The sequence below is a fragment of the Meriones unguiculatus genome, chromosome 5 (genome assembly GCF_030254825.1).
Source record: "Meriones unguiculatus strain TT.TT164.6M chromosome 5, Bangor_MerUng_6.1, whole genome shotgun sequence".
Lineage (NCBI taxonomy): Eukaryota > Metazoa > Chordata > Mammalia > Rodentia > Muridae > Meriones > Meriones unguiculatus.
The window spans coordinates 112,746,425-112,818,513 of NC_083353.1; the positions used below are offsets into that span (position 1 = coordinate 112,746,425).

At 42.1% G+C, this 72,089-nt stretch overlaps 1 protein-coding gene across 2 annotated transcripts; it reads right to left on the bottom strand.

The window, feature by feature from the left end:
- Positions 1-27,442: 27,442 nt before the first annotated feature.
- Rimklb (ribosomal modification protein rimK like family member B) lies at positions 27,443-59,917 on the bottom strand. 2 transcript variants are annotated; one of them, XM_060384160.1, is made up of 6 exons: positions 59,793-59,917; positions 41,843-42,069; positions 35,417-35,647; positions 32,413-32,499; positions 29,721-29,924; positions 27,443-28,718 (listed from the first exon to the last, which is right to left on the bottom strand). In XM_060384160.1, the coding sequence occupies exons 2-6, from the start codon at positions 42,015-42,017 to the stop codon at positions 28,252-28,254; spliced, it is 1,164 nt and encodes a 387-aa protein (XP_060240143.1). In that variant the 5' UTR covers positions 42,018-42,069; positions 59,793-59,917; the 3' UTR covers positions 27,443-28,251. The 2 variants fall into 2 exon arrangements, with proteins under 2 accessions (XP_060240143.1, XP_021505676.1); XM_021650001.2 differs by lacking the exon at positions 59,793-59,917 and adding an exon at positions 58,779-59,043.
- Positions 59,918-72,089: the final 12,172 nt, after the last annotated feature.

Consider the following 72,089-nt stretch of genomic DNA (forward strand, 5'->3'; position numbering starts at 1 on the left):
GGCTCAGAGTTCCAGGGTACAGGCCATCATAGCATGGATGTCACGGCAGCAGGAGCTTGAAGCAACGGGTCACGTTGTAGCTGCAGACAGAGGGAGCTGAACTCTGGTGCCCAGCACGCCTTCTCTTTTTTATGTAGCCTCATCTCCCAAGGCTATGGGAGAAAGCGGGTCAGAGTGGGAGGTCCTTAGGTCACCGGGGCAAGTGCTCTATGATATCTGTAAATCCCTAGCTTTCCTCTCGTGTCCGGCAATGACATAAGCAGTTTGCTTTACTACACGCTCTCTCTCATTTCTTCCATCAGGCTCACCAGATGCCCAAAGAACAGGACTTCCCAGACAGGACAGTCTTGGACAGGAAACTCCAAAAGCATCATTAGATATGAAAGTTTTCTTTTTACACATTTACTATCTCAGGTATTTTGTGACAGAACACTAACTTGTGCTGTATATTGCCTTAGGTATAACTGGTGTATATATCTGATCTGTACTGCTCACTCAGATGTCCTAGCATTCCTTTCCACTTCATCCTTAGTGGAGTCTAGCGCTTGGGATTTCTGGAATGAAGTGGTAGATTAGAAGGTGCCTTCCTGCGACATGTTGGTTGAGAAAAGTCAGAATGCCTGGCATGGTGGCACACACCTTTAGTCCCAGCACTTGAGCTGGAGGCCAGCCTGTTCTACAAAACAAGTCCAGGATGGTCAGGGCTACACAGAAATCATTGGGAAAGAAAGAAGGACAGAAAGAAGGAAAGAAACAATGAAAGACAACAACAAATAGATTGTTCTTTTTACAAACGAATATGGGGCTAGAGTGATGGCTCAGCAGATAGCGCTAGCTGCTCTTCCAGAGGACTCGTGTTCAATTTCCAGGATCATGTGGTAGCTCACAACTGTCTGTAACTCCAGATCTACGGTATCCAAAACCCTCTTCTGACCTCCACAAGCATCAGGCACAAATGTGTAAACAGGCATACAGGCAGGAAAAACATCCATAATACCAAATAAAATTATATATGTATATTATATATAATAATACAATAAGTTTATATACATATATATAAACAATAAGTGAATATGATCACAATTTCCAAAAACTCCGGGACATAATCTAAGTGAATATGATCACAATTTCCAAAAACTCCAGGACATAATCACAAGATAAAATCTTGAATCCTTGTAGTAGAAGAAGGAATTAAAACGCAAACTAAAACAGTAGAAAATCAATTCAATGAAATTATAATGAACATTTTCCTAAGCTTAGAGAAAGAAATCAACATTCAAACTCAAGAGTTATTTTTTAACAGTAAAATTCCCACATCAGAGTTTATTGTTGCCAAAGAAAATGAGAAAATACATCCTCTCAAAGACCATGGGATCTTCTCTGTAACCTTAATTCACATAGCTCAGTCTCTGATCTATCCAGTTCCTTTAAGCTCTTTGCTGTTAGACACCAGGCGTGTTAGCGGGAACTGGGGACTGGACTCTCATCCTTCCTTTGCGTTCGGTGTGTGCATCTTCCTTGCTGGAAGGACTACCCATCCAGCTCACAGGACAGAGAAACAGAAGTCAAGAAAACAAACAAGCAAACAGACTAAGATGCACTGAAAAACAGACGTCTCCAGTTGACACTTTGAAATAGCTAACCGTCATCTGGTTTCTTTTCTCTGGCACCCCCCTGAGAATTTTTGAAACTCAGGTAGCAGCACCAGACGTCATATCTCCAAAAGGACAGGTGTTAGCAAACCCAACAGGCAGATTTCGTAAGCATCTTTGTTATTCCTGCCATGACGATTATGTGGGGCAGGGAATTTAAATGAAACTTGCCTGTTGAAAATGATGAACACATAACACACACACATACCATGTAGATAATAAATACCACTGATCTACCTGTGGATAGATAAAGTGTAGCTTTATTCACTCCTAATAACCCTCTAATCCACGTTTGCTGTTGTTGTTATTTTGTTTTTCTATATAGCCTTGGCTGTCCTGGACTCGATTTTTAGACCAGGCTGGCCTCGAACTCACAGAGATCTGCCTGCCTCCGCCTCCCTGAGTGCTGGGATTGCAGTATGTGCCACTGCATCCAGCAATTCCAGTCCGTTTTTGCCTCCTGCATTGATTCTTGTTTGGGTAGCTGTTTAGTACTTTCTTGTGCTTCCTTGTCAGCCGTGCTTTTGGAAAATCCACATTGAAAGCGATTACCAAGGAGCCTTGATGTTACCGTTGCTAAGGTTGGGGAGCCCTTCCCCTTTCTTCCATAGTTTGGCTCCTGGCCTGGTGAGATTATCCAGGGAAATATGGACCTTGCGATATCCAGGTCGGTAACATCCATCTGAAGGCCAACCACAACCTCCTTTCGAGAGATTACCATGTTGTGTGCAAATCATCCCTTTCCTTTCAAGTGTTCAGTGCTTGACAACTTTGTTTTGGAACATCGGTCTCCAGGTTCCCCATCCTCCAGGCTCAGCTTCTTCAGTAGAGGGGTCCTTCATTCTCTCGCTCACCCCAGTTCTGTTTCCACTTCTCCTGTTTGCTCTTCATTCACTAGTCTGACTTTAGCGGCTTATTACAAACCACCCCTGAGTCATCTGGAAGCACCCGAGGCCCAGCTGTGTGGTTTCTGTCAACAGTCGAGTTTCTGGTTCCCAAGAGCCTGTCTGGTTACAGGCTTGTTCCTGTCTACTTCCACAAAACCTTCCACATACACTTCTTCCAAAGTGACTTCTAGGTCAAGGATGGAATCACTACCTCTTAGACTATTTCTGTCCTGCTGACACGGGGTTCCTCCAAGCATGAAGCGTGGGGGAAAAATGTGTCTGTGGGCGCTCCGATGACCATCTCTCAATATTTTTTCCCCCACCATAAGTGTCACATTGTTTCTGTTTTTCACTGTTTGGCAGAACCTCACGAACAGAAGCCAGATTCTGTAATTTCCCCTTGGCTTGGGGACTAGCAGGGATCTGGGTAAGGATGAAGCTGCAGACGTGATTTCTTGTAGGCTGTTTTACTCTCCTCTCTCGAGGTGCCTCCAAGATCTTATAGAAATCTCTCCTGCTAGTCGCCACCCAGATGAGGTACCGCAGCAGCAAGTGAAGGTTCTGCAGGGCCACGGTTCTGCACTGCCGGGTCCTACACCCTCCTCAGCCTCCAGTCCTGCTATCATCTGGCCAGTCCTTTCCCACAGAGGTGTTTGGAACTCCAAGTAGACATTCCCGGGAAGAACCTCTCTGTGACACATAGCCAAAACACTAATACTGCAAAACAAAGAACAGATATTTAAAAACGACAAGAGAAGATGACAACTCGCTTACTAAGGCAAATCCAGCAGGATAAAATCCTATTTCTCACCAGAAGCACTAAAATTAAGGAGAGCGTGGAGTGCTCTATTTCGAGACGTAAATAGACCAAGCAAAGACTGCTGTGTCCAGAGAAGTTTGAGATCAATGGAGAAATAAGAACATCTCAAGAGACGCAAAAACCGCGGCAGTCCACAAGCATCAAGCCAGCCCTGTAGAAGGAACTTAAAGGAACCCTAAGCACAGAAGAGAATAAAAGACAGCCTCGAGCATGAGAACACAAGAGAGAAAAACTTGATAAAAAAAAATAGACGAGGAAAGGGGAACTAGGACATCAAAGATCACTCCCAACCTCACAAACCAGAAAACCCTTAACACGAATGGGACGATATAAAAGAACAAACACTGATCTCACCAACCAATAAGAAAATGAGTTTTAAAAAACTACAGGAAGCCAGAAACGGTGCCACACCTTTTAATCCCAGCACTTGGCAGAGGCAGGCAGATCCTCTGAGCTCAAGGCCAGTCTAATCTACGCAGTGAGTTCCACAGGAATCAGCAAATACCTTAAACAGATCTTTAAAAATCAGCCAAGAACCCCTCTAAAAGTAAATGGAATTATTGGATTAAAAACGAGACCCAGGGGCTGGAGAGACGGCTCAGTGGTTAAGAGCACTGGATGTTCTTCCAGAGGTCCTGAGTTCAATTCCCAACAACCACATGGTGGCTCACTACCATCTATAATGAGATCTGATGTCCTCTTCTGGCACACAGAGATAGAGAATATACATTTTAAAAAAAATAGAAGTTTTATATTAAGGAAATGAAAGCTGAAATCAAGCCAGAGTTTCTGTGCTGTTATCTGATGAAGTAGCCTTTATTGCAAAATTATTTGAGAGAAAAGAAGGTCACATTACATATTAATAAAGAGAACAATCCATCTAATAGATATAATGGCTTGGCATGGTGGCACACACCTTTAATGCTAGCACTTGGGAAGCAGAGGCAGGTGGACCTCTGTGAGTTCAATGCCACCCTGGTCCATATAATGAGTTCCTGGCCAGCCAGGGCTACATTGTAAAACTGTGTCTAAGAAAAAAAAAAAAAGATTGTAAATATGTATTCAGCAAGTTTTAATGTGCTCAATGTCATCAAAAAAAACATTACTTTATGTAAAAGAACAGATGGAGCCATAAAAATTATAGCGGTGGTTTTAACGTTCCATTCTCTGTAATAAATAGATAATATGTGCAGAAAATTTAAAAACGACCAGCTAACAAACTAAAAAAAAAAAAAGTTAGCATTAATCTGATCTTTGGATCAAATGAATTTAACAAATATTAGGATAGAACATTCTATCCTACCGCTATGGAATAGACATTCTTAGCAGCTGCCTATGGAACTGTCTCTAAAACGGACCTAAAAAAAAAAAGTCTGATTTCTATATCTTAACAAATTGTAGTACAACAAAACCAGAAACTGGGCAGGGGCGATAGCTAGCTCAGAGGTTAAGAGCACTGGTTACTCCTAGCCTTGAGTTCAACTCCCAGAATGAGATCTGGTGCCCTCTTCTGGCGTGCAGGTGTACATGAAAGCAGAACGCTGTATACATAACAAGTAAATCTTTTTTTAAAAAATGGATGGAGTGAACCATCTTCACAAAGCTGTCCTCTGAATGCCATGGTGTGTGTGTGTGCGTGTGTGTGTGCGTGTGTGTGTGCGTGCGTGTGTGTGTGCGCATCATGCACACACAAAATAGTTGTTTTTTAGAGAGTAAGGCTAGAAATTAATGGCAAAATATCTACAGAAATTATACAAATGCATGGGGAGTGAACAGTACTGTCTTGAATAATCAGTGAGTTACTGAAGAAATCTGAGGAAAATGTAATATTTCTGGAATAAAATACAATGAAGGCACAGTTTATCAGATCACCAGGGGTGCAGCAAAGTCAGCTTTCAGAGGTAACATGCTATTGCTTCACGAGGTTCGTCATTGGCTGGTGGCACTGTTTTGGCAGGTCGTAAAATCTTTAAGGGTTGTAGTCTTTGTTGGGTGGCGGTGGCGGTGCACGCCTTTAATCCCAGCGCTTGGGAGGCAGAGGCAGGCGGATCTCTGAGTTTGAGGCCAGCCTGGAGTTCCAGAGAGTTCTACAACAGCCAGGGTGACACGGTGTAACCAACTGGGCAGTGGCGGCACACACTTTTAATCCCAGCACTGGGGAGGCAGAGAGGCGCAGGCAGATCTCTGAGTTCAAAGCCAGCCTGGTCTAGAGTGAGTTCCAGAACTCCCAGGGGCTACACAAGGAAACCCTGTCTCAACAAAACAAAACAAAACAAAACAAGAGGTGTAGCCTTGCTGGGGAAAGTGAGTCACCAGGGAAAAGGTTTTGAGGATTGCTGTCCAGTCCTGTTTCTGGCTTGAGCTTCCTGCTTCCTGGTCTGATGAAATGCAAACAGCCATGCCACACACTGCAGCCACTGTGAAACTCTACCATGCCTTACCTGCCATGATAGACTGCATCCTCTGTTCCAGGAGCCAAAAATAAGCCCTGTCTCCCTCAAATTGCCTTTCAGATAATCTGTCACAATGATGAAACTAGTAGAAAAGTAATAGAAAAGTAAGGGTATACCCTAAGGCCTTAGGGCGGGGAAAGAAAAAGAGCAAGCCAAAGCCAGTATTAGTTGTGGAAAGTTACAGTCTGGGGTTGGGCTAGAGAGATGGCTCAGGGGTTAAGCAGCCACATGGTTCTGAACAGAAGAGGAAGTGGGCCCTTGTCTCACAAAATTTGTTGTTGTAAAGGAATTTGAGCTTGGACACTGCCTCATCATAGAGAAGGTTTCAGTGCATATTAGGTTTTCATATGTTGGATTACTGATAGATTTTTATATATTGAGCCATCCCTGCATCTCTGGGATGAAGCCTACTTGATCAAGGCGGATGATCTTTTTGATGTGTTCTTGGATTCATTTGAAAGACTGTGTATAAGACGCTATATATATATATATATTATATATATATATATATATATTTTTTGAGAGACCTGCTGAGTCCCATGCTCTACACCCTGGGGGGAGAAATATGCCCACAGACTGGCCCTTCACCACATGGCAGGGGTGGCCATAGACACACAGAGCCCTGCCCACCACCAATGGGAAGGGAAAGATGTCCACAGACCTGCTCCCCACCATGCCACACACATGTAAACCCCTAGAGGCCTGCTAGCCACCATAGCACACAGTGCTGACAGAGGAGGTCACCCAGAGGCCCCGCCCCCAGCCATGTGCCACACCTGTAGCAAGAGCCACTACAGTTTACAAGTACATGATGGTGTTGGGTCCAAAAACCCAGCACAACCTAAGTAATCACAAGAGTCCAGCAAGGCAAGGATCTTTGTTTGAATCAGGCAGCAAAAACTGGCCAGTCAGGGACAACATCACAGATTCGGGAGCTGACTGTCTTTGACTGCCTTTGACTGGCTGTCTTTGAATGTTCGTCTTAGAAGGTGTTTCAGCAGATGACAAACATTTACTGTGCTCAGGCCGATACAGCTCTCTCAGGACTGCAGAACAGAACCTGGGAGCTGAACTGCGACCCCAAGCCAGAATTTCACAAAGTTCTTAAGCTTGAAAACCACAAATATTTGTGCCAAGTTACAGTTACAGTTTTCCATCAATCAGAATCATTTGTTCTTTTGTGGTTAGGAACAATGGTTATGTTTTGGGGGAACAAAAGAAAAATAAGGAGGAAGTTGGCTAGTCATCTGGAAAACTCCCCTAGAGCCTGGGAACTTGAACTTAATTTTACCTTCTGATCAAAATAAAGTCTGAAAACAACATGGCAGCACTTAGGATAAGTCTCATTTGTTTGATCCCAACAGTGGAAGGATGGGAGAGAAAGGGAAGTGGAACATCTTGAGCATTCTAAAGAGAGATGGAGAGGAATTGCCTGTTGTAAGTAGCCAGCTCCACCATCTGAGGCCACGGTCAAGTCTCAACCCTCCCTGCCTTTGAGGACCGTGTCTGCATCCCTGGCTATGCAGTGGCAGAGATCTGTGTCAATGTTCATGGCTAATATTACCACTAGAGATCATGGGGACTTTCCTGGTCTGGGCAGCTGCCAGGAACCACCTGGATGTTCAAGGGCTGTGCAGAAATGGCCCCACCCCTCACTGGTATGGTACTCTACAGATCTGACCCCACCTTTCACCTGCATCACTCAGGAGAGCTGGCCCTGCTGGTGGGGTTGCAGGTGAGCGGGTCTTGAGGACGCGTGTGTGGGAGAGCTCACCCTGCCGTTCGTCTGCCGTGGGGTGGCCCGTTTGTAGAAGTGATGCCCACCCGCTCCCACCTTGCCAGTTGGGAAAACTGGCCCCGAAGTCATGGGAGCAAGAGAGCTGGCCCTGCCTCCTGCTGACGGTGACACTGAGTGGCCTAACCAGAGCAGTGCTTGAGAGATCACCCTGATTATCATCAGACAGGAAGAGCCAGCAGACCCAGGTCCAGGGCTTTGAGTTAACCCACCCCAAAATCTATATCACAAGTGAAAGGGCCGGTCCTGCTGATCTAAAACTGCAGAATCTCCATGACTCAGGGCAGCAATGGGATAAATGGAAGGAGTACAGGTGAGGATCCAACATTGATGGTGTCACAGAAGCCGGAGACTTCAATCCAAACCAATGACCCACTGCTATGAACAGTTGCAGGTGAAGATGTGTGGACAAAAGGGTATTCTATGGGACACACCAGCTTCCAAGACATATTTTCTGTGCTTGTTTTATTTTTTTGTCTGTTTATGTTTTTTATTTTGGGGGGGGAGGTTGCAAGAACAGATACAAAAGGACAAGTAGAGGAGAGGGACTGGGGTATATGATGTGAAACTTACAAGGAATCAATAAAAAGTTTTATTCTTTTTAAAAAAAGAGATGTGCTGCTCCTCTAGAGGACTGAGATCAGGAAGCTCAGAACTCGCTAACGTCAGCTCCAGGGAATCCAGTGCCTCTGGCCTTCATTGGCACTTGCATCCCATTCACACATACATTCCCATACTCACGTAACTTGTTGTTGTTGTTTTATTTTGTTTTGAGACAGGGTTTCTCCGAACAGCCTTAGCTGTTCTGGAACTCACTCTAGATCAGGCTGGCCTCCCACTAAGAGAGTTTCCTGCCTCTGCCTCCTGAGTACTAGGATTAAAGGTGTGTGCCACTGCTGCATTAAACAAAAAAAAAAAATACAGCCAGGACATGAATTAATTACGTAGAGACTAAAAGAATATAAAGACTCAATGAAATAGAATCGGTTCTTTAAAAAACTAAGCAAGCTCAATAAACCTTATCCATACTAATCGAATGAAAGGAAATATCAAAATTAATAGAAGTAGAGATGGGAAATGGGACATTGCCATGACCTGCATGGCTTTGGGATTGACTTCACTGGGGCAGTGGCAAATGAAGACACCACAGATGTGCATGCAGAAAAGCTGGTATCAAGTGGACTGTGTATTCTGATGGAAACACACCAGCAGCCCAGCAACTCTTATATATAGTTGAAGGAGGAGGCGTTTACTATATACAGCTAAGTAAGGACCTGAATTAGCCAATCTTCGTAGGGTATCTCTGTAGGAGAGCAGTTTCAGACTGCATTCAGGCAGGAGGAAGAAGCTGTGGTTCATATTTTCTATACACACTGCCAACATCTGTACTTGGACAGAGAGAAAACCTTGCCAGCCCTTTGGGTCTGAGGCACTGGGATTCTTGACATGGCTCTAATCACTTAGGACTTCATTCATTCTCCACAGGACATAACAGATACCAATGAAATTCAGAGGACCATTAGAGGGAACATTTTGAAAAGCTGTACTAAACAAAAGGTGGAAAATCTAGAAGAAATGGATAAGTTCTAAAATTTGTATTGTCTAACAAAATTAAATCAAACTCATATAAAAAGACCTATAATGAACAATGAGATTGAAGCGGTATAAAAGTTACCAACAAAGAAAATCCTAAAATGTATGGCTAAAGTCAAATGCTACTATGCCTTAAAGAAGAACAAATACCAATGATTCTAATGCTTTTCAACAAAACAGAATGGGAAGAACACTAGAAAACATTTAATCTCAATTTCAAAAGCAGAGAAAGCCACAATAATTCTCCTGATGAACACAGACACAAAAATCCTCAGTAAATACTTACAAACAAATTCAACAACATATTGGGAAATCATACACTATACTCAAGCAGTTTTCAAAGATGGATCAACATATACAAATTGACAAGGGTAAAACAGCACCTAAATACATTGGTAACAGAAACCACATGATCATCTCAATAGGTGTGGAAAAGGCCTTTGACAAAATTTAATATCCCTTCATAAATGTCCCCAAAGAAACTTGGGATAAAGAAACATTCTTCAACGTTGTGGTGGTCTGGATGAGAATGACCCCCATAGGCTCATTGAACAGTTGGTCCCCACTGGTGGAACTGTTTGAAAAGGATTAGGAGGTGTGGCCTTGTTGAAGGAAGTATGTTGCAGGAGGGGACTTTGAGGCTTTAAGAGCCTCCTACCATCCTCAGTGCACTGTTAAATGCAAGGTTTCTTTTCTTTGCCAGCCTTAGCTTCCGGATAATGACATGTAGACTTTACATTTAATAAAAGCTTCAGGCCATCTTAGTCTCACTCTGGCATCTGCTTCTTCATCAGTGTTCTCTTGGAAACTCTCCTCTTTCTCTGGTCCCCACCTGGGATCCCTTCTCTGAGTCTGGAAGTCCCACCTTAATTCTCCTGCCCTTCTATAGGCTGTTCAGATCCTTATTTGACAAATCAAAGGTGATGGAGAAGAATGTTTACAGAACATTGACACAGGAGATGCTTTGTAAAAATGACAGTGCCAAAGTCCAGCCTGAGTCAGTTCTGCAGAGGAACAGAAATAAGCATTTGAATAACAGAGATAATCTTTACAAAGTGTGCAAAGACATTATTTCAATGGTGCATTCCCTGCTTCTTCCTGCTTGTGGACCCAGATTTGAGCTCTCAGCTTGCTCCAGCACCTTGCCTGCTTGCCTGCCTGCTGCCACAAAGGTCATGGATTCTAACCCCATGAGACTGTAAGCACAATTAAATGCTTTCTTTTATAATTTGCCTTGGTCATATGTATTGCCACAGCAATAGAAAAGTAACCAACACAAACATACTAAAAGTTTACATGACAAAATAAAAGCTATATAAGACAAAACTGAAGCCAACATTATACGAAATGGGAAGATTGGAAGTATTTCCTCTAAAATCACAGAAAACAAAAAAAAATTGCAGAAACATGCAGCAAAGGTTTCAGTGTTACAATAAGGATACTAAAGGCAAGAGTGAAAGAACTGAATTGCAATTGCAGGGTTCCTAGTGTCACGGAAGATTTCTCTTTGTACATTTTATTTCTCCTTTAGAGAAACCATCTCACTAATTAATTCTGACATAGATGCCTAGAATACCTGGAGAACAAATTATAGGTATTATGGTAGTCTCATTCAGTATAGTACTAAGTCAAGAGAAATAACTAAGAATGGTAAAATAAGAAAGAAAGAGGTGAAATTATCTCCAGACTCTATACGTAAAGACCATAAAGACTCCTCTGTTCTCGGTCGGGTTTCCCTCCTTACCCTCCTATCTCCTTCCACTGAAGTGTGTCTTCCCAATAAGACTCTCTCTGCCCTAGGCTTTTGTTTGTTTTTTGTTTTTCTATTCCTGTGATAAACACCATGACCAAAAGCAACATGGGGCGGAAAGGGTTCATTTCAGGTCTTTTGTCTCAGTTTGCCGCCTATTATGAAGGGAGGCCAAAGCAGGAACCCAAGGTAGGAACCTGGAAACAGGAATCAAGGCAGAGGCTATGGAGAAATACTGCTGCAAAGAAGTACTGGTTTATTCCTCCTGGCTTGTTCAGTTTGCCTTTTCATACACCTGAGAACTACTTGCCCAGAGACAGCATTGCCACTGCAGCCTGGGCCCTTGAACATCAATTGCCATAAGAAAATGCCCCGTCACAGGCTTGCCTACAGGACAATATGATGGAGACACTTTTTCAGCTGAGGGTTTCTCTTCTCATGTGACTTCAGCTTGTGTCAAATTAACAAAAACAAAACAACAAAACTATCATGTCGTGTGTGTGTGGTATGTATATGTTTTATTGCATTTAATTTAGGTTCTATGAGTATGGATGGAGGCTTATTTATTCTTCAGAGGCTTGAAATTAGCACCAGCCATCAGCTATAATCTCTTAAGTGATTAATTTTAGTTGATATGGTAGGTCATACCTGTAATCCCAGTACCTGAGACACTGAACCAGGAAAAACCCTGGAGGGTCGGGAGGAGAAAGGGAGGGAGAAAAGTCTTTCCATCTTCTAATGTCTTCCTCAGTTTCTTTCTTCAGTGTCTCAAAGGGAGAGGGAGAGAGACTGACTTTTCTGGGATGAAGCTATAGCTCCATAACAGATTGCTTGCTTGGTGCTCAGATACATAAATGAACAAATAATGGCCTTCCTTATATAAAAAAGTGAGCGACGCATGTGTGCACATGTACAGTGTACTATGTGTGTGTGCGCACTGGGATCTGAACTCTGTGTCTTGTGCATACTAACAAGTGCTCGACCACCCAACTGCACTCCAGGCCCAGTGGTACTAATCTTTACCAGTCAGGACAGCTGAAATAAAATGGCTTTGTTTTAATGCAGTGCTTCTCAACTTTCCAAACCCTGCAACCCTTCAATACAGTCCCTTGTGTTGTGGTGACCCCAACCATAGTTATTTCCTTGCTACTTCATGACTGTAATTTCGCTACTGTTGTGAATCGTGGTGTAAATACTGGATATGTGGGCTCTCTGAGTTGCAGGCCTTCTTTGAGAACCTCTGTTCTAAGGCATTCTTCTAGCTTAGCAGTATCCCAGCTTTCTTGACATTCAATTTGCTTTGCTGCTGAGGATGATCTCATTTTTCTGATCCTCCTGAGTACTGGGGTTACAAGCAGGTAACACCACACCCAATCTTATGCAGTGCCGGGGTCATGCCCAGAGACTTCTGCGTGCACCCAAAGCAGCCCTATCGCCAGCACTCTAGTATTTTGTTTTATCGGTTTCTGCTCAAGAGTAATTATTTCCTCATTCTCCCCAATCATTTCCACTTCACATATACCACTGGTCTCCTATCTGCTAATAGTTACTTCATTTTCATTCTCCGTGATGTGGTTTCAGTAAACTCCTAATCCACCCCAGAACACCCTGGTACCTTCTGCCAGAATGCTCGTGGTAGCCAGGTTTTCATTCTTTTCACTTAGCAGAGACCAGGTGAGAGAAGACCCCTTTCCGGCTCACTCCAGTAACGGTGACCCAGGACTACATCTGCAGAGCTGGAGTTGCGACCAAATCACAATATAAGAAAAAGGAAAGAGCGAGCCAGTGAAACTTGGCCATCTCCTGATCCCTGTGTCCCCTCTACTCTTGACTAATTACAGGTTCAACTCTACTCCCTTCTCCACAATGTGCCAGAGCTCACAAAGGAATGCATTAAGGCAAAGAAGATGGCAGAATCCCCACATCCAAGCTTAGACAAGGGTATGAGAACCTATAGTTCACTCCCTAAAGCAAGCAAGAAAAGGAATTTCACCTTAGAAAGAGAAAAAAGAAAACCATATGCGTGGGTCATTCTATGAGAGAAAGATGCTATGTCAATAAATATTTCTTGTACAGTGTTCAGGGTAAACACTGAATCCTAACTCACAATTAGAATACAACTGTACCTCGGAGGCAGGTTCAACCTGGTGACTTGTCCTGAATGCAGATTGACTTTTTGTGCCATCATACACACATATTGAGGTTGTTTCTTCCACATGTGTAAAAAAAAATCATCCTGAAGTTTTTATTGGGACTGCACTGCATCTGCAGATTATTGCTTTAGGTAGAATAGCCTTTCAAACAGTATTAATTTTTCCAATCCATGAGCGCAGAAGCTTTTTTTTTTTTTTTGCCTGCATGTAGGTCTGTGTGAGGGTGGCAGATCTTGGAGTTACAGACAGTTGTGAGCAGCCATGTGGGGGCTGGAATTGAACCCGGGTCCTCTGGAAGAGCAGTCAGTGCTCTTAACTGCTGAGCCATCTCTCCAGCTGTGGTGTCTTCCTCAATTTCTTTAGTATTTCAAAGTTTTCATTGTAGAGGTATTTTGTTTCCCCAGTTAGGTTTACTCCTATGCATTTAATTATTTTTGTAGCTATTGTAAATGGGATCCCCCCCCCACTGTATCTTTCAGTGTGTTTGACATAGGTACATAGGAAAGCTACTGATTATGTCTTAATCCTGTATCTTGCCACATTGATGAAAAGTATTTATTAGCTCTAAGAGTTTTAGTTGAGTCTTAAGGTCCCTTATGTATAGAATCATGTCATCTGCAAATAGGAGTACTTTCCCTTCTCATCTCACAACGCTCGCTCTGACTTCAAGCACTAATGTTTAATAGGAGTGCTGAGAGCTGACATTCTTGTCTTACTCCCGAGAATGATTTGAGTTTCCCCAGTTAGCGTATTGTCTATAGACTTGTTATACATAACCTTTATTATGTTGAGGTACACTTCCTTCATTCCTAGCCTCTCCATGATTTTATTTCAGAGGAATCTTGAATTTTGTCAAAGGATGTTTGCACCTCTATTGAAATGTCATGGCTTCTGTCTTTAGTCTGCTTATATGATGGATAACATTTATTGATTTACATATATTGAACCATTCTTGCATTTCTGGAATGAAGTCAGCTTGATTGTGATGAATAACCTTTTCTCTGTGTTTGCCAGTATTTTGTTTTTTGAAACAGAGTTTCTCTGTGCAGACTTGACAGTCCTGTAACTTGTTCTATAGACCAGGCTGGCCTCGAACTCACAGTAGTCTGCCTGCCTCTGCCTCCCAAGTGCTAAGATTAAAGGTGTATATCATCATGCCCAACTACAAAGCTGAGATTTAGACTCAACTGAAATTTGCATAGTAGATCCATCAGATAATTAGGTTAACTATTGAAGATTCATGTGCAGAGACAACAACCAATTGGCTTTACTAGCTTCAGTATAAACTCTTCAAGCTGGGAAACTTGCATAAATGTACCCTGAGAACGATGTATTCAAACTACCAAGAACCAGAGCTGCTCAACCAGATGGATAGCCATTTAGAACTAGACTTCAGGTTCCGTGACAGAAATTCCATACTGTGACCCCTAAGCCGAGAAATGAACTAAATTTGTTTCTTGTGGCCAACAAATACTTAACACAAACACAAGTTGCTTTTTGACTGGCTAATCTTTTTTTTTTTTTTTACTGGATAATCTTAACGTGTTTTTCACTCAAATGGATTACCTTGTAGATTTAGGGATGAACGAGGGGAATACGGTGAAAATATTTAAAACTACAAAAATGGCTTTGGAATTGAATTGTATTGAATTCTTGGCAGACTTTCTTTCCTTCAGGCTTTCATTATGATCTCATATCCTAGTTACACTAAATATGAGGTTCGATTATATTTCCCAAGTGTGTGTTCAAATAGTCAACTGATTTTATTAAACAAGTGCAAACGACTTTACTCTTTATGTTGGTACTTTACAGCCCCTAGATGTTAATTAGACTTGGCAGTTCTTTACTTCTGTCACATCCATTATCCTCCAGCTGTCTTGGGCCAGATCCCAGGACAATTCCTGACTATGTTGGTAGAGAAAAGCAATCATTATTTTTTTTAGCCCAGTTTTTCTTTTCTCCTCCTTCTGATAACTGACCATACACGTGACCACATTCTGAAGTTCCCTTGGGACCTAACAGTATGATTCCTGTTATGTGTCCACAGCTTTCCAGGTACTCTTTTCTTTTTTGCTTTACTCAGGTTTCTTCCAACTCAGAGCTCTGCCTGTGTCTGCCTCCTAAATGCTGGGATTAAAGACGTGACAGGTGCTAATTTTCAAATGTAAGCAACACAGTCCCAACCTTAAGGACTGCTAACTTTTCCAGGAATGGTAATGCATTCAAATAATTGGTCATCGTAACTAAAGATGCTAAATAAAGCTAAAGTCCTTTCTTATACTAGAATTCCTTAAAACTGTGTCTTGACTACTCAGGTTTTAGATTTCATTATCGGCTCTTACGTATAAATGTCATAAACAGAGCTGAGGGCTGTTGCTGCTTACCTGATGAAGCCTTACCCTTAATCCATAGTTTTCCTGTGCAACTGAAGCTGACAATAGGGAACTACCAAAAACAGCAAATACCACCCCCCGAAACTATCAAAGGTAATTTATAATAAACAAGTTGACACTGTCTAAGTCTTATGGACTCTGAAAAGATTGATGCCTTGGTACTTTTTGCTTACGCTCAAGATTCTTACTTTGAAAGGTGGCTAAATATTTACAGGTCTAACTTCATGAGACAGCAACTCCATCTTATTCCTCTTGGGCTGTGCTACCAGAATCTCAATTCATGGGTCACTTCATAAGACATTCAATCCATTCATTCTTCAACAGACATTTTTCTACAGGACAGAACCTAAAATGCCCTTTATCTCCCTGAGAAATAATCTCAGTGCTGCGACATTGCTGGCTCTGGGATACTTCTCCCTGTATAACGCTATTATGACTGCAAACAGTGATCTGCTGCCTGCGAGGGACGTTTCCCTCCTCCAGCATTCCCTCCACAGACAAAACAAGGGCAGCACCATTTCACTGGGGTCCTGGACTGAATGAAAAGAAAGCAAGTGGGCTAGCATAGCACTTATCTCGGATTCCTGATGAGGACGCACCATGACCTGCAGTTCTACTTTCCTTGCTGCAATGGACTGCATCCCTTTGAACTATAAGCCCTAACAACCGAAACGCCCTAAAACCCTCCCTTGCTTGAGCTGGGTTGGTTAGGTGTACTGTTACAGCAATGACATAACCTGTAAATAGGGTGTCTCGCATTCTTTTTCCAGAGCAATATATTTGCTCCTATTCATCATGAACTTTCCAACTACCTTGTTCCCCTATTTTAATTTGTTTTTTTCAGGGTTTGTTTGTTTTGATTTTCAAGACAGGATTTCTCTATGCAGCCCTGGCTATCCTGGAACTCTGTAGACCAGGCTTGGCCTTAAACTCAAGAGAACCATCTGCCTCTGCCTCCCAAGCATTAAAGGAGCGTACCACCATGTCTGGCTTAAATGAGGTTTTTCGACACAATTCAGCCAACAAACTGTGTAAAAGAATGAGTCTACCAAAAAATGTCACAAGCACACATAGCACAAGGTCCCATCTAAGCAAAAGCTGTTCTAAGAATTTAAATAGAAACACCAATCTTACAAATATATTTATTTCAGTAGTAGAGTGCTTGCCAACATGGGCAGGACCCCATGGTGAACCAAGTTAACTAAATAATCAGTAGTTTTGAATAAGTTATCAATAACCAAATGCCTAAGATTTGACAGTGTTAAATACTCAACAATGGGTAACATGCTATACCATACCATATGGTAATTCTTATGTATTAATCCTACAAACTAAGTTCATTTACTTTCTTTTGAAATATGCTCTACATTATATAGAGCGATGTGTCCAAAGTCCACGCAACCATAAGTTTTAGAATAGAAATCTGAGGCAATATGACTATCCAAAGTGTTCTTCAGAGGTTAATTACAGCAGCAATTATTCAACATGAGCATTCAGAAAGGGACCGGAGGAAAGCACCCAACACTGCTGTAGTGTGCCCACTTGAGAAGCAGAGACAACTACCCCGGCTAAGGTGAGCCTGCGACGGAGTGGGTGGAGACGAGGGCTGCAGAAGAACAGTCACGCTGCACGCGCTTGCTTCAGCTCCATTCAGGGTTTCTAGTTTAGGAGAAAAACCAAAACAAAACACTATGTGCAGCAAGGTGGAAAGAACTACTGCTTTCTTATCCTGCATTATTTCTCCACTTTAAAAGAGTAAATAACTCAACTCTGTCTTCATCCAGAAGATCACTGGTTACTTCAAGAGAACCTGGGGGTAAAAACAAAATTTACTTAAATCACAGATTTAAATAGTCTCTATCGTGGGGATAAGGGAAAAAAGAGAAAGGACAGACAAGAAGCCAACCAACATCACAACGCATCACAAAACTGCAGTTTCTGTTACCGTTCTCTGACTTGGTGATCTTAGTTAACAAAGATACTCTAATTGTAACTTAGAAAATATTTAATGTTCATAAAGGCAGTGAGCCCTCAACCTCAGCACTTGGAGACTGAAGCAGGACAGCCTGCAGGTTCTGGGCACCCGGGCTACCGGGAGAACTGCCGCCCAGGGCTACCCGGAAGACAGCCTCTCACAGCACCAACAAGACACCGCCAGCACAGCAGCTCATTTTTTCCCTTTGCCTTTTTCATTTCCTACAGTTTATTAACTTATTTTAAGCAGATTATCTAGCTAAGTATATTTTCTCAGAGATTAGGATATTCAACAGAACTAAAACTCAAATCCATTCTGAGGTATTGAGTGGTCACAAGTGTTTAAAACTAGAACCCCGGGTTCTATTAGTGTTTCTTCTTTTTTAAAAAATTTATTTATTTTTAATTTATGTACACTGGTATTTTTCCTGTATGTATGTCTGTGTGAGGGTATCAGATACTCTGCGCTGCCATGTGGGTGCTGGGAATTGAACCTGGGTGCTCTGGAAGAGGAGCTGGTGCTCTTAACCACTGAGCAATCTCTCCAGATCCCTACTAGTGTTTCTTTAGCAATGCTACTGTAGATGAGTGTGTTGCCACACTCAGAACTGTACCAGCAAAAGAGACTAAAGCAAAAATAAAAATTCTTACATAGGAAATAAAACTACTGAACAATACCTAAACAAACACAATTCAACTTTAATTCTCTTACTCTTGTCCTCTAGGCGGCTAAATTTTCAATAATTACATGCATGATAAAATTTTTACTTCAGATTAATATTCAAGTTCATCATCTCTTTCAGCCTTAGAAAAATTTAACATTTCTATATTCTAGCCAAAATCACTGACTGGGACATAGCTCCTGAGGCAGTAGACTACTTTAAGTATTAGGATAATTTTTTTTTTTTTCCTGAGACAGTTTTTCTCACATAGCCTTGGCTGTCCTGTACTTGTTTTGTAGACCAGGCTGGCCTCAACCTCACAAGAAATCTGCCTGCCTCTGCCTCCCCAAATGCTGGGATTACAGTCAAATACCACCACGCCTGGCTATTAGAGTAACTTTTTAAAATACAAGGTGATATATTTTAAACAATTTTTTTAGACAAAATCCACTGCATATTTAAACAAGCAGTTGTTGTACTCTGTTATTATTCCCCCTGTCCCTCTTTTAGTTTTAAAATCTACAAGGACAAGAAGGAACTTTAGAGTAGATTGTCTCTGTGACAGACTATTTTCTGGAATAGGAATGGGATGTGTAAAAGAGGCAGGTTTCATGGACTTAACGTGTTTTTTCAACAGAAATTCTAAAGGCCACAAAGGCATCTTTGTATCTTTTCTAATTCAAAAGATATTATTTTTAATTGTGTGTATGTGTGTGGGCAAGAATGAAACACAAGAATGAAAGTGCTGGCAGCTGCCAGAAGTTGAATCCTCTGGAGCTGGAGTTACAGGAGGTTGTGAGCCACCTGATATGGGTGCTAGGAACCAAACTAAGGTCTGCAAAGGACAGGAAACACTTTAAGTGCTGAGCCAAGTAAAAAGTGCATATAAACAGTAAACATGCATGCAAACACACAAGTTACAGATCACATTAACAAGCGTTCGGAAAAGACCCCATGCTTACACTGGGCAAGCCCAGCTCCACTCCAGAGCATGCGTCTAGTAGCTGTTAAAGAGTGCATGGTATGAAGTGTAAGGGCAAGCTAAAGTACAAGAGTGAGGTTAGTTCTGGTTCTGTAACCGTGGTAAACCTTTTCTAGCTTATTTAAGTCATTATGATGTTCATTATATAAGCACACAAACAGGCAGTGATCAAAGGACAACTATTGGGAACTGGTTCTCTTCTCCCACCATGGGTTCTGGGGTTCAAGCTCCGGTTCAGCGGGGTTAGAAGACTTGCCTATGACTTGAGAAATAGCTCAGTATGTAAAAGGTGCTGAAAGTGCAGGCCTGACTAACCTGAGCTTCAATTCAAGACTCCACTAAGTAACTAATCTTTGCAAACGTCTATGGTAGGTATTTGTGGACCAATAACTCTATTAGAGAGGTTAGCAGGAGCCATTAATAATCACCTATCTCTGAATAGCCTATTTCTATTGTTGTACAATTTGAGAACAATTACTTCTATGTAACAATAAGGCACCTAACAAATATGCTCTGAGATTCCCTCTTGGGGTCACTCAGTTTTACCATTTATCTGGGCTATTCACGGTGTGCAGGTCTGACTTATTGGTAAAAGCAGAAGGATCAGGAGTGTGAGGACAGCCTGAACTATGAGACACTGAGGCAAAATAAAACAAACATGAGTTTTATCTGGAAGACTAAAACTTCTCTAACATATAGGTTTCTAAATAAGCAGAACTCATTTAGATTGCAGGATTTCCTTCAATTTAAAAATGAGGAGGTAAGCTGGGCATGGTGGCGTGTGAAGCAGAGCCACATAGAGACCCTGTATTAAAAGCATGGGCCCCCCTCTTGGCTCCCAAATTAAAACAAACAAACAAACAATGCTAAGTTGAGGCTAGAATCTAAATATCACTGGTGGAGCATCTGGCCAGCATGCGATGAGGCCCTGTGTGCTTATGCATAACAATTCACTGGCCTTTCATTACTGTTAAAAATGATTTTAAACAACCTGGATGATAGAAATAAGGTGCCTAGTTAAATAGTTTTTAAGTAAATAGGTCTGCTTATTAAGACTTGGTATTTTATCTTGGGGACTTCAAAATACCATTTATTTTCTTCTACTCAGCCTAATAGAATTCATTTCTTCTTTCCCTTCTTCTCTATCCCCTTCCTTTTTTCTCTTATTTCTTTTCTGGCTCATTCTCATATATCCAATGCTGGCCTCACCTCATTTACAGCAAATATGACCCTAAATTCCTGCTCCTTCTGCTTGGGTTTCCCAAGTGCTAGAATTACAGAAATGCAGCAAGGCAGTTAATGCCCAGGCAGTTCTAGACATACAATGCAAACGAAAAGGAGGGAAAGGCAGGAAGGAAGACAAGACACACAACATGCCTTAAACCTTAAGAAAAAAAGAAATCCAGGCATGATAGCAGAGGAAGGCAGATAGATCTTTTCTGTGAATCTGAGGTCAGCCTGGTCTGCAGGGTGACTTCCAGCCAGCTAGGGCTACAGTAAGACCCTATCTCAAATTGAGAAAAGAAAACCCAGAAAAATAAACAAAAAAATCATATTCCTTTAATTCTAGCACTCTGGAGGCAGAGGCAGGTTGATCTATGTGAGTTCAAGGGTGGCCAGGGCTATGTTCAGACCTGTCACAAAAACAAGATACAAAAGTATGTGTATTAAGGTGGTGGTGGTGGTGGTGGTGGTGGTGGTGGGGAACCAACACTGAAGAAGTAAAAATCTTGACACACAGGAAGAATGAGGGGGAGAGAAAAAAAAGGTGAGGAGAGGGAGAGAAAAAGGGAGAAGAAGAGGGGAAGGAGGAGTAAGAGGATAGAGAGAGAGAGAGACAGATAGACTGGAGAAAAAAAAGGGGGGGGGAGAAAGGAAAGCACATGGGCAGGAGCACAGAAGGGATGAGTTTGCACTGTCAAGGAAACTGAGGTGGCCAGCAGAGAACAGAGCTTATCACTCTATAACTTTTGCATATCACATTCTTTTTTCTATTTATTTTTTATATTAACCAAGTTATTTACTTTGTATCCCAGCCGTAGCCCCCTCCTTATTCCTCCCCAATCCTACCACTAACAGGGGAGGATTTATTTATTATTTACACAGCATTCTGCCTGCATGTGTGCTGTCACACCAGAAGAGGGCACCAGACCTCATTATAGATGATTATGAGCCACCATGTGGTTGCTGGGAACTGAACTTAGGATCTTTGTAAGACCTCTGACCCATCTCTCCAGACCCATCTCTCCAGCCCGCATATCATATTCTTTAGCTACCCTTCCAGCATTCCTACTAAAGGGGAGGTCTTAATTTCACAAAATAGTTCAAAATAAAATTGCATTCAACATGGTTTTTGCCATCATTGAAGATATGTATTGGGGGAAATATAATTTGTTCTAGTGCTAGTACTTTTTCAAAATAAAGAATATAATAGTGCTAGTACTTTTCAAAATAAAGGATGATAATATAAATTCAGGCTCAACCTGAAGCAGAGAATGGCAGATATCCAAGTTTACATAGCACCGCAGGATGCAACAATACAGCCTACACAACACTGGTGGCAGCCAAATACTCATTCTGGGTTGGAAATAACTCACCATTGAGAGTAAAGAGGCAGCCATCCTAAGTCCAGCTTTCGCCTCTCCCTTCCTTGCTCCACCTGCTGCGTCACATGTTATTTCCTCTCCTGTGTAGGTTTAATGTCAACAGCCGTCAATCTGAAGAGTTCTTTCTCTGCTGCCACCTACCCGTTTAGCTCTCTGCTGCAGCAGAAGGGTATATAGAAAAAGGCCTTGCTTATTGTTCAAATTAAACAAAAGCTTTAACATTTCATATTTTCACATGTGAATCAACATTTTCATATCTTGCCCATCCCACCTCAATAATCAGGAGAAAAAAATCCAATCACAGAAAATCAAATAATGTATAATCAGTGTCCATGCTAAGCCAGGAAAATTAAAAATGAAAAGCAAGAGGAACAATTGATTATACACTCCATAGTCATTATCTCAGAGCCGCCTTCTATTATTTCCTTACGTATCCCTAAGAGTTATTAATAAATGTGTGATTTAAACTTTATCTAGATGGTCTACAACTCCTACAAATTTCAAATTCAGAGACTACCCAAAGAACCATGGAAGACATGAATATAAAGTAATTCTAGAAACTAAGGGTATTAGGTGCTTTACCTGCTTGAGATTCAGTGTTCTGGACTGCTTATTGCCCAATGGCTCTGAATACATTAAAACACGAACACATACGCCACCTACATTTAAAATAGGGTAGCATTTGTATGCCCATAAGCATTGGGTATTGTTTTTGCAAGAGTTAATATTCAGTAAGTCCCTTAAAAAGGACTGGCCATGAATGTACATTTCCTTAAACTATTTACCTATACTGAAAAATCAGGGGGAAAGGAAAAGAATGACAAAAAGTAATAAACAATTGTAAGAGAATTGGGAATTAACATAGCATAAGGTCTTCTGCTTTTTTAAATCTTAGATTCACTTCTATTCCCACTGGAGCCTACATCTGAAATTTATTTGCTATTAGACACGAAGGAGCTATATCCAAGAGCAGACCAGCAATAATAATGGCTTGTTTTTTCCACCCTCCCATTACCTTTACCCCAAAAATAAATATATGTACAGCCTTGCCAACTTAGAGTAATAAAACAAACACTGACATGAGCACCAAAAGCTGGTCAACAGCAGCACTGCAATGACATCGCTTCTACTTTCTCATTCCTTCCCCCATCTCAAACCCCACCCTTTTGACCTCTGCATATGGGATGAGCCTGAGCAGGAGAAGTTGGTGATGTCAGGACTGCGCCGTTCCCACGGATGCTCCTAGAGGCCTGCTGTGCTTCTGGGAACTGAGGCACAGGGATGGGTGTCTGACTGAAACCTAAAACAACAACAGTTCACCCCACCCCTCATGTTTCCCAAACCCAAAATAGCAGCCAGGTAAATACACTAGATAAGGTCCACCTAGTAACTTTGAGTACAGTAAAATCTACAGCAGATTCCTTACAAGTCAGCAGTATTTAATGGGGCAGCACAATGGAGGTTGTTTAAACTCTCCACACCCTATCCAGTGCATTCTAATGTTGGCCAATCTCAGCCAGAGAACAATCTCCTGAAGGAGTCCTTCTCAGAACACCCTGTGCACGGCTGCAGGAGTGCAGCTGGGATTCCTGGGCAAGCAAATTTCAGTTCAGTTCAACAGGTAGTTACCTTAAGATGCTAGAGAATGTCCCTATCAGCTGAAGCACAGACAGAACATGCTAATGATAATTTATTACATGCTTCTCTTTAGCTGTAGAAAAAGCACTGAGGGGCCAGGGCTTCTTATTCACTAACTAGTGGTTTGCTGAATGTATACACTCTTTGTGTAGGACATTATAAGTTACCAGATAAACCTATGCAAAAAAAAAGAGAAACAGAAAGAAATAATGTCTAATGTCTCTGAAATCCTTTATTAGAAAGACATTACGGCCCCAAATGTAAACTACAAGGACTAGCTTCCAAAGTGAAATCCTTGAAAGGACAGGAAAGAAAGAAACAGTGAGTAAGACTAAGAGAAGAGATAACTGGCAGAAACTACAAATTGTACAACTTCTATGCTGCCACTTACTTTGTTTTATGTCCCCAGTTAATCTGGTTCTGTGCTTCAGAAATACTCCCCTATATATTCAAATCTATAATGTGTATGGCTTCAGGATTTGATAGTCTGTAACTGTTCACAGTTATCTCTGTTAGGACTTATCTATCAGGCTACAGCAACTACTTCTGTACACACTGGCTCTACAATGACTTAAATGTTCTCTGTTTTGCTTCACATGTCTCTTGTACTCTACTATGGCCAACTGAACACTACAGTGTGTTTTAAAACCATATATATATAACCTAGAACCTAGTTTACCTTTACACAACTCTAGTTTTCCATACCTGTCAACTCCTAATTGATGTCTTTAAATTGTGAGCTCACTGTGTATTCGGAACACCAACCCCTGAAAAAGCTTAAGCCAGAGTAGCACAATGGAAGAAACAAACCCACAAGAAAGCCAAAAAGTCACACTCTGAAAAACGTAATTATAGACATATATGCAAACAATGGAGTATCTAAATGGCTAAAAGCCCGGAGTCCTGAGTTCATTCCAATTGATTCAGGCTTTACCCCATATACTCTTTACATTACTTGCCACCATATTTATGCATCATTTGTAGAAACCAAGTTGTGATAAAATCATGGTTGCCTTAAAATGTTACAGAAAGAAAACTTTTAAAAAGTACAATGTTAGCCTTCTGATAGAAATTAAGAAGAAACCAATTACCTGCCAGCAGGCTGGGCTGTGCCTGGTCCGGCCACTGCACTGAGCACTCGCTGCACAGCTGCATTACTGGGGGAGGGGAAGTTTACAAGGGCACTGACCCCAAAGCTCTCAAAACGTCTCACTCATCAGCAGGAAGGGGGAAGAAGGAAAGTGTTTTCTCTGAGTATTTTTTGTTTGTTTGTATTTGTATATTTTGGCTCCTGAAAAGGCTGGCAAAGAACAGTAATAGTGCAAGATATTAGAATATTTCTTGAAAAACAATTTTAAAAATGCAAACATTAAGGAATTTTTAAGAACCAAACTTTTGTTAACATAGAAAAAAATTTCACTAGAGTTAGGCAGCCACCCCAAAAGGCATGGCAAAGGGATAAAGGAAATAAAATATCACACAAACCCCAAAACAAAATGAAAACATTTCAAATCTAATCTGGAAGACTAGGTGATTCCAACAGCAGACTCTGTCCATTGCTAAAACATTCCAATTCAAGGCGCCTATAGTATATTAAGCAAAAGTTTTTCTTTCTTTTTTTTTTTTTATGAAACAAAAGAAAGCAGTAAACCTGGTTATGAATCCTGCAATATATTACATTTTTAAAAATCCTAGCACAACAAAAGTAAAATGTAAATAAAACCAAACAAACAGACAAACAAACAGCAGCAGAGGTTACCTGTCTGAGCACCTACATTTTCTTAGGAGGGGATCGTGTCTCACCAGCCAAATAGCCCATAAACCTTCTCAAAAACAGCGAACCAAGAGAAAAATATAACACAAGATTTGATTTCACAATGTCTCTAACAACCCCCCAAACCCAAACTGGGGGTTCACTGAATGAAGAGCATTTGTTTTTCCATTGTTTTCCTTCTTGAGAAAAAGAGATGATTGACAGTCAGTGACCTTTTCCACAGCCTTCAGTGCTTTTGCTTAAAGTCTGACAAAGTGCTTGATGAAAGCAAGTCTCTTGTTGGATTGTTTCTAATGTTCCAGGGTAGTTTCTTATTGATAGCATAAAGATTTCAAAGTTCATTGGAGAAAAGCCAGCAGAAATGACCAATTATACGTATCAAAAGAAAAATAAGTTTATAAGAGTCCAATTATCATCATAGGTAACATAAAAACACCAGAATCATTAAAATACAATTAACAATTACAATCTTAACAGTATACAAAAAATTTACAGTAATTCAGATTTGTCATGATTACACAAATTTTATACATTTTCTCATAATAGTGATGAGGACTATACAAAAGTTGTGAAAACAATTCTGAAAAGGGCAACTATCACTTGTTTCCTTTGAGTTCTTCCAGAATGATTTATTCTCATTCTTTACCTTAATTTGAGAAGATTCAAGATGATCAATTCTACTGTTTGCAGTCTAACGTGTGAGTGCAGTACCCAGAAGGTAGCTGGTGAAGAGCTACATTTCAACACTGTGAATGCACAGTGGCCGCAGCAACAAGGAATGAAATTGCCAGTGAAAACTTTTATAATAGTGCTTGCTTTAGAAAGCTGGCTAACTGTAATTTTCCTGTTTCTTTATCCCACCACAAAAAATAAATTTTTCATCAAATGAAGATGTTCTATTTGTTTTTAAATGCATGAACTTGTATATCATAATGTATGTGGCAACCAGATGGTCTTAGGATCTGATTACACAACTGTTCATTTATTTGTCTATACCAAATAGTATGCACTCTCCAAAATGTGATCATTCAGCAAAGTACCAAGTACTTTTATTCTATTAATGAATCAGAGGTATGCATATGATTCCCAATAACCCTGTGCAAATCAAAACGTGCAGATGAAATTAGGGTACCCTAAAGATAAATTAGAAACTCCTTATGTGTCTTTTTTCTGAGGTGAAATGAAAGTTCACAGATTATAGGTACTATTCTATTTGTCAACAAAACCTTTCACTCCATACTTTTAATATTATTTAATTCTATGTGGAGAAACCAAGTTTTATTACATTCCTTTTTAAAATGGGGCAGAACTATACATTAAGCATGATAAAACCTCCATCAGAGCTGGATAATGCTGATGTTTTATTACCACCTTGAAGTCTCTAAGTAGAGTCCAAGAAATTACGTTAAGGTCCATCTGAAGGAAAACAGTCAGTGCTGGAGAGGCAAGAAAAGCTTGGAAAAAACGCTGCAGAGATTTGTAGGGAGATGAAACTTGCTGTTTAAAAATTATGCTGACCCCTGAAGCATCTCCATTTCTTAACACATCTTCCAGACTCATCACTGGAATAGATTTTTTCCTTGTCTTAAAGGCTCATATTATATGCAGTTGGGGGCTTTCATTAATTCAGAAAAGGAATAGAGTGTCAGTACTGAAGGCTTAGGAGTAGGGCTATATGAGACTCAATATGTTAAAAAATCCCCAAATTAAAACATCTAGTCCACCTCCCTCCAGAACTTAAAATGTAAAAGAGAAAATGCACAGCCATAACATTAAATAAAAGCATGTAGCCTTGAATAAATCATACACCAAACAGTCTACAAAAACAAACAACATACACACACACAAAAAAGCCTAAGAAACATCTACTTTCCTATTGTCTCTAGGGGAGTAGCTCTATACTACCAGAGTCTAAGGCAATTCATCCGTTTTGTTTTGTTCTGTCTTAAGTAAAAAACTGTTTCTCATCATGCCATTCTCTAGAATCTATTCTTTTTGTCTGGTGTAAACAAAGAATAAAACATGTACACTTGCATGCAACACATATACTCCTTTCTAAAATGTGAAAAATGCAAATAAAAATTAGCATTACGAAATTATTTCAGCTTTATACCTAACAACCTTGACTTGCCTCCCTGATATGTCCCTGTCCATATCCTTTAAATGTCTAATTCATCAAAAGGGAAAAAGGGGAAGGGTGCAGGGAGACTTTTAAATGTGTATATTTTGAGTAGGTGTTTGTCTTGTTAACCAAAAAAGTAGCATTTTGTTTACTTTGGCCATTGTTAAAGATGCAGTCATAGAGCAAGGGATGTTACCAGCATGTATTAAAAATGCAACATTAACAGAGCATGTATCTTTCAAAAAAGACTAAAACACTAACAAATACAAGTCAATGCACAAACTTCAACTAGTGTAACTTTATCTACATTGAGTAAATGTTACTTTGTATACCAGACATTGCAATACTGTTCATTTCCCTTTCATCATGCAAACATGCCAATTTTGTTATTAAAAATCTTTATTGGATTATAGTCACATTACCCCCCCACCCAAACTAAGGGGAAAAAAAAACAGAAGACGAACAACTTGAAAATAAGAAATCCCAGTCAGAGCCCCTTAGAGTTCATAAACAACTATGCACTAAATGCTAGCTGAGAGAAACGGCAGAATTTTCAGATTACTAAAACATTTCTGTACTTTAAGCAGATGTTTTCCTCTTTATAAAACATGAAACTGTGAAGTCATGCTATCAAGTACTTGGATCAAAACTGTTCTATGGAAAAATGAAAGCAAGAGACCATGGGGAGAAAAAAAATCTTCCATGTTCCTCATGGCCTAAGAGCTGCGTTTTAGTAAATGAAAAGAAACACGAGAGCCTGCCATTTCTCCGTGTATCACCTATTAGTCCTCTGTAGAACCTGTAAATGTGTCAGTTGAGTATTACTACCAGAGGTCTCATCTATTTTCCCTTCTTCTAACCAATCTTACTATACCTTTCTCTCAACCTCCTGAGCATTCTCCATGAACAGCATTGCAAGTTGGTTAAAGGGGAAAGGGACGGGGTTCAGGGAGACAGTTTTACAAGGATTTTATTGGTTAATTATTTACCGGTGGAGTCACTCCACCAGGAGTTTGATTTCATTGGCTAGCAGCTGGTTCATGTTGAATAGGCCCCCTGGGAGCTTGGTGAGCATCTCTCGCTCGGTGGTGCTTTCAGGGTCGCTATCGACAGAGCTGGAACTTGCGCTCATGTTGTCGACAGCAGCGCTGGCAGGGGGACCAAGCTCCGGCTCACTAGTCTCACTGGCCGTGGACACCACAGAGAGCAGGGACATGCGCCGGGTGAGCCGGCCAGCGGGCAGAAGGGAGGCAGCATAGTCTGCTATGATACCAGCTACATCTAGATTACAAGCCTTATCAAAGGCGATGAAACCTACATTTGCATTTGCCTCGCAGACACAGAAGGAGCCGTCATCTTTCATCAACAGGTCAATGCCACACACATCCATCCCCAGGATGTTAGACACCTGGATTGCTAGCTGCTTCCCTTGTTCACTCAATGAGCACATCATCCCCACACCACCTGGCAAATTAAGAGAAGAGGCAGAGAGTTACCAACTTTTTGAGTAGAAGTAATACAATTCTAATGTAAAATTGGTTTTTGTTTTGTCCTATTAAGACTAGATCATAATTATGTAGGCCAAACTGTCTCACACTCAAGACCCTTTGCCTCAGCCTCCCGAGTGCTGGCACGATGGGCATGTACTACCACCACTGGCTTGAATTAAATTCTTAATCTTCCAGAACATAGATCAAAGAAGAAGAGTGAGAAAAGTCTTAGGAAGACATTAAACCTTCCTTAAAGTCTATCTTGCTTATGACAACATGGACTAAATAGGGTCCCTTGGTATCACAAGGGAAGGCTTACAGAATCTTCCATCCCCACCAAAGACAACAAAACCCACAGGTCACAAGCCCTTAACAGAGTCTGCAGTGCTTATTTATAGCCTGTTGCATACTTTAAATCAGGCCCAGAGCATAATACCGGATACAACGGAAAATGTTAAAATGTTATTTCTTAGGAACCATTGCAGGCTCAACCTTCCAGTTCACAAACTCAACCCAAACAACACTCTCAGGGTGCCAGGGAAAGGATGAGGATCCCAGGAGGCTAAAGTAGAGACTATTACTTGATTTGGGTGGTTTAGCATAGTGTTTGCTTTTTAAGCAAGAATGGTAGCCAAGCGTAGGATGGAGAACATGCCTTTAATCCTAGCACTAGATGTGGCAAGGCCCACTTTAGTTAAAAGCACTTTTTACTTTTAAGGTAACAAGGGGATCAGTGGAAGAGAAAGAGACAAGGAAAGCAAGTGTGGCTAGGCATGAGGAATATGCTAAACACATAATATATACAAACATGAGAAGCTCGAGCAGAAATGGAAAAATTTTTAAGTTATCACAAAAAAGAAAGGAAATTCATGATCAGTGAAACCTAACTCACTAACAATGTTGGCAAGACTACAATTTCCATGTGGAAAGCACACTCAATTTATACACCAACAGAAAGGTGCCACACCATCTTTACCTAGGGAACAGTTGCTTTGCATCCTTCCATCTGTCGAACAACGTAACATGGTGCCAACTACACGGCCTCCCACAACAATGACTCGTACGTCCCTTCCATGAGACTCTTTAATGTATTTCTGGAACAAATATGGAGCTTCATGCCGAATAAGATGGCTTAGATCAGCTAAGTGGTGTTTATCTCTTGCCAAGAAAACAGCTTTGCCTAGGATTTAAAAAGAATAAAAAATGTAATGCATGCAATTCATGAAACTGTGGATAGCTGATAAATATACATTCTTGGGTCCTAATATATACTCTTTCAGAATCAAGCATTCTTGTATGTTTTCAGAGTAGTCTTTGACTAAAGCGACTTAGTCATGGCTAGTGAGATAATGTAAAAAATGTATGGAGCCAAACTTAATAATCTATTATTTCCCCAAACAAACTCTTATGGTTAACTATAGTTAATTAACCATGGGTTTGTGATGTACAGGGTGTGCATTGTAATTCCTCCAAAGGTTAGGCGTTGTTAGCTTTAGCAAATCCCTTTCCCCAGAGTTAAATACACATAACCATTAAGATTAACACTATCACAACACAGTAACATAGAAACTACAGATCTGTTTCGGAATTCTCTAATCTGCCCCACTGCTCTATTCACTTATCTTTACGCCAATGAAGGTTGCTCTTTGTTGTTTTCGAGAAAGGGTTTCTCTGTGTGTGGCCTGTTCTGGAACTCGCTTTGTAGACCAGCCTGACCTCGAACTCAAGAGATCCACCTGCATCTGTCTCCCAAGTGCTGGGATTAACAGTGTGTGTCACTATGCAGGGCAGAGGTAGCTCTTTTTAACATATGGCTATAAGTTCTGTTCTGGGGTATCTGAGTCTATGTTCCTTTCTGTTGACTTCTAACATTAAGTCATAGACAGTTAAGCAGCTTCTTTGTTTACTGAGTATTCACCACAGGAGGCCCCAGGTTCTCAGCTATCATATAAAAAAAGCCAAATAAACAACAAACTCAATGGCTCTAGCTGAATTTTGATCCATGTGTCCCAGTCAAGGTACAATACCTGTCATATCCTTGCATTTATTATATTTTCTGCTTTAAAGTTTTTTTTCCTCTTTTTAAGATTTATTTTTTACAATTTATTCATTTTACATCCTGATTGTAGCCCCCTCCTTCAACTCCTCCTAGTCCTACCCTCCCGCCTTCTTCCCTCCTATCTCCTTCCCCTAGTGCATTGAAAAGGGAGTTCTCCCCTGCCACCTGTTCCTAGCTTATCAAATCTCATAAGGACTGTCTGGATCCTCTTATTCTGTGGCCTGGCAAGGCTGCATCGCCAGGAAAAAGTGATCAAAGAACAGGTAACAGAGTTCATAATAGAGGCAGGCCCTGCTCCCTTACTCGGGCACCCACATGGAAACTGAGTTGCCTATCGGCTACATCTGAGCAGGGGGGTCTAAGTCCGCTCTGTGAATGGTCCTTGGTGTAAAAGTTTTTTAGAAGTACCTATCACAGCCACAGGAATCAGAATGGCTCAGAAGTGGCTGCGAATGCAATGGCTAGGAACCATCCTGGCTAGAAATAGACTGTTGTCCTAGACTGTTTTCCCAGCTTTGGAAAACACTGACAGTAGAAAGGTGCTACAAATGCTACAACAGCAATGGATACTTGATGAATTCTAATTCTGTATCTAGAGAGAATGTCCAACAACTGGGGGAAGTAGAAGGTTAATGTGGGATATGTATAAAACGGTCAACAGCTGACAGTTTTGGCACAGACATCTTACGGTAACAAACCTTAGATCTTTGGCCAACCTACCATGCCAGTGTGAGACAGTGCAAGTTTCTGAACACCACGTTCTTTGAAGAGAAGGTTATGCAATATATAAGACAAATACTGAGGGATGATAACCACACAGTGGCCAAGGGAAGGGGTCCAGCAAAACAATATTCTCAAAAGAATATTGCTGTTATTGCTCATAAAGCAGCACTGAGGCAGAGAATAAAAACCATGAAATTATTACCCAAAATTTGGATGTTGGGGTCAAACATTTATCAAAATAATGGAAAAATGATTAATACAGAACACTAGTACCAAGACTTTGCACAATGCTTTGACTGCTCCTGATGATGTATGTGGTCGGGAACCCCCTGGACTGTTACTGTGGAAGACCTTGGAAATGTAGGAAGATATGTGTTCACTATGTTAGCTCTAGGAACATTAAAGCATATTATGCTTATGAGCTTTCAGATGGCAATGAAGAATACCAGGAACAGGAACAGAGGCCACAGATGTGACATTTTTCAAGAACTATCTGCATTTTGTCCACATCCTGAGAACTCATGTGATTTTACATTTAAAGGTCATTGAATAATTAGCATTTAGGCTGCAGTATGATTCATGTTACTAAGATGTTTTATCAGTTCTGTCTTAGACATTCAAGTTGTTCAACTAAATAACCTGAGAGGTGGGGATGATTCAACTTAGGCTTATCGCTGAAAAGAAACATGAACTTGAAATTTAGTTATGTGAGCTAAAACCTCTGCCATAACCTCTAAACAGAAACAGTGTCTTATCAAACCAACCTGTGGAAATGTTCTGTAAGTTTGTTGTCTCACGCTCTTGTTTGTTGCTCTTCAAAGATCCTCCATGTTAATTTGCAAAAGCAATTTCAAAACTACATACCATCTCCACAACTCATACCCACCTCTATGACCCCGCGTATTCTTCACTACCATGGGGAACTCCAGCACTTCCGCTTCATCAATCATTTTAGCGAAGTTTTCATGGCCACCTGGTTTGAGGAAAAAATTAATTTAAGGCTAACAGCCAAAGTATGTTGGGACCAGTTTTAAGCATAATACAAGGGAGATAGAGGGTAAGAGATTGGTGGCTAGTTTCTGGTTTTTTTGTTTTTTTTTTTTTTAAGAAATTATGTATTAACTATCCACTGAAAACAGCATCTTTGGGGGTTAGAGAAATGGCTTATTAAAAGCACTGGCTACTCTTCCAGAAGACACAGTTGATTTCCAGCACCTGCATGGCAGTTCTCAGCTATCCAAAACTCCAGTTTCAGAGGATCTAACACCCACTTCCGGTCTCTGTTGGCAGCACATATGTGCAGACAAAACATCCACACACACAAAATAATTAAAATTAAAAACTACAGTGAGAGACAGAGACAGACAGACAGAGATTGAGATAGAGACAGAGAGATATACACCTACAGCTTATACCTACAGTTTTCCTCTAGTAGTTACACGGTTTCAAGTCTCACACTGAAGATTTCTGAAATTATTTTTCTGGAGGATGAAAGATAGGGACTTGGCTTCTTCTACTTGAGGCTATCTAGCTTTCTTAGCATGCAACAGTCTCTTTCTCCAGTGAGCCATTGGCCATTCTTTCTTCTGAGAATCAGATGGATGTAGTTTAAATGCGTTTATCTGAGGCCCTGCTCTATTCCAAGATGTGCACATCTGCTTTTGTCTCAGTACTTCTCTGCAGTTCTGTTTGCAGCACTGAGGATTTAACCCAGTTTCACATATGCTAAGCAAGCATTCTTAGCAGGCTATATCTCCAATCTCTTTTTATTTTTAATTGTAGACAAAGTTTCACTAGGTTACCAAAGTTGGCCTTGGCCTTGAACTCACTCTGTAGTCCAAGCTGTGCTTCAACATGTGATTCCCCTGCCTCCACCTTCTGAGTAGCTGGGAATAGTCTGACTATACCACTAGGCCAACACAGTTTTGTTTTGTTGGTTAATTTAACACCCCTCTCTTGAAACACGTGATTTCTTAGGTGTTCCTACAGTGAGTTCTTAGCACTCACTGGTAAATTTTGCTAATGTTTTCATTGCTCAGGAAAAAAATGACAGAGCTGCAGGGTGAGATCAAAAGGGGACTGTAGCTGTAAAAAGAATCAGCATGATAATAGAAAAAATTAAGTCAAAAAGCTTGTGATATCAGTACAACAGGAACAATTTGCAATTTAAAGAAATTAAGATATCCTCTTATAAAATTTTAATCCCTTACCATTAATGGTATAATTTACTATCTACTGATCCTTTTTCTCCTTCCCAAACTAAAACCCCAAGAGCATTAAGACCTTTAAGTGGTTCACACTAATTTTGTACTTTTGTGTAAATACTAAAAGCAGTAATTGCATCAACACATTTTAAAGCCTCATTAAATCCTCAAGCATTCTACTGAGCACTAGCTGAAGAAATGTTTTTGTAGAAAATTACAGCATATTTAGCCTCATCACTCAGGAGGCTGAGGCAGGCAAATCTGAGTCTGAGTCCTCCTGGTCTACAGAGTGAGTTTCAGGACCGAGAAACCTGTCGTGAAAAAAATAAAAAATAAAAAAAAAAAAGGAAGGAAGAAAAAGACAAACTCTGTGAGGTGGTAAATCCCATAATTCTAGTACCAGAAAAGCAGAGGCTGGAAGACTTGAAGAAAGCCTAAGCAAGTTCAAGGCAATCAGCCTTAAACAAACAAAATTAACAGCTGGAAGGTCAGAAAATAAGCATGGTAATATTTATAGCAGTGGCACTCAAAATGCGCCTCTGTGACATGTTTGCTATTGGCAGGTGTTCAAGTACAAAAAGCATTAGAAGCCTTTTCAAGTTTATAATGGCTGTGAGATTTATTGTTTCACTTTAATGTTAATGCCCATCAAACTGACTTAGAATTGATCCTTTGTCACAGAGTTTAAGTACTGCTTTAAAGCATACAACCTTTGATAAGGTCATTTTCTTAAACAATATAAAAATACTGTTATGAAAAACCCAAGGCCTGTGGGGTATCCCTGGCCTCCTGCCTGACTTTACAATAAAGTTTTATCTTAAAGCTGCAGTTAGCAGCTTTCACACTGTCAGAAGTACTGACAGTCCCCACAAAGAACTTCTGGTCTGTAAAAACCAAAGATATTTACTAACTGGACTTTATGTGTTTTGTTAAACCTTTTGAACCCCTTGTCACAAAGCTATCCTTAAAATGTGATTCTCAGAGCAGTTGAGAGATGGTTCATTGGGTAAGGACACAGGTTCAATTCCCAGCTCCCACAGGGTAGCGCAAATTTTAAGTCCAGCTCTAGGAAATCCAATAACCTCTTCCGGCTTTTGAAGGCACTGCATGCATGCCGTGCACATGTATACATGGAGGCACTCGAACATATAAATCCTTAAAAAAAATAGACATGATTAATCTTCTGGCCTAGAATGATTGTGTGCCTTGCTATATAACTCAGACTGGCCTGGAACCCACATCTTCCCGCCTCTACCTCCCTCTTCACCACAGACATCTTGAAAGTTACTTCTATAAGAGAAACTCTCTCTGGTTCAGTTATGTATTCTATTAGTTAAATATGGGATACTAAACACTTTTCTTCTTGCTCCCATCAATGTGTGACAGAGATACATGTACTAGTTCCTGTGTACCTTGCAGAAGGATGTGTCTTGCTCTACCACTAGAAAGTGCCTTACTTCCTGAGACACTGTCTCTCACTGAACCTGCAGCTATGCTGGGAGCCAGCATCACCTAGCGCTCTTCCTGCCCACCCTCACAGCACTGTGCTTACAGGACATGTGGCACATCCATCTTTTATAGGAGGGCAGGAGATCTGAACTCTGGTTCTCACGTTTGTGAAGCAAGCACGCTTACTGAACCATCTCCCTAGTCATGCAGATTATACATTTTTATGTGTGATCTCACCGTAAGAAAAAGTATCTGGTAGAGGTACACCATGGCCAGCTAGCTCTTGAAACGTCCAGAACTTATTAACACAGTTCAGGATGGCTTGAGGTCGGTTCATCAATCGGCACCCCATCTTCTCTAGGTGGCGCAAAACGGTGACATCACTATCACTTTGCACCCACGGGGTTGGAACCCTCACTACCACCACCTGTGGGTAGGCAGAGATTAGCTCTCCATTGATCCGCAGGCCTGGAAAACATAATAATGAAGCTAAAATCACTGGAAGAAGTATGCAAATTTAAAAAGGATATGGTGGCTCAATCCTGTAATCCTACTCAAGAGACTGAGACAGGTGGATCTGAGTCCAATGCCAGAACTAGAGGGACATCCTGTTTTTTCTTTACAATTTAAAAAAGTAATAACACATTCAATGTAACTCCATCCAAAATCCCATCTCATTCACAGAAACAGAAAAAAAAATTATCCTAAAATTTGGATATGGAACCACAAAAGACCCCAGATAACCAAACAATGGTTCTAGCCAAAACCAAAACAAACATGTAGATCATTGGAACAAAACCAAAGATACAAACATGAGTACACATAAATTCAGCCATTTAATATTTGACAGAGACACCAAAAGCATTCGCTGGAGAAAAATAATGCATCTTCAACACCATTTTAATATGACAGCTCAATCCTATAGTCCCACTCATCAACACTGGGTCCTCACTGGGGACCCAATTATTATCCCAGTTATTCTATTGGTGCCCTGTGTCATGGCAATCCTGCAGATTTGGATCAATAGGATCACAGGATCGGCCCTGTCACACATTCCAATAGTTCAGAGATGATGTGAACAGATTTTGGGGTGGGCCAACTTGAATCCCTGGATCTGGACCTGAGTGGTAACTGAACTGATGAGCCTACTGGCTCTCCTGCATCTGCACCACCAGGGCAAGCTCTCACGTCAATAGCTGCAGCACTCAGGAAAGCAGACCTGGTACCTTGCCTGAGCAACTCAGTGGAGGCGGCCCTGACAGCGAAGGCACTCTTGAGCCAGCCCCAAGGGTGTGAGAGCGGGAGGGTTGGCACAGCCTCTGGCTACAGGGTTTGGTAGAGTGGGCCCTGTACCTCGACTGGGCAGCACAGCAAAACTGGCTATAGAGGTGTGAGTGTGGGTAAGTAGAGCATGAGGGCAGGAGAGCTGATCCTGCTTCCCGCTGACTGGGTGGGCTGAGCCACAGCAATGCAGGTTCTGCTCTCCCAATTATGGCCAACACTGAAAGGTGGCACAAATTAGCTTAACTGATCAAAGTTAAGATCGCCAGCAACGGGACATAATGACATGTTGTGACCCTGTTTCATGTGCACATGACTTCTGTATTATGTGTCCCAATACTCAGAATATAATAAACTATTTCAGCAAAATACCAATGTAAAATTTAAGACTAGGGGCTGAGAAATGGCTAAGTGGCAAAAGCACTGGCTGTTCTTTCCAAAGGACCTGGGTTCAATTCCCAGCACCCACATACTGGCTCACAACCAGTCCCAAGGGACCAATACTCTTTTCTGCAGGCACTTCATAAATGTGGTATACAGACATACATGCAGGCAAACCACCCATGTACACAGAAGGAAAAATAAATTTAGAGCTGAAGAGATGTTTCAATGGTTTGCAGCACTTGTTGCTCTTGTAGAGGACCAAGGTCCAATCCCCAGCACCCATCTGGTGCCTCACAACAATCTATTACAATGCTTCTAACCCCCTCTTCTGTCCCCTTTGTGCCCCAGGAATGCACGTGGTACACATACATATATATATGCAGGCAATGCAGTCATAAAATATTCTAAAATTATTCTGACATATCAATATTATTCTCCATAACCGAACTGTATTTACTCACTATAAAAAGTGAGTTTTTTGTTTTTGTTTTTGTTTTTCTAAGAGGTGGGCTGAAGAGATGGCTCAGCAGTTAACTGGCTGCTCTTCCAGAGGACCTGTGTTTGGTTCCCAGTTCCTGGGGATCCAACACCTCTTCTGGTCTCCTCAGGCACTAAGCATGAAAGTGGTACATACAAGCAGCAAAACAGCCATATACAAATAAAAGTAAAACAATAGTTTTTAAAAAGAGAAAGAGAGCCAGGCATAGTGTGGCATGCCTTTAATCCCAGCACTTGGGAAGTTGAAGCAGAAGGATCTTGAGCCATCCTGGTCTACAAAATAAGGCCAGCTACACATAGAGTCCTGTCTCAAATACATACATAAACAGCCATACTGAAAATAAAGTAAGGGCCAGCTATATTGGAATACCCCTTCTCAGGGAGAAGAGGCAAGATAATCAAAGGTTCAAGGTTCAGTTACATACTGAATTTGAAAGCAACCTTAGTCACACCAGACCAGCCTCAAAAACAAAACATAAGACAGCTTCATGGAATCTTATCTTATCTTACTGTGCCCTGCATCACCTTTCTTAGTAGAGCACTGTCTCCTACAGAACTTGGCAGCACAGTAACTCCCTGGGAATGGAAAGTAGTACACATTGTTTTAACAGTGCTCTGACCTGTCGGGGTACTGCCAAAGGACTGGTTCCTGTTTCACCTACAAAGGTTCCCAGGTAGGAAAAGCTGCAGAGAAACCTAAGATCAGCAGTTACCTGAAGTAAGCCATTACAGAAGCAGAGCTAATGACCTTGGCCCACCAAGCTGCAATGAGAAGCTGTGAAACAGACATCCAAAAATAGAAAGGAAGTCAAAACACACACAAGCCTAAGCAAAACACACATGCTCAGAAAGACCTAGATTCTGAAGAACTCTCCTCAAGCCTATGCAAAGGAGTTGAGTATATATTTCTCCAAAACATGCAAGTGGGCCATTTGCTCTGGAAAAGATACTCAGCTTTCTTTGCCCAGTTACCACTGTATCCAGTGAGTTTTCACCTGAACCTATGAGCCACCATATGGGTACTGGGAATTGAACCCAGGTCCTCTACAAGAGCAAGTGCTCTGACCACTGAACTATCTCTCCAACCCTAAATTTACTTTTACTTCTCTTTATATGGGTGCTCGGCCTGCATGTATGTCAATATACCACATATGTGAAATGCCTTGCTGATCTTGCTAGCTGAAATGATATTTAACACCACTAATCACTAGGGGAATGCAAGTCAAAGCCATAATAAGAGTATTTCATATTCATTAGAATGGCCACTGTCAAGTAAGTTAGGCGGGGCATGTGATCAGTGGTATACATTCTTGTATACCACAAGCTCCAAGTTCATCTCCAGAACCACAAAAAAATAAGAAAACAGACAAGCTGACGTATGTACAATACTGAAACCCTGTGCCCTAATGATATGAATGCAATTAGATAAAGTGTAGAGTAAAACATTAAATAGATTAATATTTGGCCTTTAGAAGGGAGTGTGATGTGTGCATCTTACAGGAGATGGAACTCTGTGGGAATCGTTATGCTGGCCAGGCCATTACTCAGGCTGTTGTCACAGCACTCTAAGGGTCAAAGTCAAAGTCAAAGCCAGCCTATACAACGGTGAGCACCAGACCAGCTTGGTTTACAGTGACAGCCCTCTCCCCTACCGAAAAATAAAACATGCTAAATGAAATAAACCAGACTCAAAAGTACAGCTATTGTCAGAGAGTGTTAACTGTCAACTTGACCCAACTGGAACCTCCTGGCAAGAGAGTCTCAATGAGGGACCGTCTGTGGAGAGCTGTCTTAATTACCCTAACCGGTGTGGGAAGACCCAGTTTACTAAGGGCAACACTGTTCCCTAGGTAGAATTGCAATGCATAGAAACCAAGCCAAGCCCAAGCGAACAAATGAGCATCTACGTATCCACTCTGCCTTTGACTGTGGATATGCTATGACTAGCAATCTGAAGTTCCTGCCTTGACTTGTTCACAATGCTAGATTAACAGCAGGCTGAAATAAAATTTCTCTCATAAGTTGTTGATTTTTTCTGGGTATTTTACTATACTAATAGAAGAATAAAAAAGCTTGACATCAAAAATAGAGTCAGATGCCACAGGGTGTCAGATTTTAAAACACTATGAAGCTGGGCATAGTGGCTCAGACCTGTAATCTCAGCACAAGAGAGGCTAAGACAGAACTACAACTTTTAGGCCAATCAGAGCTACATAGGAGTTCCAAGTCCGGCTAGGCTAGAGTGAAGTAACTATGACAGATAGCATAAGATCTTTTATGGAAAAAGCAGATAGCAGGCAAAACAGACAGAAACAAACAAAAATGGTACATTCAGAAAACAGTAATAAAAAGTGCCTTTGGCAGAAACTTCACTACATTGGACTTACCTGGAAATTAATCTCAGAACCTGATAACATAATAATCACCAAAAATGAAAAGTAATTTTCTTTTTCTTTTTTTAAAGAAAGAAATTATCCAAAACCCACAGGATGACAACAAGAAATGTAACAGATATTATGTCTAACTGAAAATTAAACATAAGTATTTTAAACAATAACTACATATTTTCCTCAAACTAATATCAGGTGCCATTCCAAACTAGAAAGCTCATTAAAAAAAAACAAGTATCAATACCACATAAAGCACATGCAGGAGAGCCACACGTGGTACCTTATGCCACTAGTCTACTAAGCACTGAGGTAGAAAAATGGGATGAGACGTTTGGGGCCAACCTAGGGTACAATATTCCACATTATAAGCAACCTAACTTGTTTGATGAGGGCTGTTTTCATTACCTTTCCTGTGCCCACAAGTCAGCTGACACAAGAGTTTGACCCAAGTATGTCAATTTGATAGCAAGAAACCTGCTATCAAATGGGGTGGCTTTGAGATGAAGCAAGGAGCGTGAAGTCAAAACCAGTCAGTAAAGAGATAAACAGGGAAAACAGAATCCTGGCAGCCCAAGGACAGAGTCCCAAAGGCAAGGTTGGGTCAAGCAACTCCACCTTAGTTTAACAGTCCAGTTTGCTTTGCTTTGTAATGAGGTATGTACTGAGGAAAATGTTCCAAAAAAAGTCTTGAGGAATATTATTTTTAATAAAAAGGAGAAAAAGAGAAGCTGTTTTGTCACCTCCCTCCAAGAGGATAGCATTTAGTATAGTATATAGAGCTGAAGAGTTGGCTCAGCAGTTAAGAGCACTTGTTGCTCTTGCAGAGGACCAAGGTTCAATTTCCAGCACCCATATGACAGCTTGCAACCTTCCCAAGGGATCCAATGCCCTCTTCTGACCTCCAAAGACACGAGGCACACTCATGATACACATTCATACATGTAGACAAACACCCCCACACAATAGGTAGTAATCTAAATATATTATAAATTTAAGACTAAAAATGCCTGGATCCATAGATAGTACATCAATAAAGGAGCCCTGCTTAAGGACCGGCCCTGCCAACAAGCAAGGTGGTTTTATCATATGAATTAACCTAGTTATGCAAACACCTCACAGGAAGGCACAGAAGCAACTCTCTTGGGCAATTCTAGATCCTATGAAACTGACAAGGCTAAGCACCACAGTACCTCCCAAACTCTGGTTATTTAGCAGACACTTTCAAAGGGTAGAAAACCAAAGGTGCTGGGTGATGGTGGCACATGCCTTTACTTCCAGTACTTGGGAGGCAAAGGCAGGCCTAATCTACTGAGTGAATTCCTGGACAGTCAGGGCTACACAGAGAAACCCTGTGGTAAAAAATAAAAAGAAAAAAAGTAAAAGGAAGAAACAACAAAGAAGAAACATTTGCCTGTTTATTTATATATTTTGAGGATAGGTTCCTTCTTACTCCACAGACTGGCCAATCTCTGGCATTGCCTCTAATTACTGGCATGAACCACTATGCCCATGAACCACTATCTTTTGAACACATGTGAAACATCAGAAATACTTTCACCACCTGCTGAGTCCGCACTAAGATACTCTAACATCTGAGGAGTCGTTTAAATTAATTAATTAATTATTTTAATTAATTATGTTACAAATATTATCTAAAGAAAAATGAAAATAATAATCACACGAATTCATCAACAGAATTCCTACTGGGTAAAGGTACTTTTGGTACTTAAATTTGTAGGCAGTTAAATTTTTATTTTTATTTATTTACTTAAGACCAAGTTTCTCTGTGTAGCCTTGGCTGTCCTGGACTCGCTTTGTAATTTGTAGACCAGGCTAGCCTGGAACTCACACAGATCCACCTGCCTCTGCCTCCGCCTCCCAGGTGCTGGGATTAAAGGCGTGCGCCACCCCGTCTGGCAGACAGTTAAATTTCTATAAAAACTAGATTTCCTCCGCACTCTTTTCTACACAAAACAATTTAGGAAGTATTATGTTCCTATGTCTTCCATAAACAGACTAGCTATGTGAGTGGTACTTTTGATAAGGCTATTATGACTTTATTTGTCATAATAAACAGGTTCACCACAGAAGAGCATTTGTATAGTCTTACCCAGATTTCCTTGCTCGACTGTCAGCACCACCTCATCCATCACGACAGCCCTGAAGTCCAATTCCTCCTCACAACATTTGGCCTTCAAAGCTCGTAAGATCTCTTTTTGCGGATAGTCTTCCCTGATGCGACGATCTGTCAAAAACCACAGCTTGGCAGCCACGGAGCTACACATCTTGGATCTGTCTGTTCTTCCTTTTTCTTACTCCTTGAATGTAAACTTTTATCTGGATGGAAAAGAAAATACACGAGATTGATGAAATGTTGTAGGTTTTTGGATTTCACAAATAAATGTTCTAGCTTTATGCCAGCTAAACAAGGAAGGAGAGGGAAATACTTCCAGCTAATCTGAGTTTGCAGGGTAGACTCAGGAGGATCAGGAACTCAATGTTCTCCTTAGCTGAACAGAGAATTTAAGGCCAGCCTCAGTGACCCTGTTTCAATACTATGCCTTCTTCCTGCCGGAACACCACTAAAAATATAGATATACTCTCCAAAAAAAAAAAAAAAAAGATTTCTCCATTTTTCTTTGGCGAAGCTGGCAGTATAGCAGTTCACATACCACAAACTTTCATTACAATTCCCCTGTATTAATTGAATATTGATTTTTGTCTACAAATACACTTAACCTGATTGTCTCTATTTTTACTATTTCATCCCTTCCCTTAAAATTCCAATTCTTGGGGGGCTGTGAAGATGGCTCAACAATTAAGAACACTTGCTCTTGCAGAAGAACTGAGTGTAATCGCAGCACCTACATGCTAGCTCACAACCATAACTCCAGTTACATTCAATACCCTCCTATAACCTGGTGCCACGTGTGGGCAACAGGCATGCACATGGTGCTAAAATGTACGTGTAAGCAAAACACTCATATGCATAATAAATCTAAAAAAATTTTAATAATATAAACTCCAATTCTCAGCCCGGTGTGGTGGTGCACGCCTTTAATCCCAGCACTTAGGAGGCAGAGGTAGGTGGATCTCTGAATTTGATCCAGCCTGGTCTATAGGAGTTCCAGGACAGCCAGGGCAACACAGAGAAATTCTGTCTCAGAAAAAAAAATTTTCTTTTAAGTCCCTGCCTGTATGAAATGGTTTGTATTAAAATCACTGACAGTATATCCTATTTCCCCATCACTAGATAACCCATTAAGTTTATACTTTTATCTATAGTTTTATATTTAAAATTCCTTTGCTTTTTATTGTTATATAGGTAATTAAAAACTCATATTACTACATAAGTAAGGTTTAGAGAATGAACAAGATGGAGTTCTACATAATACAAACTAATAATACCCATGTCCATCACTGTGTGCTGATTTTTCAGGGATAGAACTCTCTTACTCCATGTTTGTGTCCCTTCTTTAAATGGAACATTCTAAACATACTTTACTAGAGTACAAAAAGAGGGAGAGAGAGAGAGAGAGAGAGAGAGAGAGAGAGAGAGAGAAAGGGAGAGAATGTCTTTCCAATAGGGTACCACTTCTCTGAATTTGAATCACAAATCTTGGGTGAGAGGTGAGAGGATTGTAAGAGAGAAGGGAAACCAACTGGGGGCATCTCTGGGACAAGCTGGAAACCCTCGATGGGGTAGGCTCCTGGGAGGATATGGGGGTGACTCTAGCTGAGACTCCTAGCAGCAGAGAGATATGGAGGCTCAAGTGTCCCCCCTCCTATACTCAGACAGGACTTGCAGTGGAGGGGGACACCAACCTACCCACAAAACCTTTGACCCAAAATTTGCAGGAATAAAGATGAAGCAGAGATTGAGGGAAGGGCCTCAAACAATGACTGGCCCAACTTGAGACCCAACCCAAGGGAGAGAGCCAACCCTGATACTATTAACAATACTCTGCTGTGCTTGCAGTCAGGAGACTATCGTAACTGTCTTCTGAGAGGCTCTACCCAGCAGCAGATTAAAACAGGTGCAGAGATCCATGGCCAAACACTAATCGGAGCTTGGGGAGCCTTGTGGAAGAGTTGGGGGAAGGATAGAAAGATCCTATCTGGCAAGAACTTCACCAAAAGACCAGTAGAGCCAATTAACCGAGGATCATGGGGGCTCTAACAGAGACTAAAGCAGCAACCAAAGAGCATGCACTGACTGGACCTTGGTCTCCTACCCAAATGTAGCTGATGGGCAACCTGGTCTTCATGACAGGCCCCTAGCAATTATGTGGGTTGTCCCTGACTTGGACTCTGTTGCCTGCTTTTACTAGCTGGGCTGCCTTGTCAGGCCTCAGGAGAAAAGGGTGCATTTAGTCCTGCTATAGTCCAGGGGTGGGTTGGTGGGGGGCCATCCCTTTTCTGAGGAAAAAGGGAGGTGTGAAAAGGGAAGAGGGTGGTAGAGCAGGACTGGGAGAAGAGGGAGGGAGCTGCAATAGGAATGCAAAGTGAATTCAAAACAAAGAAAGAAAGGAAGAGAGAAAGAAAGAAGTCTTCCTGAAAAGCAAACAAATAGTTTACCATTAAAACACAGTTTGATAATAAAGAAAAGAAAGTTTAAAAACCCTTTTCAGTCAAGCAGACCTCTAGTGAATTTGAGGATATCCTGGGCTACAAATGAGACTATCAACCCCATTCCAAAAAATTTTTTTTTTCAATAATACAGCCCTAAAAACCTTCAAGAACAGGGCTGAGCTTGATGGTGCATGGCTTTAATCCCAACATTCAGGAGGCAGGGGTAGGCAGATCTCCATGAGTTTGAAGCCAGCCTGGTCTACATGAGTTCTAGGACAGTCACAGGGCTGCTGTTATACAGAGAAACCTAGTCTCGATAAGTTTAAAACAAAAACAAAACAAACAAACAAAAAACACAACAACAAAACGAACCTTCAAGAACCATTGTCCCTTGTCTACAGCATTCTGGGTATGAGGGAGGGCTATCTCCCCAAGCCTACCCACATTCCTCACTCCCATCTAGAGCACACCAAAATCTACAGATGGACCCTTCCCCACTCTCCCAGATATTTAAGAAGGACTTGTTTCATAGACCCACCAGTAAGCCAACAGTATACACCCTCAGTATTTTGACTTGTCAAACCTACCACCCCAACACAACTACAACCATTCCCTCAAAGGTAAGCCAATGTTTTGTGTTTTTTTTTTTGTTGTTGTTGTTTTTGTTTTTGTTTTTAAGCCAGACCGTAATCTCTGCCAGATACAGTAATAACTCAATTTAGGCTAAGAAGAAATCCAGTCAACAATACCATATCATCCCCAATTTTGGAAAATTGTAAATTACAATGATTGTGCTAGTTTAAGATACTTAAATTCATTAGAAGACAACTGTTGTAAGAGAAATACGAAATGTTTTATTTCCTCATAATGGGGTATCCTCTACACCTATAAGTTACAAACCTATGCCCCCGCCCCTTTTTTTAACTGAAAGGTTTTCTGTATGTGGTGATTTACTTTGAGACAATGTCTTACTATGCAAGCCCAGAGACCTCAAACACAACGCTCTGGCCTCAAATTTCCTCACCATGCCTAGCCAAACACTTTTTTTTCTAGCTTTTTTCAAGGGTCAAGAAGCTGCTGGTCTTGCCTCACCTTTGCTTCCTTCTAAACCTGACATTTGTTTCAAACATTTTTCAAAGCTTTTCTTGATATAAGAGTTTCACTTTAACCACAGATACAGAAAACTTGCAACGCAAATCTGCACTGTCGTCATCTTTACTGGAAGGGACAAATGTTTTCTTTTGAAGGGTAATGTGGCAGTACTCTCTTCCCTGTGGACAACCACAGCGAAGGCCAAAGTGTGTACCCAACCAGGTACTATATCTGCTGCAGATGGCAAAAATACTCATTGGGAAGTTATAATCACACAAGGCTTTTAAAGTTACATGAAAAGGTCTCACACAAAGGTAAAGCCACATAGAAAAGTCACAACAAAGTAGCTAAGAGATCATTCTCTTGAGAAAAGAAAACATACTTGCATTCAGTGTTTTATAAACATTCATTGACTGCTAACATTCCAGAGCCAGCTCTATACCTGGGCTTACACTTGGTTCTTGAACCTTACTTATCTTTTCATCGATAACTAATTTTATTGCACGATGGACTTTCCTATGAGGGACGGTTGCTGTCCCAGCAATCATAATTACATGCTTCTTGGGAGGGAGAAACATACTGTCAATAGTAAGCCAACTGTTGGAAATTATGATAACAAATTATATGATAACAGATTTTTCCAGTGATTCCCTATTAATATTTCACTTTAAGAAGAAAATTCTTCAACGTTCTTTCCACATGAAGTCTCTAGTTAGCAGGTATTGTTGAAGAGGTCTGACCTGCACTTGTCACCGGCTGAACCACAGAAGCAGTCTCAGCACAGGTAGAAGGGCAATTTTAGTTGAAGGGCATCACCAGGATGCTGCATACCCAGCTCAGAACACTTGGGTCCTAGGCAGGGAAAGGGCCTATTTCTATCTCACGTGCTCAAGACTGATGCTATGTACACAGATACTTAGACGATTTGCTGCCTTACTGATGGCAAGTGCCTTTACCTGCTAAAGACATCTCCCTGGCCCCAATATTTATAATTTTAAAAGATGAGAGCCCCTCCCCCTAATAAAATGGCTACTTTTCCTACAGGTGTAAGATATAGGGAATTTCAGCAAATGTTAACATAAGCATAGTCCTCTTCCCCTAACCCCTTTAAACAGAATCTAACTAGATGAGGCTGACCTAGCAACTTTCCCATCTCCATCTCCAAAACATTGAGTGTAGGTGTGCGCCGCCAGGTCATTTCCTCTTATACTGTCAATGAGAGGTCAAATAATTCCTATCTCCTTTTTTATTTCTTCCAAAGTATCGAAGAAAACAATGCATAAATACCAAATTGTAAACACTAGTGAAAAGTAGGTTATAATTTAATGTCTGTATTAGTTTAGTCTGCATGTTTGCTATGTGCATACATCACGTTCATACCTGACAACTTTGAAGGCTAGAAGAAAGCAGAAATGAAATTACAAAAAGTTGTAAACTGCCCCATGTGGGTGCTGGTAACCAAACCAGGCTCTTCTGCAAGAGCAGCAAGTACTCTTAACTGCTGAGCCATCTAAATATTTGTAATTTTCCCTTGCAAAGCTCACCATCTACATGCCAATAATAATTTAAAAATTACTGCCTAGAATAACAGACTAAAGAAATGAAGTTCTTCACTTATGTCCTTTATCATAGCAAAGACTGCCAAGTTGTTTTTCTTTTTTTTTTTTTAAGAAAGGGTGTCAATATGTAGCTCAAACTAGCCTTGATATCAATCTACCCTAACTCTGCTCTCACCCCCACCCCCAGTGCTGGGAATACAGGTAAACACCACCACACCCAGCTCTAGATTATTTTTAAAATATTTTATACAGTATAACTATTTCTTCAAAATTTTAATTTTCATACTACACTAAAGCTAAACATAGTTCCTTTTTTCACCTTTCAATACTTTGAACTAAAACATTCTAGGAGCTAAAGCTTAGCATTCTAGTTCTTATTTCCAATGTCCTTAATAAACAAATATTCTCAAAATTCAAAGTTAAAATCCTTGAACTTTATGAACACTCAAAATTTTCAATGAGCTATAACTATCCACTACAGAATGATGGGTTAAAAAAAAATAAAATAAAGTATAACATCACAAAAGAAAAGTAGATGAAAATAAAAAATACCATGTTTCCCTTCCCTTTCCCACTGACTGAGTGTGTGGTCTCAAGGGTTAAAAAAGATATATATTAAGGGGCAGAAGCAGGGGACAGGGGACAGCAGCACTAGCAAAACCCTTTAAGGAAAAGAAAACGAAAGAAGAGAGCCATAATGTACCCTCTAAAGATATTAAGACATTTCAAGCAAGGAAACAAACAAACAAACCTTTCACTCCTTGGGATGAAGGGTCGGCTCTGTAGTTAAATAAAACGGAGGACCTAAGTTAACTTCCCAGCACCCACACATGGAGGCTCACAACTGTCTGTGACTCTGGCCTCCAAGTTTCCTCTTCTGACATCTGCAGGAGTCTCACACACACGGGGCACACAGAAAACTCGTACATAATAATAATAATTTAAAAGTAAACCTTTCATTCCATATAAGGCTAAAACACATGAAGTTGGAATTTAAATAAAGGCTAGGTTAAATATGCACACGCACACAAATACACACACTTATCCCTCAGTAGCCAAGGAAGATTGTTTCTAGGAGCCACCACCCAGACTCCCCAGCATACAAAATCTCAAATACTGACATAACTCATAATGTGCATGGTGTTTAGACATAACCCATGTACATTATAGCATATACCTTATTTCTAACTGTATTGCTTACTTCCTATTGTTGATAAAACACCACGATCAGGACAACTTTTAGAGTCCATCATAGTGGGGACGTGACAAATTTTCAATCCTTAGAGATGAATACAAAGGGATGGCAGTATATTAATATGGAACAGAATCTGTGTATCATTCTATTATAATTTGTATCTAATTCTATTATAAAATTCTAATACCATCTCAACAATCCAGAAATGGCTACAGATATGTTCTGTGTAAAAAATAGATACAGGTATCTACTGAATGTTGGGATCCTTCAAGCACCTCCTTTATCCCTGACAGCTCTCCTGTCCACAAACCTCAGACCTTCATTCTAAACCCATTTTCTACTACCTAGAAATGCCATTTTCACCCAGATTTCAGCTATTATTGAAACATAGACCTAAGTAATGTCTTTCCAATTATGATCTCATCACTGAATTTTAAATCACATTGAAATAAAGTCACTGGCTTCCCTAACTAAATGTCATCCTCTCTTGCTTCACTGAGCTTTGTAATTTCTTAATTCACATCTGCTTTAGCACCTATACCCATCCACCCTCCATCGTGATCATTAAAATCAGCCTGGCTAGCTTACAATGCCCATCTGTTTGATCATATACTGCACTGTATGTTCAAGGCATTTTGTTGACTTAAACATCATCTTCCAAAATGTGGAAAAGCCTTATCCAACCAAATGAAGGCCTTGCTAAAGCACAGAACTGCCAAGACTGATGTCTCACAGAAAAGAGTCACAAAACTGCCACCACACCTTCAGTCTGTTTAGCATGCTTGAAGACAGCAACTCCCAACTCGTGTGTTTATGAGCTGTTGGCCATCTCAACAGCTCTGGACTTACTAATCTCACAATTATATAACCTATTCTTCATACATTTACTCTTGTTTTTCTGGGCAACACTAGCTGATATACCTATCCTAACTGTGATACTCAATTCAAAACTCAGTCACCGTTTTTTTTTTGCTTCCATCTTTCCTTTGCTACTTCCCCAAAGGCACACAAACATACAAAGTTAATTTTATTTTTGTATTACCTGAATTTCACTGGTCTCTTCATCATACACCCAGAACACTGTAAAACATCTCCCTTGTGAACCACCACACTGCCAGCCTATTCTTAAACTTCCTGTTACTTGAAAAATGTACTCTTAGACCTACCTACTTAGAATATTGTGGACTGAAATGTTTAACAAAACTGTTTTTCCTTCCTCTGGCAGTCTACATTATACAGAAATACCCACTCTACTATCATACCCATCCTCTACCACTACTGCACTATAATTTGGGGAGTATTTTCATTACATTTATTGGGAGGGATCCTTAACTTATGTGCCAATGCATTCATACAGAGGTTGGAGGGCAACTTAGCCAAGTCAATTCTCTCCTTCCACCATGTAGGTTCTGAGGTCAGACTCAGGTTGCTAGACTTGTAAGCATCTTTACCTGCTAATCTATCATGCCAACCAGGTTTGTTTGTTTTTTGCTGTTGTTTTGTTGTTTGAAACAGGGTTACACTATGTAGGCCTGCCTGGCCTGAATCTTGCTTCGTAAACAAGACTGGGATTAAAGGAATGTACCACCTTTAGAACAAGGGGCTTCTCCACTTGTTATATAAATCAATTGGTCAAATATCCATGCAGACATTCTTTAATACACTCAACCATCTGTATCTGCAAGTTCTATCTACAACTGAGGACTGAAATCATTTAAGACCAAAAAAAAAAAAAAAAAAAAATTCCAGAACTAGTAAAATAGCTCAGCAGCCACCATGCCTAGCAGATTCAAGTTTCTATAAACTAGGATCTGCCAGTGCTCTAAGAGTAATTCTTAAGCCTTATGTTTTCACAACACAGGGGAAACTTCAAAATAAAGGCTTAAGTTACTACTTTCCAAAGATTCCAATAGCATCAAGTAGCACAAACAAAATTCTATGGAAGGAAAAGCAGTGTGGCAAAAGAAACATTCAGCGTGGAGACAGCATTACAGGACGGAAATTGTTGCCAGTTATACCTCAGATGATGTCTGGTCTCTAGCCTATAGGAAGACTACAAAAGTACAAAGGTTCTTTTACACACACACACACACACACACTCACACTCATCTTGGCCTAAAGAGATGGCACAGCATGTAATGGGCTCAGTCCCCACCGTCCACATCGTGGCTAACAACCATTTGTAATTCTAGTTTCAGAGGGTCTGATGCCTTCTTGCCAGCATCAAGCATACACATGGCATAACATACATACAAGCAGGCACTCATACATACACATAATAACTTTTAGAAAACCTTCCAAAAAAATGAATGGGCTAATGAGAGACCTTGTCTCAAACAAAGGTGGAGAGGGAGGGATGATAAAGAACTGAAGACAGTACTCAAAAAGAAACAAAAATAGCAAATATATTGTGAGCCATCAGGGAAGTGCAGATTAAAACTACTTTTGATACTACCCCTCAGTGAGAATGGTTATCATGTAAAGAAACAACAAACAGTTCTGAAATGGAAATGGGCCTTCACTGCTGTTAAGAACACTAACAGGTGAGGCAATTACAGATCAGTATGGAACTCTTCAAAAACAAGCAAGCAACCCAACAAAAATGCACTCTAGGACCTGGCTATTCAACCTCTGGGTATATACCCAAAGAACTCTAAATCCTACCATAGATATTTGCATGTCCGTGTTTATTTCTATACCATTCACACAAGCTAAGAAATGGAACAAAGTCCAGATGAGTAAATACTGAAATACACACACATATACACATATATAATGGAATTTCATTCAGCTTTAAAGAAAAATGGCATTTATAGAAAAGTGGAGCTGAAAATTAAGAGTATTACATAAAATAAATCAGACTAAAAGAAAAATATTGGCTTTTCTCATATGCAGATCCTAGGTTTAAATTTTTTACATGTATGCACACATGGGAGGAGTCATGAAACTATAAAGGAGACCATGAGGAAGATGAAACCTTAAGGGAGGAGAGAAGAGGATAATAACATGTATGTGACACACAACAGCGGGAGGTGAAGCTTAGGGAACTCCTACACAATCTCACTTACTTAATCTCACAGATTTCAGGCAGACAGAATGGTTTAAAAAAGACTTTAGCAGTGACAGAAAAGCATGATCACCACTGTCTCCTAATATTCACAAGTATACTGCACAAAAACAGACCAAACATTTAACCCTCAAAGTTTTCATGTCCTATCCATCTCAACAGAGACCCCTCTTCATGACACTCAAAAGGTGTACAGCTAATTTACATGTGGCCATTTCCCCATCCCTCTACCAAAAGACTACAATAAAATGTTCTACCATCAATCTTCATAAAAACCACAAAAGGCAACTGAGATATGACACAATATAAATGGCATGTATTATTACAAGAACCTATCCAAGATGCTACAATAGTAAAGCCAGGAATACTATTAAGGTTTTCTGATTCCAGCATTTTGAAAGTGTATTTTAGCCAAGTCTCCTTCCACATCATCTCCCAACCGCACTATTGTCCCTAATTATCCCTTAAAACTCCTCTTCACATTTTAACATACATAAAAACTTTGGATAAAGAAAAAACTCATTTTGGATGGCTATATATACCAAATACAATGCTAATTTACCATTTCATCAACAAAACCATCCCTCTGACACAGGCCTGTCTTCATCTAACAGTGAAGCTGGTTGGCAGACAGAAAGTAGTAGAACTCAGACTGACTTCAAATTCCTTACTCTGTAACAGACTGTAACAAGTATGGCTGTACTTGCTTGCTCCTTAACTATCAAGGGTCAGACTGCCATGTAAACTGTAGGCTTTCTTGAAGCTAGCTATGGTCCTAACTAATTTTTGCCAACAAGATTTGAATGAGTTCAAGTACTGCACTGCAACTTCTACAAGTCACACCTTTAGCAGCATCTTCTCTAGCCCTTTGTTCACCACGCACCCAGAATACGGATGCTGTGGCAGCCCACCTAAATGATGAGGAGAGGTCAACCTTAACAAAACCACAGCTGTTCCAGGGCTCGTCTGGGTAAAGCCAGGGCCTCAGAGCCTCTAAGACAGTGGTTCTCAACCTGTGGGTCACAACCACTTTGGGGTGTCACCTAAGACCGCTGGAAAACACAGACATCTAGGATTAGTAATGAAGAAGAAATGATAAACATTTTATGGGGAACCAACATAAAATGTTTTAAAGGGTCACAGCTTTAGGAAGGTTGAGAACTACTGCTCTAGGACCTCTTACAAGAATACAATGACACCTGCAAGTTTCTGTTATAGGCCACTGTAACGTTCCTGATACTTTACCCTACCCATGTTCAAAAGTTTTAGGAATTTATTTCTTTGACCACTTACTTGTGTTATATGTTAGTAAGAAATAGTTATCAAGCACTTATATATACACAACTTTCTCTTCACACTAAAAAGACCATCGTTTTTCTTTCTGTTGGCATTTATTTTGCATGGCATCTGAGTATTGCTATATTCATTAAAAAAAAAAAAATCTACTAAAGCCTGGCATGGTGGCTCATACCTTTAATCCCAGAATTTGAGAAGGAAAGGCAGGCAGACATGAGTTTGAGACCATCCTGTCTACAAAGTAAGTTCCACTCAGCCAGGGCTATTTAGAGACCTGTCTCAAAAAATTCTAATAGAATAAAAAGAACCTATTCTATCCCAAATATTAACCATACAACCAAATAAGAAAACAAGTGGATAGAACAATTAATTAAGTAATCCATATTACCACTTAAATACCTATGTCGTACTCTACCTGAAGATACCAAACTAAAGATAAAGAGCTAGACATGGTGTCAGCACATACAAAAGTAAAAACAATCTAATATTAAACTGTTATTGAGTGGGGCAGCCAGAGGGCCTGGTGAGAAAAAGTACTTGCCATAAGCCTGATGACCCAACTTCTATCCCTAAAACCCAGGATGAAAGGACAGTACCAAACAAAAGTTGTCCTCTGTCCTCCAGCCCATGTATAAACACAAGCAAAATGCATCATTTTTTAAAACACAATGAGCAAGAAGTCTGACATCACTTCAGGAAAATGCAAGCCCAAACCATAATGAAGCATTGTGTATGGTGAGTACAACACACCTGTATTCCCAGCATAGGGGAGGCTAAGGCAGAAGAATGACTTTGAGACCAGGTTAGAATACAAAGACCCCAACTCAAAAATTAAAGCAGGGTTCCAAATAGGTCTCCATACAGCTACACTCACAGGAGCATTAATCATAATAGCTACATAATAGGAACAACTAAATATCACTGATACATGAATAGGTAGGCTAAGAGTGTGAGTGTCTGCATGAAAAAACTGTTTTGTATTTCAAGACAGGGTTTCTCTGTGTAGCCTTGGCTGTCCTGGAACTTGCTATTTTTATAGATCAGGCTGGCTTCAAATGGAGATTCACCTGCCTCTGCCTTCTAAGATTAAAGGTGTGCACCTCTGCCACCTCTACTAGCCTTAAAGAGAAATTAAATTTGGAGCCTCAGTAGTTAAGAGTACCTACTGCTTTCAGTCCAGTTCCATGTGATCTGGCACCCTCTTCTGGCCTCCAATGGGAACCACACACACATAGTACACACACATACATGCAGGCAGGCAATATATTCATATACATAGTATAAAAATTAATCTTTATAAAATGAAATTTTGGTAAATGCTACAACTTTAATGAATACTGAGGATATCACATTAAATCAAATATGTCAATTACAGAATAACAAGGCATGGTTTTACCTTAATGAGATACGCTAGTCAAAATTATGAAACAGGATGGTAATTATCAAGGGGCTAAATTATAAAAAATTATCATCAAATGGATAGAGGTTCAGTTTTGCAGTAAAGATCCTGAAAATGGAGTTAGTGAAAAATGGTAACATGTTTTATTGTAATACAAGAAAATTAGAAAAAAAAATGAAATAAATCCTAAGTGAACTGTAAATTTTTACATACTTCCAATTCTAATTAGAAAAACATTACCCTTTCTTAAACTGTCTGTAGCTTTAATTATTAAATTCTCAGCCTTTGGTCTATCATCTATAGCCAACTATAAATAAACTCTAAGATCAAAACAAAAATTCCAATGTGTTTACTTAATGGAGGATTGTTACAAAGTATCTCTGTAAGACTGCACAAAGTTTCAAAAAAAAAAAAAAAACCTTTGAGGTACAAGGCACAGTGTAGCTCAAAGTTCCTTACATTTAAGAAAAAATGCCAAACCTCCCCAAATTTTCTTTCCAGACATTACTGGCTTTGATAAAGGAATTTGAAAGCCACTCATTTACTGGAGCCCAAAAGAATGACCAAATTATATGTCAAAAGAATACGCTAACAACTGAGCAGTCCAAAACATTGAGAAGAATTACTAATACTGTTAGGGAAATTTACATAAGCTTCCAAAATGCAGTTTTCTGATATAGTACGAAAACTCAAATGCTACCAAAAATGGGAAAGCGCAGCAGTATCAGACAAGTGGTCTTATGACTATTACACAGCAATTCCAGGTCTTTCTTTCAGACTATTAAGTATAAGAGAATGAAGCTATCTAGCAGTATCAGAAGGGGGAGGGGGAGATACAGAAGATTGTAGGAAGCACTTAGGTGATGAGTAGCTTTATTTTTTTGTCACAACTTATACTGACATACTTTCTCTGTGAGAGAAAGGGTAGTAAGATTAATCAATCAGGCACATAAATGCAAAGTTTTTAGCAGCTCCTCAATCCAGCTGGTACGTGTCTTGTAAGGATCTGATACTTTCCATACATGGCCAGGAAAACTGGCAGATTAAAAAATACCATGATCAACTGGGCGATGACAGCAGAGGCAGGCTGATCTCTAAGTTCGAAGCCAGCCTGATCTACAGAGTGAATTCCAGGACAGCCAGAGCTACACAGAGAAACCATCTCAAACAAACAAATAAAAAAAACCAGCAGTGCACTGATTAATGAAACTGGACTGCAAACTCTAAGGACAGAATCACTTCTGTTTACTCTTGCTGTTACCCCCAATGCGTGGCATAACACACAGTCTGTATGTATTAGGTTGCCAAGTTAAGGGATAAGATTAAGAGCTGGCAGTGTGTGTGTGTGTGTGTGTGTGTGTGTGTACACACTCACTCACTCGCTCGATCACTCGCTCGCTCTCACGGGCTGTGGAGAGCTCAGCAGTCTAGAGGCTTGCTGCTCTTACAAAGAGCAGTCTGGTTCCCAGCAGCCATGTGGGATGTGGCTCACAAGCACCTGTATCTCCAGCTCGGATGTGACAACGTTTTCTGGCCTCTGAGATCACCCGCACACACTTGCCACGCCACAGATATATAAAAGCGGAGAAGAGATCTGTTTTGAGTTAGCTGTGTGAAATACAAATTAAATTCCAGACAAGTGTGTATCCCCGTGAGACACAAATGTAACCTAACCATCTGACGTTAATCTCCACTGTCAGCCTGGACTTAGAATCTCCTTGGAAATGCATCTGAGTGTCTAGGAGGGTGCTCCCAAAAGGGTCACCTGAAGGAAGAACTGCCCTGAATGCAGGCAGCATGAGTGTTCCATGGGCTAGGGTCTACATGGGAATAAAGAGGACGACGTAAGCTGACCACCAGCATTCATCTCACGCTGCTTCCTGACAGACACACAATGCTCCATGCCTCCCCAAGAGGGACTGTATCCCCTAGAACAGAGGTTCTCAACCAGCGGGTTGTGACCCCGCCAGGAATCCCCCATCAGATCTTTACATTACAATTGATAACAGTAGCAAAATGGCAGTTATGAAATAACAAAATGATATTTAGAGCCCTGGCTGTCCTAGAACTCTTCCTGTAGACCAGGCTGGCCTCGAACCAGAATTAGAAAGGTTGAGAAGCACTGCCCTAGAACTACAAGCCAAATTAAATCCTTCCCTTAAGTTCCTTCACATCAGATATTTGGTCACCTTAACAAAAAGCATAGTTAATATACTGTCAATATTAAGTTTATTTTTCCAATTTTTCTTAATGAAGGTGGGCAACAGTGATAGTTTCCCTAACATACACAAAGCCCCAGGTACAACCTTAGCACTGGGGAACAGGAAAAAAAAAGCCTAATGTAGCTGATATGATGACACACATTTTTTTATCCCAACATCTGTGAGGCAGAATTCAAGCACAGCCTAGTATACAGTGAGAGACCTGCCTCAAACAAACAAACAAACAAACAAACTCTTCACCAGCCTGATAGACTGAGTTCCAGAACAGCCAAGGCTACACAGAGAAGCTTTGGGGGGGTGGGGGGTGGAAGACACCACTCTTTACACAGCCTGATGCCATTATCACATATTTGATCCTGAAATTGTCTTAACAGTTACAGTTCGAAGAACAAAAACAAAATTTTAGTACAGGGGGCAAAGAGCACATGGTGGGTTCCATGCACTCCAGCCTCTAAGGGAATAGGGGTGACTGGGTTGCAGCTTTTGTGCCCAAGCCAATTTTGAGAAGGGAGAAACACTGGGAAACATTTAAAATAACACCTTGGCATTTGTTACTATGAAGCCAGAAAGTCCTTCCTACAAACCTGAGCTGTGCAGAGTCCCAAGGCACATGGAGCTAAAGTAGCTATGTACAGATATTTTTTTGGAGGTTCCGTATTATTTCTCAACAACCTTAATAAGACAAGCAAGAATATTCCAAAAAAGATGGTCTCTTTAACATCTGTAACTAACCTTGCTCACCTTCTCTTGGAACAATTGTATGTCAACACAGCTAACAATTTCTCCCTCATATTTTAAAATAACATAATGACTTTGATTTCTTAAGTTTTTAATGTTTATGACTTTATCCCATCTACAGAATACTCTGCCAGAAAAAGTCTCCCTAGGAATCCACATTATTAAAACGCTCCCAAAACATCAACCGCAAGCAAGTTGAAATAAAATCCGTTCTCTTCATACTTGTTTTTTCTCTCGCTCTCCACACGGAGTCATAGTTTTCCTCCACCCACCTTTCGCTCAGTTTACGATGCTATCAATGCCTATTCCCCACGAGTAAAGCTACTCCTGCTTCTCAGAGTAAAAAAAAAACAAACAACAACTTCCTTGCCCTCAGTTCCTGTCAGTTCAGGGCGGAGTGGTTCAACTGCCACAGTGTGTGTGTTGGGGGGGGGGGGGGGAGCGGATTTCTTACCGTCATTCTCCCACCCCTAAGCCCCGTGCAACTACTGAAGTGAGTGTATTCAACAGGGACTCAAAAATGTTTCCCGTAAAACTGTCCAGTCTAACTAACAGAAGCCAGATGGTGGGCAACGGGCTAAATTTAGGTTAGGTACTGTGCTCCTTAAGCGATGCAGGGAGAAAGGACTAGGCAGTAGTTCTTGACTGAGAGGGGGGCTGTATGGGACTGGACTCACACAAAACACATGGGACTCCTCATGTAAAGGGGCTACCAACAAACAGAAGGAAACAAGTGGAAAAAAGAAAGTTTGCCAACCAAAAGGGGTACTGACAAAGAATACACAGGTTACTTCAAAATAACCAAGGAACTACTAAGAAGGATCAACAATGGCTTCTTGAAAAAGTAAAGGATTAAATCTTCAATCTCCCTGACTGAAATTTGTTTTATTCCAAGTATCTTAAAAAGTACTGTCAATTAATTGCTTAAGAGATTGTCTTAAAACAGAGAATATAACCTTCAAGCTACCCATTGTGAAAGGGAAGAGACTTAAATGGTATTTAACGATTAAGAATGTCCAGAAAGAAAAAAAAAAAAAAAAAGCCAACAAGAACAACAAAAAGACCTTCCATACGAAACTGGTGTACTTTCTACATAGATTTGAATTTAAGCCAACTTCAGGGACATTGGGGAGACTGTAGGCAACTGTTGGGAGAATAAAATCACATCAAAAGAATTCACATTCAAATTGCGCACAGCTCAGTTGGTATAAAAAAAAACCCGTTGATAAAATAAAATTAACACCCCATCTCTATTCATCAATACAAACCGAACAGAACACAGGGATTACAAACCCGGGATAAGAGACATTAAACTAATAGGCCTGAAGTTGTCTTCCCTATCTGGATTTTTTTTTGGGAGGGGGGGAAGGGGGTATTTCTACTACAGTCAAGCATTCAATTATTTGGTCACCTCCTCCTTGTTCGGAAGGCTGTTAAAGAAGAAGAAGAAAAAAAAAAAAAGATGGAAACAGTTACTCTAAACTGAACACGTTACGGGGGACGTAGTAAGATCCGGGTGAGGCTCACAGCATCCTCCTGCCTCGGTCGCCTCAAACCCTCAGGAGGAAGCAGGGACGGCGGGCGACAACCACACCCCTGAGGACGGCCGAGCAGCCCGCACGCCTCCCTCCCCGCAGCCCTCCCAGGCTTACCACACCCCCTCGGCGCCGCGACAGAACCGGACGGCTTCCCCGCCGCGATCGCCGCCCCCCGCCGTCCCCCCGCCGCCCGCTTCCGCCTCGCCCCCGCCCACCGACTCCGCGACCCAGCGACCACCGGCCTCCCTGCTCGCCCCCGCGCACACGGCGCCGCGTCCGCCCCCGCCGCCGCCGCCGCCCGAGCTCTGCGCCCCCGGCCGTGGGGACGCGTCCCCGGGGCGCCCGGCCCCGTCGCCCCCGCCGCTCACCTGGCCGCCGGCTCCTCCCGCCGCCGCCGCCGCCGCCGCCGCCTCGGAGCGAGCTCGGGCCGCGGGAAGTCCGCTGAGGAGGGGGAGGGGGCGGGATGCCGGGAGCCGCCTCCTTTCTCCTCGCCGCCGGGCTCCCGCAGCCAGGCCCGCGCGGCCCTCGCCCCCCACGCTCGCCCGCTTTCTCACGGCCCCCGCGGCTCCGGCCGGCCTCGCCCGCCCCCTCCCCCCCGGCCCCACGCCCGCACTCCCGCTCTCTCTCTCTCTCCCACACACGCTCACGCCCGGCCGCTCGCTCGCTCGCTCGTTCGCTCGCTCCCCCCCCTCCCTCCTCTCTCCACTCGCCTGTCGCCCCGGACCGCGCGCGCGCGCCACCCCGCTCTCGCCTCTCTCTCTCACACACACACACACGGCTCGCGACGCCCCGCGTCCCACCCCCCCAACCCAAGACCGAGGCGCCGCGCGCCCCCCCGCCCGAGCCGAGCCGAGCGCAGCCGAGGACCCGCGCGGCCCCGCCCCCCTCGGCGCCGCACTCGCGGGCGGGGGGCGAGGGGGCGGGGCCGAGCGCGCCCGGGCGGACTGACACCTGCGAGGAGGAGGCGGCCGCCCAGCGGGCCGGAGGGACGAGCGGCCTCGGGGACCGCGCGCGCTCGCTCGCTCGCTCGATCGCGTGGGGAGGAAGGGGAGAGGGGCCTCGCGGGCGCTCCGAGGACGCGCCTCGCCCGCTTCGTCCCCCCCCGCCCCCCCAAACCGTCCCCTTGGGCCCGGGAGAACGGGTAGGGGGGCGAGGTCGGCACCGCGAGAGTAGGCCCTGCCGTTGTGCGCCCTCCCGCCCGCGCGGAGCCCCTCCTCGGGGCCGCGGCCGTGCGCCCCAGGATGCCCGCCCGCCTCGCCGAGCCTCCCCGAGCGCGGCCGGGCCTGGGGACTCGCGCCTCCCGCGGTGGCGCCAGCGGTCCCGCCTCACGGGGAAGGAAGGCAGGGGGTTTGCGGACAAAGATGACGATGCGAAGACAATACCTCTCCGGCGGGGGAGAGGCGGGTTGACCGCGGCCTCGGCGGAGCGTGGTCTACGCGACGCGACGGGAGGCTGAGGCAGGAGGATCACGGGCGCGGACCCTGGGCCACAAAGGGAAATAGATGGCATCGTAAATTCTGTGGGCTGGGCAGGTTCGGGGACGGACGAGGAAGCTGGAGCCAGCTCGGCCTCTTAGAAACCCAGCGTGGACCTACGAGGATGTCCCTGAGCTGATGTCAGAACAAACAGATCATGGGTTTAAGAGCATTTCCTAGATCCTCAAACCTTATTAAAAAAAAAAAATTACTGTCCAAAAAAAGAGGCTAAACGTTTGACAGGTTCCACTAAACCCCCCTTTGTACACCACGAATGAGGCCACGGGTGGGGAGTGACGCCCCTTCTTCACATTGAAATTTCACTCCTAAGTGACCCCAGTCACCGAAGATCCCGGATGTGAGTTACGCTTTCCAGCAGTTTGTTGCCCCCCCTGTCTCAAATCACTTCAGCCAACAACTTCTCTCCACGTCTCTTAGTCATTCCATCGTCTTGGAGGGCGCGGGGAGGATGGTCACCGCTGCAGATTTCAGACACTGAGCCCTGGGGAATGGCAGCATAGCCTAGAACACAGGTTCTCAACCTGCAGGTCTCAACCCTCTCCTGGAGGTCACCTAAAACGTCGGGAAATAGATACACTGCGGCTCACAACGGTAGCAAAATTACAGTCTGGGAGTAGCAAATTTTATGGTTGGGGGTCACCACAACGTGAAGAAAAAAGGGTCTCAGCGTTAGGAAGGTTGAGAACCGCTGGTCCAAGAGGGCGGGGTGAGATTGCTCAGTGAAGAAGTAAGGGCACCTATAAACCTCTGCCAAGCCAGAGGACCACTTCGCACAAGTGACCTGTCTGCCTCGTCCTCTCCGTGTGTTTACAGACAGGTAAGTTTTAAGAGCTGTAGCGGAGGGTGGGAAGGGCTGGAGCCACACTGCTGGCGTTGGGTGGCTGCTTCCACTACCTGTGCGACCCTCTGAAGTAAATTCCACCTCCCTGGTGATTTTAAAAAAAGCTACTTTATTTAGAATTGTCCTAAGGGGCTAGAAAGCACAGCGGTCCCTCAATATCCATGGTAACTGGACCTAGGACTCTCTCAAATTGCACCTATCTAAAAATGGTAGGTAATGTTTGCATATAACCTACACACATCCTAAACCATCTAGATGATGTCATACCGAGTACAACAAATACCGTGCAAACGGAAGGAGTGAACCCCTGAACATGTTTGGTAAAGTCTCTGTCACCTACAGCTGCTTAGATCCAAAGAAGTCTGACTGTACATAACCTTGCCTGACAGAAGACCTGCTTATTAGGAGTGGTTGTGCTATTTTTTTGTGATACCACCGAGAGCAACCCAAGATATCAGACCCTCTTCGCAGAGTACACATTTAGAGGAGCAAATGTGCGGTATGACATACTGCCTTCGGAAGAAGCAGGAAGGAGCTACCGACAGCCGCCTAGGATGTAAAGCGTGTTCGACCAAAGACCATGCCCTCTTAGAGCATCCTGCAACAGAGGCAAACCTGATCACAATGGAAAACTAGCAAACACAAACACGCAAGCACATGGCTTCACACACACACACACACACACACACACACAGAAACTGGCAGAGGGGACAGTTGCACAGAGCATGAATAGCTTGTTCCTTCTACTGTAACAGAATCCAGCTGATAGTAACCATACACCTTCCAGAACAAGTAGGTTGTGCAGGCGGAGCTGTAGGTATTCAACTCGCTGGCCACTTGCAACTTTAAAATGCTATCTGTCACCCACCAGATTACCACTCCTGCACAAGCTGATGGAAGAAGGGACAAAAAGCAAGATTGTTAAAAAAAAAAAAAAAAGCCAATGGCATGACCTTCTGTCTTAATTTTTACTGTGTTCGTTTATTTAGCATAAAAAAAAAAGAACCAAGATGCTCATAAGGGACCTGGAAAAAAAACTGAAAAATAAAACCAGGACAATCCCCAAGCTTAGTTTTACAAGAGAATGCCAGTACTCTGGTCTAAATCCTTTGGAACTTTTCCTTAATCATATCTGAACGGCAAAATAGTTTATGTCCATAAAAATCCTCTAAGGGGTAGATAAAACAAACACGATAAACTTCAGAATATCCAATGTTATAATCAAGCAACAAACCAAAAACCCGGTCCGTTTTCAGTTCCCAGACAGGCCTTCAGCTTACTGTAACCAACACTTCACAGAAGCTGGCATCCAACTTTACAACAAGCTCTCGAACCGGATCCCCAGAGCCTCTTTGTGGAACTTTAGAGATAATTTAGGATTACCCCAATTCAGGTTTGTCCAAGGACCCGGCTCATCTTAAACTGTTGTTAAATGCTTAAATGAACAAATAATCGTTTAACTTTTTTGTATGGTGTGGTGGTGCTGACGTTTCCAGCATTCCCGTGTGGGAACCCAGTGCTAAGATTGGTCGTGCACAGGTTCAGCCCACATCCTCCTGGAGGCTTCATGACTGGCATGTTTGAGGGCAATCTTCCTTCAAAATTCGTGTCACTATAAGTATTTGGGTGGCTTGTCTTGGCTTAGTTATACACCCACTGTTTTTTTAAACTATTCATGATGTGGATGTCTTGCCTGCATGTCTGTGCACCACCTTCATCCCGGTGGGATCACAGATAGGTGTGAGCCCAAGTGTGGGTGCTGGGAATTGAACCCAGGTTCTCTAGAGGAATAGTCAGTGCTCTTAATGGATGCACAATGATCTCCAGCCTCCCAACCTACTTGTCACTGGTGAACTAATTTATATTGCTCCGAATGTTGTAGAGTCAGTTGAAGACCCTGGAAAGGTGTGCTATGGCAGGTGATAGAGACTACAGCCCTGGAGTCAGATAAATCTTATCTGAACCCCAGCTTTACTTACTTCCCATCTGGGACTGTTGCTTAACTTCCATAAACCTTTTTTTTTTTTTTTTTTTTTTTTTTTTGCATCAAGAAGATAAAGGTCTTATTAGGACTGCTTTATTAAATCATGAGAATTAATGAAGTTACCCAAACTTAATGCACTTTTAACAAAACTCAAACATAGTAAGAGCTCCTTAAATATTGGCTAGTAGTCAAGTTGATACCAAAATAATTGAATAGCAATCAAATAAAAATATGTTTAGATATGTGTGACAGTAACACAATTATATCTGAATGTATGTCCTTGGGGGTGAAGGGTCTCTCTGAATATCTCTTCACTACCATATAAGATCTGTCTGCCCAGACCCAAACAACTCTATTACTCTTCGTTTGCTTTTACTGTTTTTGTTTGAGACTTAGTCTCACAGCGCAGGCTCACCTGGAAACGTTTCATGATCCTCCTGCCTCAAGGAACCCCAACACAATGGGCTCAAGTTTGTTTCGTTTTTGGTGTGTGTGTGTGTGTGTGTGTCTTATTTTCTGTTGTTTTGTTTGGGGTTCAGTTTGGCTTGAGGGGAACAAGGTCTCGCATAGCCTTGGCTGGCCTGGAACTCTCCTTGAAGGGAAGGATTACAGGCATGGGGCACCCAGGTCGTGGTAACTCTAGGTTCTACAATTCTGCAAGGGTGTATAGACATACCCGCGCGCGCACAGACCACAGCTCACACACCGAACAGTACATTTGTGGGTTTTCTTTTTCTATTTCTTTCCTAGACTGTAAAACAAGAAAAAAAAATCTTAAGTGCCCTGTAGGCACCATCTGTTGCAAATCTCCTTCTGAGGTTCAAGACAAGGGAACACAAGCTGGGATTTGATTAAAAATGAAGGACTCAAAATAGCAAAGCAGAACTGCGAAGTAAGATACAATCTCTGGATCCCTGGGTGGTTACCAGCACCTAAAAGGGTGTTCTTTTGTGACATATGTAACTGCAAAAATCCACGTGGCTAGAGAAAAGGTGCCGAGAGCGTCTAGTGTCAGAACCTCCGCTGGCAAACAAGGAGCTGCCGAATCCACTTCTCCCCGCGACTTCCTCTGCCGGAGCCAGCCGGCTAGAACCAGCCAGGCACAGACTTCGCAGTTAGAATAGCTAAACACTGGTCAAGCCTTGCCCCACCCACACCCCTCCTCCTTCCCATTTCTGCACACTAAACTGCGCACCTCTCTCTCTCTCTAACTATGCTAGTGCTCAGAGCAGACACAAAAGGAGAGAAGGGTCGGGAGGGGAACGAAAGCTCCCTAAGTGGCAGAATCACGGAGTGATAACGTTTAAAAAAATGGACATCTTAGCGGGGCGAGCCTCCCCCCACCCCGAGGAATCACCTGGGACGCTCGCTCCCTTAAAACGCAGGTCCCCACCTCCGACCTGGATCCCCTGCAGCTCTTTAGAGCCACTAAAGCCTCTAAAACTATCCCCAACCCTGCATTTTTAATAACCAAGCCTATTGATTAGCACGCACAGGAAAGTTCCTCTGCAAAATGCTTATTTATTGAGAAGGCACTCAACGTTTTATAAACTCGCCACAGTAGCCTCCGGCAACCTCATAAGGTTAAGGAAATATTGTTAGTCCCCTCCCACGGAAGAAAGGTGAAACAGTGAGATTAAATCGCTGGTGATAATTTCCTGTTCTCTAGACTGCTCGTTCATCCAGGGTGTTTCCAAGTGTATCAATTTTAGAAGACTTGAGGGAAACAATAGTGTAAAGAAACTTGAAAAGGTATCATTCTCAATCCTAGGAAGAGGCTATGACAAGAGGGAAAAGAAGAGAAAAAAGATGTCTCCACTCGGTGTAAGAAAACAGGGCTGACTTGGTAGACAATTTACTGATGGACAGAGAAATGATTACATTCAAAACACATAACAGCTGTTGCAAATCTGTCACTATCTATTTCTCCAGCAGCACCCCGAAAGGCTAATGAATGTACACAGATTTAATTAATTCAAGTATCCTAAAGGGCTGGCACCACTGTGATTGTACTGGTCTGCTTGGTCTTTTTTTAAATAATGAAAGATGGTAATGAGGGACCACTGATTGCTAGCTTATGTTCTTGTCCTCCATTTAAAGAAAGTTTGTTTTGCTCAAATCCTTTCTTTTTGGGGGGAAAGCATCTCACTGTGTAGATCTACCTGCCTCTGCCTCCCAAGTGTTGGGATTGAAGGTGATCCCAAATTCTTTCTACTGCTCTATTTCTTCTTTTTGTTTTTAAATCATTTCTACTCTCTTGGCTTAAAAAAAAAAAATTCTTCAGCTATTTATTTTTGCCTCTCTTTTTCAATCAACTCCAGAATCCCTGAACTACCTCTTTTCTTGGCTTCTCTTCTCTTCAGTTTGAGTTTTATCTATCCTAAATGCAAATGCAAATGCAAAGCAAGACAGTGGGGAAAAGGGAAACAGAAGGAAAACAGGGCTTGGAGAGAGTTCAAGGTCATCCTCAGCTACTACGAAGTCAGCTGTGTATCAACTTTGATGCCAGCCTTAAACTACTTGATACCCTATCTCCAACAAACAACAACAAAAACAAGTAAACAAACAGAAAACAAAGAAAAATACCTATTAAATGTAGTAAAAAACTAAACAGGATTAGCCAAGCGAGGTGTCACAGACCCCTGATCTCAAGACTGAGATCAAGACTGAGGCAAGACCCTCAAGAGATTCCAGGCTCAGTGTTTAAGAGCACTGGCTGTTCTTCCAGAAAACAGGGGTTCCTTACCCAGCACCCACACAGTAGCTTAAAACTGTAACTCCATTTGAGGAGCTCCTTCAGAGTGCCAGTTACACATGTCATGTACATACATCCATGCAGGGCAGATGGAGCACATACACACAGTACATACATGTGAAGAAGGCTTAGCCCTTTGGTAGAGTGCTTATGTCACATACAGGAAGCTATGACATGGTGGCAAATGCCCACAAAAATCTCAGTGCTTGGGACATGGAGGCTGGAAGTGCAAGATCATCTTAAACAAGTTGTTCCAAGCCAGCCTGAGGCAAAAGCTTTCTGACTGGCTGGGCACACAGGTTAGACACAGGCTCAGTTAATATTGAGTGCGGACTTGAGCTTGTCAAAAGGACCACAGGAATATTTGGAATGCACACTTATCCCTGTCCCCAGTGTCATGATAAGCCTGTTTTAGGACGTGAAACCGTCTAAGAATTTCTATACACGTTGGGCCCTTTAGGTCTCAACAACCCTGCTGGGTTTCAGTATGTTCTTTTTGCAAATAAATAGTCCAAAAACAGAGATCTTGTCTAAAGTCACACAGCTGAAAAGTGGCAGAGCCAAGTTTGCTACAGTTTTTTCGGATTTCTTCTTACCATGGGCCCCAAGACTTACAGACTTGATGGCTTTAGGTTTTTAACTTCTTGAGTTTAATTGTGTTATCTGTGCTTACTGTTTTGGCTTATTTCTTTAACAGCAGTGAAGAGTATAGTGAGTGTTATATGTTCAAATTTTTCATAAGATCTAAAGACCCCATTAACTAAGTATCACCTATAAAGATTCAACCAGAAGCATTAATGGGCATGTGAATCTTCAGATATGTAATGTATAGGTTCTGTTTTGATGAATGATAAGTAAATCCACTTAAGTCCTAAGTGGATTCACTTTTGTTTATCATTATGACTTTTGCTCTCCGGATATGAAAAGTAATAAGACTATTTTCCTGAAACCATAAAATATTTCAAGGTGTCAGGGGAAGGGATGACACCTGGGGAAAAAAGGAGGATTTAGCAGAAAATCCAGTTGAGTAGAAAAACCAGGATTTAGTGTCTAACAGACTGGCTGAAAGTAGGTCAGTGTCCCTGACAGTCACAGCTGGTGAAGAATGATGTCACGGGATAAATGGGGGAAGGGCGTAATTTAAGGTGGGGAAGTAGAGAGACTGCACAGGAGACTGTGATGGAAAGAGGGGTGTGCAGGACGGCTTTAAGTCAGCCTTTTGTAGGCTCATCGTGGAAGAAGTAGGTGAAGCAGAATTTCCTCCTTTTTGCCTCCCAGGTATGTCCCCTACCCCTACATCCAGTCTGCTGGAGACAAAGAACACCATGAAGGCAATATTTGGAGAAAGACAAACCTGCAAAAAGTTGATTTTTTTATTACAAAAGAGGAAGAAAAAAAAATGGATTAATCAGGTAAACCAGAACAGGAGGCTAGAAGGAAAGAGCGTAGGCAGAGCAAGGAACAGAGCAAAAGTCAGCCGGGCGGCTGCAATTGTGGCGACTTCTAGTTTTGTACGTTTAAAACGGAAGGAAGACACCTCAGCAGTTGAAATTTGATACTAAAAATAGAGAGCCGGGCGTGGTGGCACACACCCATGATCCCTGCAAGGGAGGCAGAGGCAGGCGGATCCCTGTGAGTTCAAGGCCAGCCTGCTCTACAAAGCCAGGACAGCCAAGTTTACACAGGGAAAACCTGCCTCAGAATAAATAAAGAAATGCATGCTTTACAGCCAGATCTTATGGAGGCTACATATATGGTTGGTAGCCAGTTGGGCATGGCGGCGCTCGCCCTTATTTCCAGTGTGTGAAATGGGTAAGAGGCAGATGGACCTTGAGTTCAAGGCTAGATTGGCCCCCATGGCCAGTTTCAGGCCAGCCAGGGCCACTTGCTGTGGTTTCTGCTCAGTGTTAAGACTACCTTAAATACCTCCTTGCAGGTCCAGATAACCCTGGTTAAACTTAAGTTAGCAATGAGAGCAGTAATGTCACTTCCTGGAATGTGGAGGCATTCCAGTACCTGTTCTTGAAATAAGCCATGCGCCTGATACATTATTAATCACCCAAACTATCCATTCTGTTCCATGAATTCCAGATCAAAATTAACATCCTTCCACTGTGTCCAAACAGCCTCCTATACCACCACCAGCAACAAAGTCTTTAGTCCCCTAAGAATTGCTTATAGTAGCCTAGAAGTGGTGGCATATACCTTTAACCCCAGCCCTGGAGACAGGAGGTGGTCGGCCTGAGTTCGAGGCCAGCCTGTACACAGAGAAACCCTGGGGTTGGGGAGAAGGAAGGGGAGGAAGAGGAGGAGGAGGAGAAGGAAAACCGTTTATACTCTTCTCAGAACACCCCAGTGTAACAAAATATACACAAAACAGCCACAATTCAAGAAAAAATAGGCCAAGAAAGAAATGAGAGAGATGAACACCCCCCCACCCAGCATTAGAAAAACTGGGGTTATCCGACACTTATCTGAAGTGTGCAATGATTGTCATTACCCTCCGGCTCAGAAATTTCTTCCTTTCCTAAGGAAGGAGTTTATTATTTATCTTCTGCTTTCTCAGTCCTCTCTTTCTGAGTCTCCCTCCTTTTATCCTTTCTCTTCTTGCACTAGCTTCTGTTTCCACCTCACACTGGCCCTGTATTTTCTTCTAAATTCTGACTTTGTTGTGTCTTGGCTTAATCTGTTAGCCATCCACTAAACTTTCAGAGAGAGAGAGAGAGAGCTGGAACCAGAAACAGCGCATTTGGCAAAAAGCCAGCCACACATACCACACAACCACAAACAAGCACTCGGACTGCAAAATCTTTTCAACAAAAATCCATTCCTGTTTCCTGCGGTCAGCAGTTCGTACAGACCCATGATCGGAGAGAAACAACGCATACATTCGAATACACGCTGCCTACACAGGGCCTCTGCAGTCAACCCACAAAGGCACAATGTCTGCAAAAGGTCTTTGCCGGCTGCAAACACATGCCTCCCCACCCCTTCCTTGACTGGCTCTTTCTTCCAGACACCGCCTCCCCTTCTGCTGCCTGGCAGCGGCTCTGCTCCCCTTCCCCAGTTCCAAGTTCTAACTGCCTGCCATCCATCAATCTTCCAGACAATCGCTCAAGCAAGGCAACAGTTTCTTGAAGATCATTTCGCCCGGACTAAAGACAGTCCTGAACAGAATCTGTTCTGGCTTATTTCTTCAGCTTTTAATTTATTAAAGAGCATTTGGAGAAAAAAACAAACAAACAAACAAACAAAAAACAAAACAAACAAACAAACAAAAAAACCAGAAGGAAGGGGAAAAAATGCAGTCGGAAAGATAAAAGCACAGAGGGAGAGAAATCCCTGATAGAAAAAATTCACCTTATTACTGAGATTCCTTGGATAAAACCAGAAAAATAGCTGGTTCGGCTGACCAGCCTCTGTAATCCCAGCTAACTAAAGAGGCAGAGGCAGGAGGATCAAAAATTCAAGGCTTGTCTGAATTACAGAGTGAGGTCAAAGCCACCCCCGGGCAAGTTAGTGAAACCTCCATCTCAAAATTTTAAACTATACAAAAGGAGGATGTAGTTCTTTCAGAAGGGTAAGGTTATTTAGCGCCCGGGAGGCCCTGGGTTCAGCCCCCAGCACTGAACCACCAGCGCTGATGCACGCCTGTAAAAAAAAAGCTAGAGGGAAGAGAGTCAGAAATTCAAGGTCCTCATTGGCCTTACAGCAAGGTCCAGGCCAGCAGGGAGGACTACCAAAGTCCCTGTCTCCCTGTCTTCCTCCCGGAAGCTGGTGACACCACTCAGAGTTTTTGCCTTATGTAGCAAAGCCCCAGTACCGCGGGGGGGGGGGGGGGGGGCACGACACGGGAGCCGGAGGGGGGTGCTGTAGGGACTGACTAGAGATGTTTTGGGGTTAAGAGCACTTCCCGCTCTTGCAGAGAACCTGATTTTATTTAGTACTCGACCTGAGTTCGATACCCCAGCATTTGAATTCAACACCCGGCACTCACACTCCGCGTTCCCACCAACAATCTAGATTAAAAATTAAATATTTTAAGTCTGGAGGAAAAGAGATATCACTTCTGTCCACGTGGTGGTGCTAGTGAGCTGCGGATTTGAAAAGGAGAGCGGAGAGACAGGAGTCAAAATTCAGGAGAAACAAAAGAGTAGAACGTTTGAAAGATTATAATATTTCTCCTGAGATTTTTTCTTTCTTTCTTTTTTTTTTTTTTTTTTTTTTTGTCTGTGAGGCTAATGGGAGAATTAGTAATGGAGAAAAATCCTCTAATACGATTATGTGTTTTGAAATATCCTAAAAAGATAAAACAGATAATCATCCCAAGTACCTGCCTCCAGGAAGGCTGAAACCACTAATCTGCAGGTGTTTACCGATGCGTGGCGGGAAGGTACATCCGGTCTCGGATAGAGATGATTTCTCAACAGTTACAGGACTAGAGACACGGTCTCAAAACTTACTTGTTTGTCCGAAATTCATTTAACTGATCATCTTGTATTTTTCTATAGTCATCATGCCCTCGGGGGATAAAGCTGTAAAGCCCGGAAGCCTGCACACCCTGAACCAGGACAAGGTGGAGAGAATCTGAAGATACCGACTTCCCCCTCCGACTGATCAACACGGAGAGGATTTTTACTGGGTGTGGTGGTGCACGCCCAAAATCCCAGCGCAAGGAGAAATCCCAGAACATGGAGGGTAGAGGCTAGAGGCTCTGTCTGGAGGTCCTGGTCAACTTGGGCCACACGCATGGGAGGCGTGTAGCCACAAAAGGTTACGGGAAGATGAGGGGAAAGGCATTCTAAACCTGAGGATGCCAGGGTTCCCATCTGGATCTACAGATTCAGCACAACCGAAATCCCAGAAAATGGTGGCTAGCAACAAAGTCATCCTAAAGTCTGTTTACCTGGAGACCAGTGAGATGGCACTAAAGGGCCTGTAGGTGCTGGCTGCCAAGCTTGACAAACTGAGTTCAATGCCCAAGCCCCACGTGGCAGAGGGAGAGAGAGCCTAGCTGACCTCTGAGCACAAGACCCACAGGTGCTCACACACACGCATTAAATAAATGTAATTTTAAAATGTTTTGTGTCATACAGTATGTAAAACAAACAGAAACTCCCAAGAAAGTTATAGCACCTACAACCCCAGGAGACTGTTATAAAATTATCACAGGAACTGAGGAGCTAAGATAAGCTAAACTAACTGAGGTAAGCCTGGGTGACTCTAGGCTCCACCTCAGTCAAACAAAAATGAAGCAGTCAGGCGTCTGGTGTATGCCTTTAATACTGGGACTCAGGAGGCAGAGACAGGAGGATACCTGAGTTCCTGAATAGACAGGATGACATAGAGAGACCTTGTCTCAAACAAAACAAAAACCACAGTCTAACAGGATTTATATACCAAGTACAACACCAACACTTAATTTAAGAAATATCTGGCCGGGCGTGGTGGTGCACGCCTTTAATCCCAGTACTCTGGGAGGCAGAGGCAGACAGATCTCTGTGAGTTTGAGGCTTGGTCTACCGAGTTCCAGGACAGACACAACTACACCGTGAAACCTTGTCTCAAATAATAATAATAATAACAATAACAACAACAACAACAATAATAATAATTTCTGTGCTAGAAAGATGCCTGTTGGTTAAGAGGTCTGTCCGTTCTTCCAGAACACCAGGGTTCCATTCCCAGAACCAAAATGGTGAACCACAACCATCTGTAACTCCAGTTTCAGGGGAATCCTCTACTTGAGACAGTCTTTGTCATCTAGGCTGGCGGAAAACTCATGTAGTTTTGAGTTACCCTTAAAAGTCTGGTTTTTTGCCAGAGATCACAGTGCTGTGCCAAGGCACCCAGTCTCACACAGAATACTTGACACCAGATATACAATGTTCACTTTTTCACATCAACTCTCATCAACTGGGCGTCCTGCAATTCGAAACCAACCTTACGTAACTGAATTGAGGTTAGATCTCACCAGTTAATGGTTCAATCCCACACGACATTGTAACCTCTTCAGGTACTAACCATAACACAAGGCCAAACCTCTGGTCCTTCTGAGAAGCCCGATGTTATGTGGGACTCCCTTATCTTTGATAATTTGCTATCATTCTCACCAACTTAGAAAGAGGTCTTCACTTACCTGTTTATTGCAGATCTTACACAGGGCAAGCCAGGGTTTGGCAGAGTCCGAGGTTCACAGATTTGTCTGCTGGCGTGTATCAACCTCTTTGAAGGCAGATGAAATCCGAACCAAGAATTTCTATGTTCCTGAGTTTTTCAGCCCAGCGTCCTGGAAGTCAGTAGGTGAGTCTACAAATTCCAACCCTAACCTCTAGGTCTTTGCTGCACTTTGTTTGATTAAAAATTGGCAGCTATTAAGTAAGGCCTGAACTAGGTGGGTGGAGAGTTCCAGTAATGCCCTGAGGGGAAGGACCGCCTTACTGCATTCTTTCCCCACCCACTAAAGATAAAGTTGCTAGGAAATTGGACTATCCTCCTAGGAAGGGACACCAGATCATTAATGGCCTGGGAACATTCCTATAGCCAATCAATAAAAAATGTAGCATTTTGACCAATAGATGCTTGCCAGGCAGGAATTGCCCC

Coding starts and splice junctions, on each gene's coding strand:
- Rimklb (XM_060384160.1), bottom strand. CDS start 42,017: ATGTGTAGCTCCGTGGCTGCCAAGCTGTGGTTTTTGACAGATCGTCGC. Junction 35,648..41,842: donor AGTCGAGCAAGGAAATCTGG/GTAAGACTATAC, acceptor TATGTTTTCCAG/GCCTGCGGATCAATGGAGAG. Junction 29,925..32,412: donor GAATACGCGGGGTCATAGAG/GTGGGTATGAGT, acceptor TTTAAATCCTAG/GCAAAGCTGTTTTCTTGGCA.